This window comes from Macadamia integrifolia, chromosome 2 (assembly GCF_013358625.1).
Source record: "Macadamia integrifolia cultivar HAES 741 chromosome 2, SCU_Mint_v3, whole genome shotgun sequence".
NCBI lineage: Eukaryota > Viridiplantae > Streptophyta > Magnoliopsida > Proteales > Proteaceae > Macadamia > Macadamia integrifolia.
The window spans coordinates 41,561,575-41,626,292 of record NC_056558.1 but is presented as its reverse complement, the minus strand read 5'-3'; the positions used below and the strand labels follow the sequence as shown (position 1 = coordinate 41,626,292).

The 64,718-nt window shown below is 40.5% G+C and overlaps 1 long non-coding RNA gene and 1 pseudogene across 1 annotated transcript; one reads left to right on the top strand and one right to left on the bottom strand.

Annotated features, from left to right (window-relative positions):
- Positions 1–4,667: 4,667 nt before the first annotated feature.
- LOC122058217 lies at positions 4,668–32,210 on the top strand. Its single transcript, XR_006133706.1, has 3 exons — positions 4,668–5,056; positions 25,781–25,883; positions 31,805–32,210. It is a non-coding gene; the product is annotated as an uncharacterized LOC122058217 (long non-coding RNA).
- On the bottom strand, positions 29,443–32,132 carry LOC122058211 (annotated as a pseudogene).
- Positions 32,211–64,718: the final 32,508 nt, after the last annotated feature.

Below are 64,718 nucleotides of genomic sequence, written 5' to 3'. Positions count from 1 at the left end.
CCTAATACCGCATGCTCCTATATGACAATAGTACGATTGCATAGTACCTCCGTGTCCCATTCCACGGGCCACCAATGCACTCGTCTCCAAGCCGACTACGACATCTAGTCTATCAATGCAACATGCACAATGATGTCTACATTCAACATATACATCTCATTCAATTGGCATTTGGAAAGTAAACATAGCACATATGCACATCAATGTGTCGGATGACTAGACTACATAGCATATTCATGATGGCATGACTAGACTAGATATATTTAAATGAATGCCAAACAATGCCTTGAAACAAGGCCAAAACGTCCTCTCCCCACTTACCTGTAGCGTACAAGGATTCCCGTTCGGTACGGGTGAGATCCGGTGCGAATCGGGTAGGATTTGGTGGACCTAACATAATTGAGCGGGGTTAGTACTTCATCATTTTAGGATTAAAATTAATGAAATCCGATGTCAAAATCGTGTTTAGAACGTCAAAAGAAGGTCACACGTCCGATTTGGGTTCGATCGGACATAAGGATCACCTTCGGGGCCACATGGGTGGGTCAGACAGGTGGGCTGTCTACCCACCGGTCTTACCCACCGGTTAGGACCGGCGGGTAGGGGCCCGCCGGTAGTACCCGCTGGTGGTACCCGCCGATTGGGCCAAGGACCCCCTTGCGAGGACCGGCGGGTAGGGGCCCGCCGGTTGTACCCGCCGGTGGTACCCGCCGGTTGGGCCCGAAGGCCCCCTGCCTTCTCAGGTGGGTACCCACAGGCGGGTAGGAGCCCACCGGTTGTACCCACCGGTCTTGGCGGAAAAGACACTGTTTCTTCCCCATTTTCTCCATTTTTTTGGGGAATCAAATGGGGCTTTTCCCCACCCATTCTTCACACCTTCAAGGTCCTATAGGATGGTTCTAACCTAGATCTAGGTTAGATTCAAGTGAGGGAAAACCATCTTACCTTCTTTGCTCAAGAACGACTTCAAACCCTTCAAATCGCTTCAAACCCTTCAAATCGCTTCAAACCCACAATGTTCTTTCCACCTTGTCAATATCTCTTCAAATCCTTCACGATCAACACATAAATCATCTATTAAACCTTAGATTCATCATTTCAAAGGAGATTTACAAGATCTCAAGAAACCATACTCGAATCAAGGGTTTAAAGCTTGGGTATGGTGAATGTTCACAAAACCCAACTTTGCTTACCTCTAACTGTAGATCTAGAGTTGAAGATCACTCTCCCGGCACCGGAATGGGAAGATCGAGCTTCGACACCGCTAAAATCCCTCTTTTCTTCCTCTTCCTTCTCTTCCTTTCTTCTTCCCTTTCTTTTCTCTCTCCTCTTTACTCTTCTCACCAACGTACGGGGGTAATAAATGGAAAGAAGAGAAAATCATAAAGCTTTATATATAATTCCTAATAAGTGAACAGTGCACATGGATGGGTCACTCAGGTGGGTGGGTGCACCCACCTGTCCTACCCACCTGAGGGCCAAAACTTGGGATTTGACCGGGTTCGGGCCTTGGCGCGAACCCCACCCCTGGCATACGATGTAGCATACGTATATACCTTAAAATACGACTACAATACCTGCTTTATCCGTACATAGCCTTATGGTAGGTACATGTACACGGTTTGGGTACTCCCGTCTCTTCTGGCACTGGCTCGGACTTGTCGGGCCAGCCGGTGTTTAAGGTCACCTGTGCCATCATAGCCCATAAGGAACCCGCTCTAATTTCCTCTGGCTCGGTTCCTGCATGGTTAAACCGGTTCAACCGCTTAATCAGACCGGATTTAAAAAGTAGGGTATTACATTTTGTATCTGGAATTACAGGCTATATTCAGAGGAATCACCATTTGTATTGAAAAGAATATCGTGGAGGTGTCCATTCGGTCTTATTCAAAATTGACTATTGATATTTTAAATGGTGTGATAGAAGGACCTTGGCAAACCAGAGTTATTAAAAGTGAAATTCTGAATATGTCCAAATCATTAGCAATGAAGGAGTTCAAACATATTTGGAGGGAGATAAATAAACCAGTTGATTTTATGACATCATATGCAATAGGCCAGGGAGAGACTATTATTTAGGTTCAAGATTTTCCAGATGAGCTGAATAATTTGGTAAGAGATGATTCAGAGTTTAAAGTCTACCATAGATTGTAATTTTTAATTTTGATTCCTCATTATAATGTCGGGTTTGTCCTGCTTAGTTTAAAGGGGTCTATTTTCCTTTTTTTTTTTGTCCAAAGAAAGAGATTAGGTTACCTTACTCTGTATTTTCTTTTCTTTTTAATATATACACATCACTTATATATATATATATATAATAATAAAAAAAAAAAAAAAAGACATCACAAGTTCACAACTCAACACACGTAGATTTCTAATCTAGTGGCCTAGATGGTTGAAAACGTAGAGAGTGCGATGGACATACGAAACATCTGGTACCAAACCCATAAGGAAAATAGAAAGAGAAATCCCACAGTACTTTCTGGGTTCACGCTCCAGACTAAAAAATTGCTGATCGTTTACGCTGTAGTTTAGGTGAATTCCACAAAGCATCGGAGAATCCAAATGGGAAGGAGAGTTGATCCCTCTGGCCATGGTTGCAGGAACGATTCTAAGAAGGGGAGGAAGCATGAACGGCTCTTAAGGCGAGAATGAAAATCATTTTCTTTCTTACTTCTTCAATACAAAGATGAAGCTAGAGCATCAAGATCAAACTGGGTAGAAAAGAAAAAAAAAAAAAAATGCATCTGAACTGACAAGTCTCTGTCGAACATCCAAAACTGGGAAACTTTGATTTTCTACCCACCTTGTTTTCTCCGCAACAACCAAGATAGTTGAATACCAAGCTCATATTTGAATTTCTTCCACTAATCAGTAGAAAAAAGAAACTCCTGCAAGTCTTTAATGTACTCCGAAATTTCTTTGAGATTTCGAGCAGAAGACATAGAATTTTAAAATTTCTTTGACTCGTTCACTCCCGAACCTTCGATGAATTTAGGCGGCGCTTCTCCTTCATTTCCAGGCCAGAGCTCTTCTTCCTCTCGAATCGATGCCCCGGCGAAGCCTCTCGGCGTCTCATCCGTAAATGGAGTCGATTCTAAACAGATTCCTCTCTCAACCACCGATCCTAGTCTCCCTCTTTTCTATCTCTCGATGCTTCAGCAGAGTTTGGACTCGCTTCAGTGATTCCTTTCTAAATCCGTCCATAGTAACACCTTGATCGGTCAAGATCACATGGATGTGGACTCTAACGAGATCGTCTCAGCCATTCACTAGGTCATCGTCAACGGTGCCGCACTTCCTTCCTAAAGTACCGAGCAGGATATCGAGTATCAGCAGGGTATCCATCTCGGGATTTTCTTACTTTTTTTTATTTTCTTTCGCTCTCTCTACCCATCCTGGTGATCTGGACATACTGCATTTGCTCGTTGGATCATTTGGAGACCAATTGATCTTTAGCATCACATTATCTGGTTAATTTTTTAGCTTTCAAATATAATCGCTTTCGTGGTTTACAGTCCTTTTCCTTTGATTTTTCTTTTCAAATTTGTGATCAAGAGACGGGCATTTTGTAAAACGTAAGTAGGAATGGAAGTTGCACAGAAGGTGTTCGATGTTATGCCCTGAAAAGTGGGAAAAACATCGCTGCAGGGAGGATCTCGCGCGGTGAGGTGCGGCAAGGCTTCTCATGACGACATGTGGCCTGGACGATCAAACGGTGGAACGTCGTCGACGGCATCGTCGACCCATTTGGCGTTGCCCCGATCCATATGTGCAAAACTCCGGACCCTCTTACTTCATTCTCATTTCCGTCGAGGTTCTAGGTTAAACTCTTCTTCTTCAGAGAGCAGCGACCCCCTTCCCCGTTTGACGATCGACCCGCGACTCTCTTCCTCAACAACGATCGACCAACGATGATCGGCTTCGTAAGACCTCGACGGAGCAGCGACCGTCGGCTTCGTGAGACATTTGCGTTTCCGACTTCATCGCCCTTACTCCCTATTCTTGTTTTTTTTTTCCAATATGTTTCGGTTGATGTGAACAAGGCAGCGACAACCTACATATCTCCTCTTTTGATTTTCCTTTTTCCTATATATTGTTACTTAATCTAAAGAAAAAAAAAAAAACACCAGATAGCTCTTATGCATATCTCTTCTCTTGTCTCCCTCATATGCATATCTCTTATAAGCACCAAAAGCATAAGATGAGAACCCAACTTTTTTCCCTCTTATACATGTTTCTTCTCTTTTCTTCATTAACCATCTTAATGACACTCAACTCTTCAGATTGAATTCTTCGATTGCTCTTATTGGTTTGTTTTACTTCAAATTGCATATATTCTTTTGTTGGGCCCAGGGGCAGTACCCACCCGGAAAAACATCCTCTACAGGGAGGATCTCGTGCGGTGAGGTGCGGCGAAGCTTCTCGTGACGAAATCATAACGTTGGCTATCAAACATAGCCTAAGAGTGTGTCTGGTAGTCATCCAAAAAAATGTTTCTTTCCAAAAAATGTTTCTATCATTTTTTGTTTCACGGGAATAAGAAAACAAAATCTATGGTTTGATGTCTACAGTTAAAAAACAAATCGGGTAAAAAAAAAAAAATTCCGTTCCAGATAATTTCCCCACTTTCCCCACAAAAGCCTTTTGGCTCCTATCGTTGAGGAGGCCTTGTGAACCTGCTCTCTTGCAAAGATCCCTATTCGAAAAAAGCCTTGGCTCCCTTTGATCCCTTCTCTCGCTCAACTCTGGCATGGAGTAGCTTCGGTTGCCCCTGCTAGAAACGAGACATTCCACACTCTCTGGAACCCTATTTGGTGAAACCCCTCCACCCGCAAACATTCTTGCTTGACAAAGGAGTTCAGTTGCGTTTGATCCCTGCTCTCCCTCAACCCTGGTCTACACTAGCTTTGTTTGACATTGCAGTGAAGAAACGTTACTTTCCCTTGGAACCCTTTTGGTGAAACCCCTCTCAACATCGGAAGAGATCCCTTCGGCTGGAACCTTTATGGTGAAATCCCTGCTCTCTATCTCTCTTGTCTCTCATATCTTCAAGGTACTGAAATCGTCTTAGTTCTTTTGGTGAAACTCCTCTAAACAATCAAATGCTTCAGAATATTCTACCCTTTCTCAACCCTAAAATGTCTGAAATTTCAATTTTTTTGTTCAACTCCACTACAGCAGGTACACTATCTCACATTATAAAAACTATAGTTGTTTTTTGTTTGATTGATTATTGCTTTTCAATTTATCTATAAGTCAATCGATCAAATGTTTGAATGCTCTGTGTTGATGCTTTGTTCCTACTGAAGATAATCTATTCCACCCTCCCAATTGGTTTTGGTAATGTGTTTGTTTGATTATTGCTTTTTGAATGCTCTGGTTGATGCTTTGTTCCTACTGAAGAATCTGTTCCACCCTCCAACTAGTTTTGGTAGTGGTGGTGATGTGATAGGAACTTTCTCTAGATAAGTTGTTGATAACTGAGTTCATGGATAATTGTTAGCGGATGCACAAACCCAGGAGGACAGAAGTGATATGGTTGTAGCTGCAAGTTGTTATGGTTCTCTAGGAAAACTTCGTTGATTCTTAACTAGATTCAAGAAGAAATTACAGAATACTACTTTGAGGGTAGTGACCTCCTTGAGCAAAAGAAGAAAGGAGAAGAATAATCTTTTTCTAATTGCCTCTACTCTCATCCCATTACATCTTATATGTCCTCTCTAACCAAAAGCAGTTACAGGTCTATTTTCTGTTATTCCTCCTTTACACGTAATCCTCTAATGCTAATGGCCTCGTCCTCTGTCTAACGCTCATTGGGATGGGAGTTGCTTCTGGAGTCTTCGTTGCCAGCTCAGCCACCCTTGTGGCGATGTCTCCCTCAACAGCTTGGACCATAACACAAGCACAACCAACCGATTATGAAAACAGGAAAAAGATACATTGATAGGGGAAGGTGGGAACTAAAGACATAGAGAGGAATGAGAGAGGTCCCCTTCGTATCATTTCTCCTATTAGCTATGATATGAATACAGGTTCCCTTAGTACCTTTGCTTGGCAACTTTGTTAAAGGGAGTTTGGTTTTGGTGGTCCATATTCTACGTACATAGAAGTGTTGATGTGCATGTGTCACTAGTAGCCATTACTGCTAAGTCAACACAGAGCTTTATGGAGATCAAACCATCAGTTTTTTGTTTCTTTTACGACAATCAAACAGGTAACATGTTGCCTTTCCAATATTTAGCTTCATTCAGTATAGCCCATGCACTCCTTATATATATATATATATATTGAGAATATCAAAGAGATATTTCCTTTCCTTTCTTATGGTATTTCCTTGACTACATGTGCTCTTATATTTGATGTGATTGATTGTAATGCCCTTCCTTAACATTACTGTGATGGAGGGCCTGTAGAGGAAGGGAAAAAAATCCCTAAGTGAACTCAGAGTGCAGGGGAGAAGAGAAGAATTCACACAAGGGGGAAGAAGGTCACATGACTAATTGGAACCACCAAGGTTTCAACCAAAAATTCAATTCAATTCAACATTACTATACCCATCGGTTACATGCCTTTATATAATAAACTGAAATTAAACTTGCCTAATAAACATCTAAGATTGAAATAGCAACTTCTAATTCGCTCTCAACGGCTAGTTCTTGACTCCGGCTTCTCTGGCGATAAAGTGCTTACTCCCCACCCCTTTCTCAGGCAGTGGCGGTCGGTAAGACTCTTACCAGGTAAGTATAACTGTATCTTAACTACACCCTCCTTCTCGCTATTTTCTCTATTTTCAACCCTCGACTCTCCTCTTTAGCTCACTCTATTTCATAGCCTGATCCCTCTCTACCTTAGCGCTGACCCATATCATCTTCCGAACCTCTCTTACCCTCAATTTCTCCTAACTATTGTGTTGCCTGGTCTTCTCTAACCCTATCTACCTGCCAACCCATCTCTTCCCCAAAATCTCTCCTACATCTTAGATTTCTACATACTTGAACTCCCGATCAACCGACCCTCTCATAGATCTGCCAAATCTTCTCTACTGCCCTTGATTTCTTCGTACCCTACCTTAGAATTGAACTCGCCCTCATCTTATCCTCTTACTGAATCACCCCCACTCCCTGATTTCTTCCCTCAAATTTCCTATCTACACTTCCTCAACCGAAATAAACCTTCTCTTCTTCCTGCCGTGAGCACACCCACTTCTCGAGCCTCCGCTTCTGACCTATCTTCCCAAAATTCTCTTCTGCATTTTGGTTGACCGATATATGATTCTCCCTCACTCTGGTTGACACACCCACCCTCCGTGACTCTCCCTTACCCCCCTCATCTCAACCCACTCCTCAAGGCTTTCTCCTACTACTTTCACCCCGCATGGTATTTCTCTAAGATAATCCCTCTCATCAATTCCACCTTGTAGCTGAATACTCTATGGTTCGGCTACCTTGCCTCACCCATTGAATCGACTTAGGGGCTTGCAAACCCTCATCTTATAGCTCCTTGACCACTCCCCCCACCACCTTAGACTTGACCCAGATACTTGGTAAGAACTACTTTTCTACGCTACACCCCCAGCAGCTAAGATACAACCTAGTACGTTCGGCGCCAAGTTGTAATACCGCCATATGCTGAACTCCTCGAGGTTTCGTGAGTTCCCTGTGTAGTAAGGGACTTACTGTAGTTGTGAGTAGTATTGTCATCTGTTTTATGGTGCTAGCTGATCCCTTACAATTGCTACTTTATTTGTTGCCCATGCTTAATTAGCCCCATATACGTACATTGATCTTGGAACTCCATCCCTGTGTGGTCTGCTATACTTGATGCCCTTATTTATCGTTTGGTTGATAAGTGTAGATTGAACATTCTTCTTTGTCCTTGAATGTATTCATTGATGTAGAATCTTAGTACTTGGCGTTACTTGAGCTAACACTTTTTATTATGCGTGATATGGGTTCTTAAATCATCAACACCCCCTGGATCTCTTGTTTTCATTTTTTCGTTTGTTTAAATTATCTATTTTCCCTATAGTGATGCGTCAGGTAGGCAGCTCACCTTTTGCATGGATCCATTTTGTTTTTGTTTTATAACCTCTCTTTGATTATGATTTCACGTCTCACCAACTTGTTACAAATGTAGTTCACAAGTGTAGGATCCGACTTGCTACCTGGAACATTGGATCCTTAACGGGTAAGAACCTAGAGCTTATAGATGTCATTAGGAGAAGAAGGATTAATATTGTTTGTATTCAAGAGACAAGATGGAAGAGTAAGAAAGCTATGGCCTTAGAGGACTTCAAACTTTGGTACTCGGAAGATTATAGCCATAGAGGTGGAGTGGGCATCGTAGTGGACAAAGACCTAAAGAATGATGTCGTGGATGTGAAGACATTGGGGGATAGGATCATTGCAATAAAGATGATGTTGGAGAATGAGGTTGTCAACATAATTAGCGCTTATGCTCCACAAGTAGGGATGGATGAAGCTAGTAAAGCACAATTTTAGGAAGATATGGATGGACTAGTGCAAAGCTTTCGACATGATGAAAAGATTATCTTAGGAGGGGATCTCAGTGAACACATTGGGAAGGATCGACGAGGTTCTAAAGATGTGCATGGAGGATTTGGTGTTGGGGAGAGGAACGAGGAGGGGATTTCAGTTTTAGATTTTGTGGTAGCCTATGATCTACCTATTTTGAATACTTTTTTTGAAAAACGAGAGGAACACCTTGTTACCTATAGAAGTGGACTTTATTCCAGCCAAATTAACCTCTTTCTTACCAGAAGGGCCGATAAATTGTTGTGTAAAGATTGCAAGGTTATCCCGGGGGAGAGCTTAATATCGCAACATAGATTGGTAGTCTTGGATATACAGTTCTGCTCTCAGATTCGTAAATCAAGGAATCCGGTTTGCCCTAAGATTAGATGATGGAGACTAAAAGAAGACGTACATGATACTTTTACTGATAAAGTGGTCAAACATAGTAAGTGGGATAGTGAAGGAGACTCCAATGCGATGTGGTCCAAGATGACAACCTATATAATGAATGTCGCTAAAGAGGTCCCAGGAGAATCGAGAGGCATCGGGCATGACTTTAGAGAGACTTGGTGGTGGGGTGAGGAGTTCCAAAATGCCATCAAGCATAAGAAGGTCTGTTTTAAGACTCAGCAAAGGAATAAGGAAGATGAAGATAAAAATAAATATTACTCTTCTAGAAAAGAAGCTAGAATATTGGTGGGAAAAACAAAGGCGAAGAAATATGATGAGTTCTACTGTAACCTGAACACTAAAGCTGGGGAAAAAGCTATATATAAGTTAGCTAAGTTGAGAGACATGAAGAGCAAAGATCTAGAGCATGTCAGGTGTATCAAGGATGAAGGTGGTAGAGTGCTTGTTAAGGATGTAGGCATCATGACAAGATGGAGTGATTATTTTTCCAAGCTTTTAAATGGAGATAACCTGAGTGGATCTTACACTATTGAGCACCCTTCTCATCGGGACAACACTAGACATAGATATGTAAGAAGGATTGGAGTTTCAAAGGTTAAGGAGGCCTTAAGAAAGATGAAGTCTGGAAAGACTCCAAGCCCAGACGACGTCCCTATAGAAGTTTGGAAGAGCTTAGGGCTCAGTGGTGTATCTTGGTTAACTAATCTTTTTAACAAGATTATGAGTACAAAGAAGATGCCTGATGAGTGGAGAAGAAGTTTTGTAACCCCCATTTATAAGAATAAAGAAGATATCCAAGATTGCAATAACTATAGAGGTATAAAACTTATGAGCCACACAATGAAGCTTTGGGAGAAAGTTATTGAAGTGCACTTGAGAAGAGAATCAGGAGTCTCGGATAACCAATTTGGTTTTATGCCAGGGAGATCTTCAACTGAAGCTATATACCTCCTTAGAAGAATTATGAAAACCTTTAGAGCTGGTCAGAAGGACCTCCATATGGGCTTCATTGACTTGGAAAAAGCCTACGACAGAGTTCCTAGAGATTTAATATGGCATGTCCTAGATAAGAGAATGGTGTCGAGCAAATATGTGGAAATAATTAAAGATATATATGATGATGTGGTAACAAGTGTGAGCACCAAGAGTGGCCGAGGTTGCAAGTTCCCTATTTCTATTGGGTTACACCAAGTGTCCGCTCTAAGCCCCTATTTGTTCGCTCTTGTTCTAGATGAGTTGAAAAAAGATATACAAGGTGACATCCCTTGGTGTATGCTTTTTACGGATGATATGGTTTTATTAGATTACATAAAATCATGACTCAATGCTAAACTAGAGCGATGGAGAGCTTCCTTGAAAATAAGAGGCCTTAAGATAAGCAGATCGAAGACTGAATATGTGATGCGTAACTTTAGCCACTCTACGAGAGATAATGTCGAGGTGAATATTGAAGGAAGAGAGGTTAAATAAAGTAACTATTTTAGATATTTGGGATCTATCATTAATAAAGAAGGAGGTATAGAGGATGATATTTCATATAGGATCAAAGTGGGATGGACAAAGTGGAGGAGTGCGTCTGGAGTCTTGTGTGATAAACGTGTACCGGTTAAACTTAAGGAAAAATTCTATAGCACAGTTGTGCACTTGGCTATGATGTATGGGTTGGAATATTGGGCCATCAAGAAGCAACATATTGATAAGCTAAGGGTAGTAAAAATGAGAATGCTATGATGGATGTGTGGAAAAACTAGAAGAGATAAGGTAAGGAATGAACAAATTAGAGCGGATCTGGGGGTTGCCCCAATTCCTGACAAGCTTTGATAATGTTATTTGAGATGGTTTGAGCATGCTCAACGAAGGCCACCGGCTGCATCAGTAAGGAGGAGTGACTTGATTCAGATAGAAGGATTCAAAAGAGCTAGAGGTAGGCCAAAAAAGACTGTAGGAGAGGTTGTGAGGAAAGACATGTACAAATTAGGTCTTATCCCAAGTATGGCTCTAAATAGAGTGGATTGGAGGGCTAAGATCCATGTAGTGGACCCATTTTAGCTGTGTACTACTTTGTTAGTAATTACTATTCTGTCTCTTTTAATGCCTTCTTATTTTCTATTTCTTTGGCTTTGCTTGGATTCATGTAGCCGACCCCATTAAGTTGGGACAAGGCTTTGTTATTGTCATTATTGTTGAAATTAGAAACATAATAAAACTCAAAATGGTAACTCCCCCAATTGACTAATAACCACCCAAAATAAAGGATTATATATCATTCCTAAATAAAATAATTCATTACTTCCTAAATAAAATAAATCCTAAGATATCCTACTAATTCCAAAATTCAAATCGGATCCGGTTTGTCTCGATTGAGATTTCCCGAAGTGTCAACTTGGTTCAGCCTCGATTTTGCATCAACTCTCCCGATGTTAAGAAAAACTCATCCATGGATTTTAAAGAATGATAACAATAGAAACTCACGAACAGGGGTGAAGTGCTCGTCATCTGCATCACGAACAAAATCCATGATGTGAAGCTTTGGAGGTGCATTCAAGTCTGAAAAATCATAAGAAAAAAGGAATTCATGATGGTGAATAACTGGTACTGCATTGATATCCTTCATTACTTGATCCATAATTTTCTCACTTTCCAATGTCATCACATGTTCCATAATAGGACGGTCTTCCATTTGTGTTGATGCCTCTAGTTCATCTTATGGTTGTACTATGGGGTATTACTTTATTTGACTTAACCAATCCATGAAGATCAAATTTTTGACGTATGTGGTAAGCTTGGAGGGTGCAAACATTGTTGTCATGATCAAGAACACACTTTTTTGTTCCAACCAACCTCGACCCAATTTAATGATGCACTAAGGAGAGTCAAAACACTTCACAAAAAGCACTATCATAATAAGGAGGAACAAAAAATTCAATAAATACATTATCCTCCAACTTAAAAATAATCTAACTAGTCTCTGACAATATATCCACCATGGATTTGGAGACAAAAATTATCATTTAGTAGCTCATCAATTAACAATTTAGCAGACTTCCCATTGGGCAACCACACTCAAAATTTGAACACAAAGAATCCATGACCAATCTTATGTCAAAATGACTATGGGCCTCACAAAAATAAGACACCAACTCTAATAATCAAGTGGGTGGCAGAACTGTAAATATGGAGGGTTTTTTTTTTCAAGGATGGACGAATTGTAAATAATTGAAGTCCAGTTATAAACCAACCAACATATCACGTATGAGGCAGGGGTATATGTCGAAGCAAGAAAAGAATAGGACAATGGGGAATAAAATAGGAAAGGAGGGGTAATTCTGAAAATTTAGAAAAAGTTAAAGGAAAAATAACAGATCGTGGGGGAATGGAAGGGAAGGAAACAGATTCTTCAACCTCTGGAGTCTTGACTCGACTTGGCAGAGGACCAGAAATTTTCAAAGTGTTGATCTTCCCTGCTGGTACTCTGATGAAGCTGAGATTGATGGAAAACCTCGATTTTCTTTAGCCCTATAGATCCGAGATGATAGTCCAACGAAAAAAAAAATAGTCACCCTCCCAGATATCGATACTGTAATGCCTAGGCAGTAGTACTGAATCAACAATGGCTAGAGGATGAACTCGCGCTGCAGGGTTGATTTTAGGATCCAATAAATTAGGTATAGACACACCACTGCCGGATGCACCTTCACTAGAAATTTCAGAGATGAAGAAGAAAGAATGAAAGAGATTGAACAAATCTCTCCCAACCTTAGTCGTCTTCTTTCTTCTTTCTCACTTCTTTCTTCTTGCTATTTTCCTCCTCTTTTTTTTTTTTTTTTTTTTGCAGGCAGAACCCTAGAAGAAGGGGAAGGATTTGATTGAAAATCACAGGGGTGCAGGTGAGAGGTTTCAGCCAGGTTGGGGTTTCAACAAGTTTTTTTTTCACAGGTTTGGGATGGGGTTACGATGAGGAAAGGAAAGGGAGATGGTTACTTCAACAAGGTTAGGGAAGGGTGAGAACTGCTGGAAGACAGAGGAGGGTTATGGGAAAGGACTCGAATCTCTATTTGAACAGAGAATTTTTTTTTTTTATTGCTGTTCTCAGTCTTTATAGAAACCAGAACTGAGAAGGGGAAGAAAATAGGGAAAGAAAAGAGAACAAAGGAGATGGATTCTTCGGCTCTGATACCACTTGATGGAGGGCCTATAGAGGAAGGGAAAGAATTCCTAAGTGAACTCAGAGTGCAGGGAAGAAGAGAAAAATTCGCACAAGGGGGAAGAAGGTCATGTGACCAATTGGAACCACCAAGGTTTCAACTAAAAATTCAATTCATTTCAACACTACTATACCCATCGGCTACATGCCTTTATATAATAAACTGAAATTAAACTTGCCTAATAAAAATCTAAGACTAAAATAACATCTTCTAATTTGCTTCTTAGATTCTATTAATGAAATTAGAAACATAATAAAACTTAAATTGGTAACTCACCTAATTGACTAATAACCACCCAAAATAAAGGATTACATATCATCCCTAAATAAAATAACTCATTACTTCCTAAATAAAGTAAATCCTAAGATATCATACTAATTCCAATAATCAAATCTGTTCCGATTCGTCTCGATTGAGATTTCCCGAAGTGTCAACTCGGTTCAGCCTCGATTCTACATCATACTGCTTTGTAGGTTTGATTTGGAGTGGCAAAAAATATACAATGGTACTCTTTTAATCAACACTGTCCCACCAAAATCCACCCTTGTGACTTTCTGAATAAAAGAAATATACTTTGAAGAATGGTTATGACTAACTTTCATGACATTCTCTAGATGCAATACTTTGAGAATGAGTTATTGACCTTGGTTGACTCCAGAGATAACCCCTATTAGGATTCCAAATGTGATAACATTGGTGTTGAACTTGGTTTTACTTTTAATTTGTTGAGTTTCTAGGCTTGTTTCAACTCATTTCAAGCACCTTAGTTTGTAAATGAGAAAGAGTTTGATGTGCAAACTAATGCATTGATGCGCAGACTATCAATGAATTCACATATCCTATCTCCTTTAATGTATTACATAATTCTCCTTCATCTTCTATAAGGATTGAAATGAGACGATCTTTCGTTGTTTTCTTCTTCATTTTGTTATTAGTACGCTAGTGGATAAAACTGTTTTGAGGTTAGGTTTGTGGCATCGATTGTTGGGTGACTTCTAGTCAAGTTTTCAAACATATAGTAGTTAATTCGGAAAGGAAAATGATTTGTATTTTTCAGTTAATCAAGAAAGTGAAACATTGTCTTAGGATAGTTGACATACTAGAAGGCAAACAACATGAATAATTGAATATTAGTGGGTGTTCAAACTTAAAAGTGAAACTAACTTCCAATGTCTTGTTGTTAGAAGAAAATCTGTAGTTAAAGGATTGCTTTTTTTTTTTTTTTTCACATGAAATTGTTAAGATTACTCTAATCATATTTATTTGTCACATAGATTGACGACCATGGATGTGGTATGTTTGTATGGCTAAAAGAAAAAAACATCCATCTCTTCCATACAACATACACCACCTTCATCTCAATGTTCGGAAATATCAACATCATCATCGGGTTCTACATTACCATCCACTTCACACGAGTATATCAAAGGATATCTAGAAGGGGGAAATTAAAGGATCAGAGGATTGAATGAATATGTTGGAAGACATCCTCAAGCATAGTTGGCATGGCATCAAGGCTAACGAAGGCATTGAAGGGCTGTTTAAGCTCTTAGGTAAAAAGGCGCCCGCCTTAAGGCAAACAAGGCGACCAAGTATTATTTTTTATTTTTTACTATTTTCTAAAATTATTTAGTAAGCTACATATACCTTGTATCATAAAAAAATCAACATTAAACTACATCAAGTCATTAAAAGTCAACATTTAGCTATATCAAATCATAAAAAATCAACATTAAGTCATAAAAAATCAACATTTAGAGAAATGCTCTTGTTCTATAATAAGTTTGATTTGCTAAATGATTTTATTTTTATATGAGACTTTGTATTAGGTATAACATAAAACCAACTTTCCAACAAGTCTAAGTGATGGAGGGCCGGTAGGGGTAGGGGTAGGGAAGAAATCCCTGAGAGGGTCTCAGAGTTGCAGGGTGAGGGAGAATCGCACTAAGAAAGGGGGGAGAAAGAAGAATCATTCACACACGCCCGCAGGCTTCACAAATACTCACTCAATTAATATCTTCTTTAATCTAACTTGTCTATTGAACCAATTTAAAGGAAAATACAAGACATAAAATAGAAACTCAACTGAAATAAGAAACTACCCTAAATAAGGAAACAAATTGCAAATTGACTCTCTAACTCCTATGTGTACCTAAATTGCTAAAATAAAGTGAATAAAATAAAATCAAAGACAATCTTCCTAATAAACTAAATTTCTAAAATCCTACTAGACTAAGGACTCAATATGGATCCGGTTCATCTCTCGTTGGATACCCAGATGGGTATGGATCGATCCATGGATGCATATCTACATCAATTCCCCCGATGTTAAGAACAACCCATCCACGAGTTGGGAGAATCAACACAAATCGATCAGCATCCATCCTTGCCTATATGAAATCACTATTGAAACCAAGATCGAATGGTATGAAATTCATTACGCGAAGTTCATCGGTGAAGTAGTGACTCAGGAAAATAAAATTAATCAGTTCACTGAAGAGATCAATTGATTTAAAATCTTCCACAAGTGGATCTTCAACTTTCAATAATGCCATCTCATCTTCTACCTCTGGTGATTCATGTTCTGGTTCGTCTACCTATTATTCAATGACTGAGATCAAGTGGTTGAAGGTAGAGTGTTATGGATTTGAAATCCGTGCAAAGTTGTTGCATTTCACCAACTGCATCTGCTAAAGAATATCTAATAAAAGATCCTGATCTATCGGCCAGCCTTGCTTTTCTTCTTTCTTCTTAGTCAAAGGACGCAGGAATTGTAATTACTTGAATTTCACTTTAAACCACAAAGGATATCAATGTAGGAGGTAGGGGTAGACTTGGAATTAAGATAAAGAGAGGGGTAATTGATGGAAAAGAGAAATTAGAGACAAAAGATAAGGATCGATGGGGATTTGGGTGGGGTACCATAAGCTGACAAAATATGTTACATCCGTGCCCTAGTTCGGTCTAATTTGAACTGTTGTGACAGGACTCGGATCAGAGATCAGAAGTACGATCGGGTTTTGACTCGTAGCTGTGCATTGCTAAGGGGGTAGAGATGACCCCATATGTTTATGCATTGCATGCCTATCTACTGGGTGGGATTTATACCTTCAAATTCCAGACGGTAAGTGACCCAATTCCTCACACTTGAATTCCGACACGCATAAAAAATTACCGAATGGCCTTGGGCATGTCCGAGGGCAGCCACCCGTGCAAGACTAGCCATGGGATAGCAAGCTGTCAAGACAGCCCCTGGAAATAAGCCACCGGAAGCAACCTGGGCCTGGATCCAGTGCCTGTTTTTGGTGGGTTGATAGGTTCCTGTTGGGGTTCTGATGCCCGTGGTTCCCACCACTCGCATCGTAAATGATTTTGGATGATCCCAAATCATCCTCCACACCTTCCTCATAACATAAGCACTTTATAGACCTAAATGGTCGGGTCCTCGTGCCCTGAAATTCATTTTACCCCGATTGTTCCAAAAGGGGTCCAACCCAAACAGAACCTAAGGTCCACTTAAGTTATAATTTGGGAAATGAGGATTCATTTCATCATTTCCCTTGTGCTCAACGTAGGAGAGGAGAGAAAAAGGAGAGGAAAGAAGAAGAAGAGGAAGAAAAAGAAGGTTGGAGGCCTACCTTGGTGCCGGCTGCTGCCTTGTTGTTGGAGGTAAGTATAACCTCCCATACCACTCTCTCTCTCTTCATTTCGACCTAGAAAAATCTAGGTATGGGTGGAATCTTAGTGTACAAACCATGTTAAGATTGTAGAATGCGTGTTCTACCCTCCCGATGTTGTTCAAGCCCGATGAGCTCCGGTAACATGTATTGGCAAAAGACCAACTAGGGTTTAGATCGTTTGATCGACGTATCTCCCAAATGGCTTAGTGGAATTGGGATTTTATTGGCTTAGAATGATTCTAGGAACATCCCCTACAGACTCCACAAAGCAAATCCCAACGATCCGGCTAGAGTAGGAAAGCCCCAAAATGGGTGGACTGTTCTGAACCACCACTAGAAATAGCCCACCGGATCCACTGGGTCTGCTTCTGGTGGTATATTTCCAGTGGACATATGAGCCTTATGTGCTCTCTGTCTTCCCCACCAGAAACAGGACTGATATTTTTAGTGGAAATACCCTATTTCTAGTGGGTGTTTTCGGTGATAGTATTGTCACTTGGGGACAGTGTCTGTACCCTTTAGGGGGTGACCTGTGTTGGTCCCTCCCAATGTTCCAGACGTGTACTAATGTACAATTCCCTTTGTGTCTAGGACAGTGATGTGCACGTGCCCCGAAGCCAGAATTGATTTGATTGATTGGTGGTCGTACTTAAACCCAAACACACCCAATCGTAAACCAGGTGAGGGATGGACTGTGTTTATTTTTAAAATTTTTATTATTATTAAATTGCTCACATGCTTAGAATTATATGTTTAATTGTAATTACTCAAATGCGATGATGATATGTTACATTTTTTATTTACGATTATGATATGAATTGTATGGAGATGTATGATGGGATCCAGTGTGGCCGAGGTGGTACCCTACACTATGCCAGGTGATGCACCCTACACTACCAGGTGATGCACCCTACTCAATGTTTGGCTGTAAGCACCCCTAGAGGAAGTGTAGTGGGTTTGAACTATATTTATGAGCCTTGTCCAGTGACCATAGGTGATCATGAGTTGAATGCTCACTTAATCGAGTTGGATATGACCGACTTCAATGTGATTTTAGGAATGGATTGGTTGTTCGCATACAGAGCCAGTGTGCTATGTGTAGAGAAGATTATCATTTTCAGACCTTGTGATGATGATGAGTTTGTATTCCAAGGGGATAAGCTCAGGAAACCCAAGAAGGTTATCATATCCGTGCTCCAGATGAAGAAGCTATTAGATGAGGGATGTCAAGGTTACTTAGCATCTGTGATAGATACTGAGATAGAGATTAGGCCATTGACCGAGTTTGATGTAGTGAGGGAATTTCCTGATGTATTCTCAGATGACTTGATAGGTTTGCCCCTGAACTGAGAGATAGAGTTTGCTATAAACCTACTCCCCGGCTTGGCACCAGTGTCAAAGGCCCCTTACTACATGGCCCCCACAGAGTTGAAGGAATTGCAGGTGCAACTTCAAGACCCTCTAAAGAAGGGATTCATTAGACCTAGTGTATCTCCATGGGGAGCACCGATATTGTTTGTCAAGAAGAAAGACAGAAGTATGAGATTGTGTATTAATTACCGGGAGCTTAATAAGATAACCATCAAGAACCGGTATCCTTTGCCAAGGATAGATGATTTATTTGATCAGTTGCAGGGTGCCAAGATGTTCTCCAAGATCAACCTTAGATCGGGCTACCACCAGCTCAGGATCAAGGATAGTGATGTCAGTAAGACAGCCTTCAGATCAAGGTATAGACATTATGAATTCTTGGTAATGTCATTTGGATTGACCAATACACCAGCTGTATTTATGGATTTGATGAATCGGGTATTCTAGGATGTCCTAGATAAGTTTGTGATAGTATTCATTGATGACATTTTAGTCTACTCCAAGAGTGTAGAGGAACATGCCATTCACCTGAGGTTAGTACTGCAACGGCTGAGGGAGAAGCAACTCTATGCCAAATTCAACAAGTGCAAGTTTTGACTATCACAGGTGGCATTCCTAGGCCACATTGTTTCAGACAAGCATAGAGGTTGATCCAGGAAAGGTGAAGGCAGTTATAGAATGAGAGACTCCCAAGAGTGTAGTAGACATACATAGTTTTCTGGGATTGGCCGGATACTACAGGAGGTTTATTGAGAACTTCTCTCGCATTGCTACTCCGATGACCCGACTCACACGAAAGGGTGTAAAATTTGAGTGGTCTGATGCTTGTGAGAAGAGCTTCAAGGAGCTAAGGCAAAGGTTGGTGTCAACTCCAGTTTCTGATCAGTACAGGTGATATGGTTGTTTATAGTGATGCCTCCAAGATGGGATTGGGTTGTATATTGATGCAGCACGGGAAAGTCATTGCTTATGCATCCCGTCAGTTGAAGGATTATGAGAAGAACTACCCCACCCATGATTTGGAGTTTATAGCTATGATTTTTGCACTGAAAATCTAGAGACACTACCTGTATGGTGAGAAGAGTGAGATCTTTAGTGACCATAAGAGCCTCATGTACTTCTTCACCCAAAAAGAGCTCAACATGAGATAGAGGCGTTGGTTAGAGCTGATAAAGGATTATGATTATACTATTCACTATCACCCAGGAAAGGCCAATGTGGTAGCTAATGCACTCAACCAAAAATCCCAGTCACTGACTCTTGCATCACTGACCACCAATGAGTATCTCCTAGAGGAGGTTAGGAAACTAGACTTGGAACTATTAGTAGAGTGTGTCACCTTGTCACTATCGACATTGGTGGTACAACCTAGATTGGTGGATAGGATCACTATGGCTCAGGTTACTAATGTAGAGTTGCAGAAGCTGATAGCAGAGTGCCATGAAGGAACTCAAAAGGACCATGATTTCTCTGTAACTGAAAGCGGAATTCTCCAGTTTAAAGGGAGGTTGTGTGTGCCCAGTGATGGTGATTTGAGAGACACAGTTTTGAGAGGCACATAGCTCTCCATACTCCATTCACCCCGGTAGCACTAAAATGTACAAGAACCTCAAAGGCTCCTACTAGTGGAAAGGAATAAAGAATGATGTGGCCATGCATGTGTCTAGATGCCTCACATGCCAGCAAGTCAAGGCTGAGAGATAGAGGCCCCATAGGTTATTAGAGTCCCTACCTATTCCGGAGTGGAAATGGGAGAATATTACCATGGACTTCGTCACAGGTCTACCCCGTACACAGAAGGGTATGGATGCCATTTGGGTAGTTGTGGACCGCTTGACCAATGCAGCTCACTTTATCCCAATCAAGATCACATTTTTTATGGACAAGTTGGCCAAGTTGTATGTCGATAACATCATCAGATTGCATGGTGTGTCGGTTAGTATCATCTTTGATCGAGATCCTAGGTTCACTTCTATGTTCGAGACATGTGTGTAGAAGGCTATGGGCACACGGTTGGATTTCAGCACTGCCTTTCACCCTCAGACCGATGGTCTGTCGGAAAGGACTATTTAGACATTAAACGACCTACTCTGAGCATGTGCCTTGGATATGAGTTATAGTTGGGACCGTGTCCTAATCCGGTTTAATTTGAACTATTATGACAGACCTCGGATCAAAGATCGAAAGTACGACTGGGTTTTGACACATAGCTATGCATTACCAAGGGGGTAGGGATGACCCCAAATGTTTGTGCTTTGCATGCCTATCTAACTAGAGGGGATTCATACCTTCCGATTCCAGACGGTAAGTGACCCGACTCCCCACACTTGAATTCTGGTACGCATAAAAAATTACTGAATGGCCTTGAGCATATCCGAGGGCAACCACCCATGCAAGACCAACCATGGGACAACAAGCTATCAAGACAACCACCGGAAACAAGCCATCAAAAGCAGCCTGGGTTTGGATCTGTTGCCTATTTCTGGTGGGTTGACAGGTAGTTATCGGGGTTCTAATGCTTGTGGTTCCCGTCACTCACATCGTAAATGGTTTCGAATGATCCCAAATCATCCTCCACACTACTGGTATTGACATGAGCACTTTACGGACCTAAATGGTTGGATCCTCGTGCCCCAAAATTCATTTTAACCCAATTGTTCCAAAAGGGGTCCAATCCAAACAGACCTTAAGGTCCACTTAAGTTATAAGTTGGGAAATGAGGATTTATTTCCTCATTTCCCTTGTGCTCAACATAGGAGAGGAGAGAAAGAGGAGAGGAAAGAAGAAGAAGAGGAAGAAGAAGAAGGTTGGAGGCCTACCTTGGTGCCAGTTGCCGCCTTGTTGCATAAATCATTGTCGGAGGTAAGTATAACCTCCCATACCACTCTCTCTGTTTATTTTGAACTAGACAAAGCTAGGTATGGGTGGACTCTTAGTGTACAAACTATGTTAAGGTTGTAGAATGCATGTTCTACCCTCCCGGTGTTGCTACTGAGCTAGAACCAAGCCCGATAAGCTCCGACAACATGAATTGCCAAAAGACCAACTAGGGTTTTGATCTTTCAATCAACGTATCTCCCAAATGGCTCAGTGGAATCAGAATTTTATTGGCTTAGGAACATCCCCTATAAATTCCATGGAACAAATCCCAGTGATCAGACCCAAGCTGGAAAGCTCCAAAATGGGTGGACTGTTCTGAACTACCATTGGAAATAGCCCACCAGATCCACAGGTTTGCTTCTGGTGGTAAATTTCCAGTGGACATACGAGCCTTATATGCTCTTTGCCTTCTCCACCAGAAATAGGACTGATATTTTCGGTGAAAATGCCCTGTTTTCGATGGGTGTTTCCGGTGACAGTACTGTCACTTGGGGACAGTGTCTGTGCCCTTTGGGGGTGATCTATGTGGGTTCCTCTTGATGTTCCCGATGCTTATTGATGTACGATTCCCTTTGTGTCAAGGACAGTGATGCGCACGTGCCCCAAAGCCTAAATTGATTTGACCGATCGGTGGCCGTACTTGAACTCGAACACACCAGATCATAAACCAGGTGAGGGATAGACTATGTTTATTTTTGGAATGTTTATTATTATTAAATTGCTCACATGCTTAGAATTATATGTTTAATTGTAATTACTCAAATGCGGTGATGATATGTTACATTTGTCATTTATGATTATGATATGAATTGTATGGGGATGTATGACGAGATCCGATGTGGCCAAGGTGGTATCGATATCGTGATCGCCGTGTGTTTGGTTGTGTGTGAGACAGAATCTGGGGTGGCCGAGGTGGTACCGGTGTAATGATTACAGTATATATGTTGCATTCATGCATTAATTATGTGCATTAGATTTAGTTGTAGTCACGGGTTACACTTTGTGCCCAAGGTCTCACTGGTATCGTGTACCCAGTGATGCATTTTGAAATGGATGTGCTTCATGGCCAATGATTGGTACCGGTGTCGCGTAGTCCATACTCAACTGTGATATGTATGCTAAATTAGGTAAACGGTCTTGGGTTTTACTTTGTGGCCAAGGTCTTGCTAGTATCATGTACCTGGGACTGTATTCAGAGATGGATTAAACTTTGTGGCCGAGGTCTTGTCGGTATCGTGTAATTCATACTAACAGTATCACTATGAAGGCATGTAGCATATATGTGGTTAGGTATCACTCCCTATGATACGAACCCTTGCCAACAGGGGTTGAGGTGTTGGATAACCCATTATGGTATGTTTGATGTGCCTTTTTGGAATGCCATACCCGCGGTACGATGTGATTGTAGTCGGAGGTAGGAACCTATCTTACATGACCATTGATGTACTGGTGCCGTGATTGCAAGGAGGTTATCAGGGGTTTTCTGGGTGACCCATGGATGCATACGTGGACTGACAGGCTTCTATTCACAGCTAGGGTTTGTATCCTTGAGTAGTCGATGGCGGTTCCGAGACGAAGGATACATCCTAATGCGTCGTAGTAGCATTTACTAGACTTAGTTTGTATTATTAGATGGATAATAAATAAATGAACTGCATCATGTGTCACACCCCGTTCACACAGAACCGGATCGGTGACTGGGTAAACTCCGGTTAACCCAAACCTGCTAGGATCATCTGATACAGTATCCAACCATAGCATACACACAACTAAGATAATGTTCAATAGTTCAGCGGAAGACTTAATTTACCTGTAAATATCCCCAATATACTTGATACCTAAATTGTAGTACATAGATAAATACATGTGGGCCGACAGGTATGATATTTACACAAAAAGAATAACAATTCACGTATCAAGTACACAAAAGGGATCATCAAAAGAATAAAAAAATAACCCTGCATGGAGTCACTGCTGTGGTCCCACAGCACAGCCCTCGCACGTGCAATCTGTGCCATGCTCATAGTCCTCGGGGACCCACCAATCCTCTTCGGGGAATTCAACTGTAGGCCCCGACCCTTGATCTTCAGGCTGGTGACCTGCAAAATCATCTAAAAGAGGTGTACACGTGGGATGAGCTCACTAGCTCAGTAAGTGAAAAGAAGGACCACACAACAGTCCACACAACAAACACAACCATATGCACTATATGCTATGTAATTCATTTTAAATCACATCCACCTAAACAACATTATTAAGTATTTGGTTTAGTGCTACTATAACCACAGTACGCGTATACTCCGGGTACGAGCCGCGAACTCCATCCCCCAATACGCCCATAGGGCTGTCGGGGAAGGCCCACCGTGAGTACTCGAAAAATTAAAGCATGCCGACCACCGGCTCTCAACATAAAAGTAAATGAAAGAAAATAAAGGTGCTGACTCTAGCAATTTTAAAGCAGTACGATTGGCCCTCTTCAATATACCACTGAGGTTGCCGACTGTCCTAATGACTAGCTGGGCGTATGTCTAACCGCCATAGTGACCTGACAACTACGACCACTGCTTCCCCCCAAATGGTAACCCAACACCTCAACCCCTGTTGGGAAGGGTCGTAGCATGGGAAGATGATAATCCTAAAATGCATGCTCATATATGACATAGTACGATTGCATAGTACCACCGCGTCCCATTCTACGGGCCACCAATGCACTCGTTTTCAAGCCGACTATGGCATCTAGTCTATTAATGCATTATGCACAATGATGTCATCATTCATCACATAATCACATGATCATTTGACATTGAGAAAATAAACACAACACACATGTCATAATAATATGAGGATGACTAAACTATATATAATTTGCATGATGACATGGCTAGTCTAGATACAATTTAATAAATGCCAAACAAACCTTAAAATAAGGCCAAACATCCTCTCCCCACTTACCTGTTGTGTACAAAGATTCACGCCCGGTACGGGTGAGATCCGGTGCGAGAAGCGTAAATTTTGGTGAACTTATCACAAGTGAATGGGATTAGCATTTCACCACTTTGGGGTCAACACTAACAAGATTTGATGACAAAATCACATTTAGAATCCTAAAAGAAGGTCGCACGTCTGTTTTAGGTCCATTTGGATAAAAAAATCACGTTGGGAGCCTCTCGGGTGGGTCGGACAACCCACCGGTCTTCACAGGTGGGCGGGTCGACCCACCGGTCATGATCGGTAGGCAGGTCGGCCCATCGGTAGGGGCCCACCGGTGGAGGCCAAGGGTCAGCTAGGACCGGTGAGCAGGTTGGCCCATCGATCGGCCCACCGGTAGGGGCCCGCCGGTTGGCCCCGAGGGCCTGCCCTCTCAGGCGGGCCGTTTGGTCCACCGGTCTTGGCGAAAAAATACCCTTTTTTCTAAAACCTTCCCCAACCTTTGAGGAGTCAAATGGGGCTTTTCCAAATCCATTTTCCACACATTCAAGGTCTCATAAGATGATTCTAACCTAGATCTAGGTTAGATTTAAGGAATGGAAGCCATCTTACCTTCTTGCTCAAGAACTATTTCAAAAACCCCAAAATCACTTCAAATCACCAATGCTTCTCCAGCCTTGTAAACACTTCTTCAAATTCTTCAAAATCAACACATAGACCATCTATTAAACCTTAGATTCATCATCTCAAGGGGGATTTACAAGACCTCAAGAAACTCTACCCAAATCAAGGGTTTTACTTGGGTATGGTGAAAGTTTAAGGAATATAGCCTTCGCTCACCTCTAAACGAAGATCTCGTATTAGAGATCACTCTTCCGACGTCGGAATGGGAAGATCAAACCTTGGCGCCGCTTAAATCCATTTCTTCCTCCTCTTCCTTCCCCTTTCTTCTTCTTCGTTCTCTTTTCTCCCTTCTCTTCTCTCTCCTCTCTCCTCTTAAATCTTCTCACCAACTTCCCGTGTAATAAATGAGGTATTGAAAAACACAAATAAAGCTATTTATACTTTCTTAAAATCATTAGTAGCACATGGGTGGGTCACTTAGGTGGGCGGATGCGCCCACCTATGACCGCCCACCTGAGGGCCAAAAATTGGCCAACAAGTGAGATTTTGGTGGAATTCGACTCTCAGCATGAATCTCACCCTCGGCGCAAGGTATATTATACGTATGCGCTTTAGGATGCGGTTACATACTAGCTTTATCCGTACATGGCCTTATGATATGTGCATGTACACGACTTGGGTACACCCGTCTCCTCTGGCACTGACTTAGACTTGTCTGGCCAACCGATGTTCAAAGTCACCCTTGCCATCATGGTCCATAAGGAACCCGCCTTAACCCTCTCCGGTTTGGGTCCTACATGGTTAAACCGGGTCAACCGTGTAATTAGACCGGGTTTAAAAAGTAGGGTATCACATCATGAGTATCATGGAATATGTGTTTAATTTTTACAATCATGCATCATAAATTATTACTGCTATTGTCTTGCTTGGATGTGCTTGACCTCACCCCTCGCTGAGCAAGTTGGAAAGCTCACCCCACGTATACACCCCTTTTTAGATGATGATGCAGGTACCGTGGTGCCATAACTTACCTCTGAGTTTGATTTCAAAAGCTTAGACATGAGCCAATAAAATTGTTTGATTCATAACAAAATAAGAAAATAAATAAAGGAAAAAAGCTACCCACTTATGTGTCTTTGTCTAGGCAAAGCGGGTACGAAAAGACTATATTGCCCCTCAATGCTCTGAAGATGCATCTACGTGGCCTCCCCTTGGTGTACAAGCTGATGTAGTGGCTGCATAAGCAGGTAACATTCTCCTACCCATAAATATATAAATAATTTATTTGATCAGCTGGAAAAGAAGAATAAGAAGAAAGAGCTTTGTACCTGAGAAAGGAACCCTGAAAGCTCCTAAAGTAAGCAGTCTGTATTCTTTCCCTATGTGGAGACCATCCTCATATAGGATCCATAATCCATAAGGTGTGGGTCCTGCGTGCTAGAGGAGGGTCCCACACCCCATGAATGGATGGTGGATCCCTGTTTAGGGATGGTTCCATCCCTACATGGGGATACGATCTAAATTCAGCAGAAGTATGAATTCTTTCCCCACTTGGGGACGACGGCACATGGGACCCATATCCATTGGTGTGCATCAAACACCCCATGGATGGTGGATCCTCGTGTCGGGTGGGATTTTGATTCAATAGGAGTCCATATCCACTATCCACAGGATCTGGGTTCTATGTGGTAGAGATGGGTCCTATTCCCTATGAACGATGGATCCTCATAAGGGGATGAGTTTAGATTCAATAGGAGTTTGGAATCTCTCTCCAAGAGGGGATAGGATCCACTATGGTGGTGATCCCCACATGGGGATGGAATCCAGATCCAATGGGTCTCATCCCCATGAGGGGATGAGATCCAGATTTAGTAGGACTCTGGATTCTCTCCCCACATGGGGACAATCCCCACTTTACATGGTATCCATCAATTGTCCACTGGATCCTGGCTCAGCGGAGAAGACCTTATGATCCCACATGGGTGAAGCACATGTTTCACATTACATTGTTTGTTGGAGTTTCAAAAATCTTTATTATGATTTGATCTGGTTTTTTACTGATTTTTTGGTGGCCGTTTGAATAAGATTTAGGACCTATCAAGTAAAACTTTTATTTTGGTAAGAACCTATCTATTGGCTACAAATTGGTAATAGATACAAGGCAAAATGGTTATGTGCGTGGGCGTGCTAGAGTCGTACAGACTCGAGAGAACAATCATGAAATATTTACTGATTCCTAACGAGGGAGAAAGTGAGGTATTTCCATGCCTCGATTGCTCCAAGGACTTAAAATTGAAAGGAAACTCATATAATGAAATAGAAGAGGCCTTCCATTCATTAAAATTGGTCCAAGAAGAACAAAATCCATTACATCAATCATGGAAAAACAAAGGACTACCATGAATGTAAACCGAGAAAACCATGACGAAACATAGGCCGTCATGGTCATTGAGACAGTCATGACAAAGCATGGGCCGTCATGGCCTTGGCTAAGAAACGGAATTAATCTGTTAAGAAAAATACAAAGAAAAGACTAATCTTCTAAGGAAACGTAAAAATAAAGACTAAAACTAGTCTACTTGAAAAGAAAAAGATAAATGATGCATTGTGTTGTTGTTTGATTTTTTGGAGACATCTTTCTTCTTCTATTGAAATCCCTTTTATAGTCTGATTTGCACAACTTGAATAGTTATAACTGCTTGAACTAGTTTAAATTGTACAAGTGTTACCCCCTCAAACTAATAAAAACTTAACCTTGGTTTACTTCGTGCATCAATCATCCAAACCGTATTCAGTTAGCGTGACTGGTCGGTAATACGGTCAGCCTGATTGGTCGGTCTAACAATATTTGATCAGTCTGCTCAATCAACCTAATAGTCATTCTAACCAATCAACCCCTTAATACAGGTTTGTCATTTTTTGGTCAACTTGATTACCGGTCAGCTTCTTAACACAATAGATCAATAGATTGACTTCAGATCGATCGCTCCCTTAATACATGCTTTTCTTGTAGGCCAGATTTGCTAAAATGGGATACCAACACTATCAAACAAGCCTGCCAAGTGTGCCATAAACTCAACAACTTGTTGAGGAGGGCTTAGCCTTCTATTCATAGTTTCTATAAATAGAAACCCCGCGAACCGTCCTAACAACTCATATATATCAACAATACCTGTCATTGTTATCAAGTGTCAAACATTCTCTCTCTCTCTCTCTCTCTCTCTCTCTCTCTCTCTCTAAGTTGCATAGTATTGCATGACGTTGATAGCATCATGGGAGTTTGAGATGAGAGAATGTGGAGTCTTGGGATGAGCAGAATATATCCAATGGAGATGGATGGAGTGTACTCTTTATATTTGTAGCGAGGATTCTTTTCATACAAGCAATCTAAGAGAGCTGTCATGACAGGCATTGTATGTTGGGTTTTGTGGGCTACACTAATGTCAGTGATCCATTGGGCCCATGGTGGTTCAGCCCACTTAGAGAGATAGACCCAGCCCACCTATTGTGGGAGTAGTTAGGGCTGAGTGGGATACTATAAGTAATCGTTATGGTCCCTGTAATCACACAACGTGAGAACACAACTTCCTCACAGAGTTGTGGGAGACTACAGAAGAGGTCTAGGTTGTTCATGACTTTGTTCGTAGGACCGATCTTCAAGTGCGAGGAACCTGAAAACTTATGGAGGCTTCCCAAACCACAATAGGAGTATTGTTTCAGTCCCTAAAAGTAAAAGGCTCTCTAATTCCTATTCTTTGTTTGTGATAACTCTCTTTAAATAGTGTGTTCTAAGGTCTGAGAAGGGAAGATCCTTCGGTCATATTTTCCCAATAAATGATATTAGAGCCACCATTCTCGGACTTAGAACCGTTATAGACCTCAATCCTGAAAAACCTAAGATAGGTTTGATGCTCCCTATCCCTAACTTTTGCATTATCTACTACTGAGTTATCCACCAATAAACCAGATTAAGAATGAAGAATAGAGCATCTTCATTATTTAACTCGTAGCAAATAAATTTGGAATCACAGACTTTGTGAACCCAAAAGAATGTGGAGAGAAACCCATTAGCGAGGAGAAGCTTACCTTACAAGTGATTGCGGAAATGCGGAAATGACTGAAGGAGGTGCTGACTGTTGCAATTATCAACTCGTTTCAAAAAACTCCCCCGCAAATTGAACCAAATAAACACAAATAAAACCCTAATTCTTGACAAACAAGAAGATCAAATAAAACCCTAATTCTTGAAGGAATCTTGAAAGCCTATTCAACCGGGAAAGAACAATAATTAATCAAGAAATAAATTCTCAGAGAAAATACGTAACCAGATTTATACCTCGAAGGACCGAAAACAACCATCAATGATTGAACATTATATGCAAACATTGACCACTACAATCATAAAAATAAGGATAATTTACAACTTCACCCCTTAGAGAATGCCACTATTATAGAGACACCCCCTTCTTAATACCAAATTGCGTTCACATCCCCTATCGTCAGTTTGATGGTGGCCGTTTTTTTTTTTTTTTTTTGAGGGGTGGGGGTGGGCGAGGGGAGCCTGCCTGATGGCACAGTTGGAATGAGGATTTTGTAAGACAAAAAGGATTCAAATCTGTAAAAGGGTAACAACAATCTATAATTAAACTAACAATGAACCATCAAATATCAAAACTCACCTACTTTTATTCAGAATAAATATTCATAATACCTATATAATATGCAGAACATATACCCATAAACAAACTGTGCTGACTGCTTAAACCAAATTAATGAACAAGCTGTCTAGTTGAACTGTCGACAACCCTACCTTGGACGCTTTGCCTGAAAGGGAAATGACACCCTTTGGGGATTTTGCATCTGCAAGTCTGTTGTTGATTCTTGGGGAGGATTTGGGTTAGTTGTAGTTGCCTCTTCATCTTCCTCTGTTTCTTCAACTGTTTGAGAAATTTGCTTCTTGGGCTGATCAATATGTCCTGTTCAGGTGGGAGCGGGATCCCTGGCCCTGCAATAGACTTTGGCAATGGGGTTTTGTTCCTGTTCCTAGCCAACTCGAGTAGAACCTGTTTGATGCATCACAAATCATTAGATCATTAGCTTTTTCCCATATTAGAACCTGACAAATATTAAGAACTTTTTCCCCACATATTTGACTCCCCAAGGCTTTGTTTCCAGAAGAAATTAAGGGAAAGGGAAGTGAAAATTTTCAAACTTAAAAATGAAACTTTTGTATAACCTGTCTCAATGAGAAGGTTGAAAACTTGGAAAGGTCAGCTGAGCAAAGTAGTACAGAAAATCCCTCTCAATAAAAAATGTCCCGAGCTTTAGGCCAGGAGTTGAACCTTCTTACAACTGAACTGAAGTTAGCTACAAATACAGAATAGAAGAATAGGAAGGCCATGGATGATCTGGCATTAGCCCTTAGCCCTTAGGGAAAGTCTCAACAGAGGTCAATGAGGCAAAGGGGGAAAACTCATCTCAAGCCAATCTGAAAGAAAGAATGCAATGAGAGAGATAGAACACTTCCAGCAGATCATGAAAAGCACAGAGGAGAATTGTGTAGAAAGCAAAGAAATAAAATAATCAGATCAAAGTGAAGCTGAGAGACTGAGATTAGAAGCTGAGGAATCAAACTTGGCCTGGAACAGAAAAGAAATTGGGTTTATTAATTGTATAAAGGAACCGAGGAGGAGTTTCATGACATATAACAAGAGAACAAAAAATTATTAGAATCAACGAGGGAGGCAGAGCACATTACCAAGGTGTCAAAGGAAGAAAACAACAAACAGTGAGATATACTCAAAATAAACACTGAATGAGGCTAATGTTGCAAAGGAAGCTGCAGAGAATGCCAGGACTGAGAATTACCAACTCAAAAATAGTCTAGCAGAGAAAGCTATTTCTTTGCAGGATCTAATGCAAGAAAACGAACATCCGAGAATCAATGAAGCCAGAGCTATTGATAAAATCAAGAACTTGTAGAGGTTTCTTTCAACATCAACAACAACAGGAACAAGACTGGTCTGTTTTTTTTTTTTTTTTTTTTTGTTGGATGAATAACAAGACTGGTCTGTTAATCAAAGACAAATAACCAAAACTATCTCTGGGTTTAGAAAACTTTGCACACTGCACTGCAATGGGCCAAGAACTAGAATGCACCAGCCAACGTTTAACATTTGCCTTCCATTCCTAGGGAAGGACCTAGCATCACCTTTTGTGACCTCACTGATCACTTTATGGCCATTCTGATCATCAGAATCAGCATTGTTACTGCAACCACCTACATCATCTTCGGGTGGAGCATAAGCAGATTTTGCCAGAAGATACTTACTGGAGCAGTGTAAGCTGTGACTTTGGAAACTGTGCTTCAAGACGTTCTTTGGGCTTCTGAGCTCCTTGCTTTCCCAATGCCCACTCAAACTCAGTATAATCACAGATAGTTTTCACATGGTCATCCAAATTTTTTCTTGATTATTTCCTCTTGTTGCTGGGTGAGGGCATTTAAATTTTCCTCTTTCTTGTCCACCTGTTGGGTCCTCCTTGGATAAGTCTATACTACCCTGTTCTTTTAGGTGTACTTTCTGTGTTCTGTTGCTCCTCCTTATCATGGATTGTACCATTCGAGCCTTTTGTTTTTTTTTTTTCTTTAAACGCTTTTCTGAAGCTCTGGAGAAAGCTGCAATCAGTAGGTCGAAAAACCTCCCTTCTTGAAAGGAGGTACGCTAAATTCTTCTCTTCTGCGGGGAATAGGAGATTGGATCTAGCCCATAAAAAGAATGCTTGGTTTAAATAGGTTCAAAAAAGATTTTAGAATGTCTAGAGTTACGCAGAGGAGCCAAATTCAAAGGGAGTGGTGTGATGGTAAAAACGATTTATTAGTATGGAAATCCTGTTTCCCCATTCAATTCCATTTGAATTTTGAGAATTTATCTACTGATCTAATGCTGGATAAGAATATAACCTAATGCACTATACTAAACCCACGTAACAAGTCTTCAAGGATCTGAAATGGCAGAAAAATTCAACTCTACACAGTTTGAGAATAATAATGTCCATGTCAGGATCAGAAACCAAGCTTTGGAATAGTTTCACAGAAATAAATTGCTGTGTTGGATATTTTTTAGTAATTCAATCTTAAGAATTCATGAGCACTGAAGTGACTGTGCAGGACACAACTTTTTATTGGGAACAACAAAAATACGTTTCCAGGAATCAATGCGAAAGATTACCTCTCGAGGTGGGGGTTGGGAGAAGCTGAAGTTGACTTTTGTCTGGATGGCAAGCTTGACATCATCACAGTCAATTGCAGGCTTGCCAGCATGTTCGGAGTACACCAATGCATCTGTCAAAACATCACCAACATAACGATACCACAGTTCAAGGAACTGGTGCACCACACGGGGCTCATATTCCCGGACACCCATTGATTTCAGCAATGATTTGACTATCTTTGCATCCCTTGGCAATTCCTCGTCTCCCTCCTCCCTCTCTGCCATCAGTAGCTAGCTTTTTGCCTGTGTAAAAGCCCATAATACAGTCCTCTGAGTATCATTTCAACACATGATTAGAAGAGAGATCACTCCATAGACAAAACATAATCTTAAAGAACAATTTTATTACTACCCCGAAAAATGCAACAGGAAAATGAATGGAGACAGCAGAAGTTACTTAAAATGATCTATGAGAAATCACAGTCAATGAGCGACAAGTTCATAAATATTAACATAACATGTAACTACAACCCCAGTTCCTTGAAGGGAATTATTAGCCGATTGGAAGCATCAACCATTTTCATTTTATTTTACTATATCAAGGAGAAATCACAGTCAATGAGCGACAAGTTCGTAAATATTAACGTAACATGTAACTACAACCCCAGTTCCTTGAAGGGAATTATTAGCTGATTGGAAGCATCAACTATTTTCGTTTTATTTTACTACATCAAGGAATATTGTATAAAGTGTTACAGCACCAGGTTTTACTATGACCATAAAGTCATCTAATGCAAGGCCATTTTTTGATAAGTAATTTGAGATCATATCAGTATCTCAATAAACAAACTCATTCTAATTCATTATCTTCATTTCAAATAATGCACCAGTGAATTCAAATGTTTTTACATTCATGTGATTTAAAGATTAGATGTTAGATAAAATCATTCCCACATAAAAGGAACCCAAGAAAGTTCTTTTATGTTAGTATGCATGTCCTTACACTTCACCAACTGCTTGTAAAATCATTCCCACATAAAAGGAACCCAAGAAAGTTCTTTTATGTTAGTATGCATGTCTTCAGACTTCACTAACTGCTTGTAAAGAAATAGGCCTAGACTTATTTTAAAAAAAAAATAAAAAAAAGGTGGGGGAGGGGTTGATGGAGGGTCTTAGGGAAGAGAGGAGAAATCAGAATAGAAGGGGGAAAGAAGGGATCACACAATCAGATATTCCACAAATCCAACCAGAGAGGGAGAAATCGCATAAGAAAGGGGGAAGGGGAATCACACATAGCTCTAAGGTTGTCAAACATTAACTCAATTCATCATTCTTCAAATCTATCTCATTAGAGTACGTTAGCTCTTCTATATAAAGAAGGTAGGCTTGCAATCATAACCTAACTAGGAGTTAGACTCCAAGTAGGACTAGACATTACATAATAGCAGTTGGACTCCAAATATGACTAGACTAGAACTCCAACATTGAGTAAGTAACTAACTAGTCATTCAAATAGAGAAACCTAAATTGACTAAAAACTGAAATAACAAAGGAGACAGACTCAAAACAGGACTCTAACTAAGCTAATGAATTAAATCTCGTTTTTCTATATTTTACCCATATTTTAGGCCCATTAGAGTGGCCCATTACAAAGAAAACCCATGGGAAGAAAGACCCAACACATACATAACCCAACCCAAGGCTTATTTCCAATAAAATAAGCCCATTAAGTGACTTATCTACATCAATTCCCTCGATATTGAGAAAAACTCATCCACGAGTTTTGTAGAATGGGAGACTAAACACCAATCGATCAATATCCATCTTTGCTTATATGAAGTCACCATCAAAACCATGATCGAATGTTATGAAATCCACGACATGAAGTTCATAGATGAAGTAATGACTCAGAAAAATGAAATCGATTAGCCCACTGAAGAGATCAACCAATTTAATTTTTTCCACAAGTTGATCTTCAACTTCCAACAGTGTCATCTCATCTTCTACCACTAGTGATTTATCTTCTGGTTCGTCTACCCGTTGTTCAATGGCTGAGATAATATAGTCGAAGGTAGAGGGTGCTTGGGTTTTGATGTCCATGCAATGCCGTTGAATCTCATCGAGCTTCACTTGCATCAATTGCATTTGTTGACGGATATCCAATAAAATATCTAGATCCATTGGTCAACTTTACTTCTCTTCTTCTTCTTCTTCTTCTTCTTCTTTTTTAACGAAAAAGGGAAAGGAGGCGATGGGGGCTTTTCTTGTTAGGAATCGAACGGAGGAGAAAAAGGGAGGGATTTGGGCTACTGTGGGAGGTGAAAGGGAGTTGTGTTTTAGTAGTGCAAGGGATCCTTCAGCTTTGATACCAAATTGATGGAGGGGCTTAGGGAAGAGAGGAAAAATCAAAATAGCAGGGGGAAGGAAGGGATCACACAATCAGATATTGCACAAATCCAACCAAGGAGGGAGAAATCGCATAAAGAAAGGGGGAAGGGGAATCACATACAGCCCTAATGCTCTCGAACATTAACTTAATTCAACATTCTTCAAATGTCTAATTAGTGTACATTAGCTCCTCCATATAAAGAGAGCAGACTAGTAGTCATAACCTAACTAGGAGTTAGACATCAAATAGGACTAGACATCATAGAATAGGAGTTGGACTCCAAATAGGACTAGACTAGAACTCCAACATGCAGTAGGTAACTAACTAGTCATTCACTAATAGGGAAACCTAAACTGACTAAAAAATAAAATAGTAAAGGAGATAGACTCAAAACAGGACTATAACTAAGCGGATGAATTTAATTTCATTTTCCTACTTTGTACCCATATTTAAGTCCATTAAAGTGGTCCATTACAAAGAAAACCTATGGGAACAAAGATCCAATACATACATAACCCAACCCAAGGCTTATTTACAATAAAATAAGCCTATTAAGTGACTTATCTACATCAGGAGGGAACAATCTTACTTGGACCTTAAATCCTTTTAGTGTGTATAGAGATTATCGAACTGACAACAAAGTGGACTATTACTTTCCAGTTCTGTCGAAGAGCAATTGAAAAGGAATTTCATGAGGCAACTCATAAATACTAAGGCAGAAATTTCATATTCTTGGGTGTCATTTAGATGAAGATTAAGTAAGGTGCAATTGAATGGAATGCTTGAAAACATGGTCCACCCCCACCATTGTATTAAGTCTAGAATACCTCCAAGTAAAGTTACACATGCAATTCCCCATGATTACAGTGAGATCCCAAACTTATTCAAATATGTGATTTTCTGGAACATCAGCTCATCCCACTCAATATTCTTCCTGCATTGGTAAAGTTCAGCATCCAAAAATCTCATGGACAGACAAGGACAAACACAAGCAAACATACTTTAGCTTTCTTCACAGTGAACCATAGGTGTCACGGAGCCAAGGTAAACCACGGCGTTGGAGGGCTATCTAAGCACCCAGGCGAGAAGGCGCCTACCTTAAGACGAATAAGGCACCAAAAAAGATGCTAATATTTTTTTTAATATATCTATTACATCTAGTATAACTATATAACAATGATATACTTAATTTTAAATTGCGTGTAAAAATCAACACTTTAAGTTATACCAAAATACAAGAAGCAATACTTTAAGCAAAATCAAGAGACAAGAATCAACATTTAACATGAAAGTCATATTGATATAACTAATGCACTCTACAGTTTTCTAAGTTTTGACTTTTAACAGTTGCAATTTTCTAAGTCTAACTTGCAATTGTAAATGCATCTTCTGTCTATAGCCAGAGAAAGTAACTAATGCACTAACATGAGAAGCAGCAGTAACAGGGGAAAATAAACTATACAACCGCAGCTAGCAACACAAAAAAAAAAAAAGGATTCATCACTAATTAACTGATTCTCTCAATCTCTCTCCAGCATCATGGTAAAAAAAAAAATTAAAGCAGCTGCATTATTGCATTAACAATCTAGCAGTCTACAACAACAGAGCCAGATGCAATCAATTTATCATGCAATACATGAAAGAAAGTATATGTGGAAGCAATTTGGATCGTCCTACTGGTAGGATCGACCATTCAATAAATAATTAATAACCAGGTTTTGATCGTTACCTGAAAAACTCCACAAGTGCAAAACCTCCATGCAATCTTAGCCCTTTCGCAGTGAGTCCTTCCCACACGTACAACTTTGCGTTCCCTTGGATTCAAGCTCTTCCACAATAGTGAGGTTTTCATAAAACCCTAATCATCATACTCGATCACTCCAAAAGGAAGAGAGAGATGGGAGAGGCGTTTTCTAGAGAAGGGTGAGAACCGTGGGAACTAGTATCACATTGTTTTGGTTTAGTCAGTCTAATATACTCTTAGTCAATTAGAATCCCCTATTAGTTAGTGTTTTAGTAAATCCAACTAAGTAATGGGTTTCCTATTTAGAGCTAACAACTAAACCAAAACCAATCTTATCATATAAGATAAGATCAAAATAATTAAGAAAATATATAATATAAAATTCTTTTCCTACCAATAGGAAAATAAATAATATAAAATTCTTTTTCCAAGCAATCTCCTTCATCCTAAATGAGATCTCATCTCTTATGAGGATTCAAAATCTTAGATCACAAAAAGAATTCATGACCATTAAAATGTTATACATGTAGGTTGAACTTATAGGAAAGGGGTAGGATCCCATTGGGATTCCACCTAGCATGCTATGCATATTAACAATATTGTATTCATAATACAGGGTTAATCAACAGATGTGATGCCTGACAGATATAACAATCATTACCCAATTTAAGTAGATTATTACGCATCAGTCCCTCCACAATACAATATCACATTATAGACTATAGGGCATGTATATATTGTCATATCCCTAGTCTATAGAAAAATTTTCAGAGATCCTGTAATTCTGATTGGACCAAAGAAACATTTTTCAAAATTATTTAAGAAAATAAATATGAATAAATAATATTAATTTTAAAAAACTTTGTAAACTATTTACAAAAATACCACCGGTACCGGATTTATGTCTAATCAAGTACAATCATTCTCTCTCATTGATATTCTCCCAATAAGGGTAGTGGATTCCTTGTTAGGAATTTTTTTTCGAATACGACCAAACAATATGAATCTAATACACCGATATACCATTGGTGCACTAAAATTCATAATGTGTGATCGCATCGATAAGAACCCCTCAGGTCAAAGGATCGATTGTACATTACTCACGAGAATTTCGTTTCAAATCAACAGATAGTAACATACACTTGAAATTTTCTCATATGACCCGGTTAATTGTACACACTGTATGTAAACTCGCACCCTGGAATCTCCATTCCTAGATACCCACAATACGATGACCATTTACACAAGATGTCTAGTCCCATCCCTAGTCGTGAACAGTTTTAGGTTAAAACCTAAGGACTTACCAAGGCCCGTAATTAAATCATGCAAATTAATTATATAATTTTTATATAATTATAGATTGATGATGGAACATTTCGAACAAACTCCCACTTGTACATCAAAAGCCATCAAGTTGTCTTACATGTTCTCAATATATTTACATCCTACATCAATCCCTTAGTAAAGAGATTTGAAAAAATTATTCCTCTGAGCTAATCTCAGCAGCTGTTTGGATTAATCTTTTTACGGGATGCAACTTAAATTCCCTATTCAAGTGAAAAACATTCTCATTATCACATATCTGGACAATAAGTAGTTTACAAGCTTATAAATAATCTCTTGTTTAGTCAAGAACTTTTATCAACCAAACAACTTGGCTAATTGCCAAACATTCCACTACTATAGTGAAATCCAAGATAAATTATTCTTTGAAACAATTCTAAAATATAACACTATCACTTAAATGCAAAACCTTAAATATTATGGATTATCTATCACACTTATCAAATTTCCAAATAATCAAATACTACTTAAATTGACATGTAGTAACATTACGAACTTGGGTCCACTTCTCAGTAATTCTCAATTCCTAAAGCTTGACAACAATCCAACTATTATATCTAAAAACAATATTTGTATTCTCACTGACCATTTGGTCCATTTAAAAATTGATCTATACAAACAATTTGTTATTTGATTAAATGTGAATGTTTCAAATAATAGAAACTTTCAAGAGATCGATTAGATCTTAATGACATGCACTCTTCTCCTATTAATAGTTGAATCTGTGACTATCACAGTGTGCATCTGTCAACAATGAAACCCTGAGGGTATATCATTCGACAACAATCATACTTTGAATTTTTCATTTCTTTCAACATTTTCTTTCATCTTTATACAGATCCACTTGCATCCAATTGGCTTTCGCCTTATAGTGGATCTATAAAAATCCAAACTTGGTAAGAATGAAAAGATATTATTTCAAAGCTCAATTTTCTATTATCTTTTGTGTCTACATCCTATACAGTCTCAACAAAAGTCGGTTTGATTATGAAGAATCACATATATTTGTAGAACTTTTCTACTTAGTCATACTCCTTTAAATGGAATGTATAGTTAATAAGACGTAAAATTATCCTCCTATGATATTGAGACATTTAAGGATATTGCACAAAACATGTGAGTTATAAATATTGATTTACTTAGTACACATAGAACTATTCTATGCCCCCAGAAATATATCACAATGTAATATAATTCTCTTAAAGAAAAGTCAGCTAAATAGGATTATTAAATCTTATGCTATTTATTGTTGTATTTCATCTCATCTGTCTACCGCCTTTGCATTTAAGATAAACGGTTCCTATATCTTAAGAAAAATGTTGAAAGTGTTAACTCTTGATTAGATCAAGTGAGAGTATTTATCATATATTCTTTGGATTATCTTAAATAGTATAAGATCTCTGATTGAGATACTTGGAGACATCATATTGTATGATGTAATAAAAAAGATTGAATTGGACATTGTAAGACAATGTTTGATAGTTGTTTTATTAGCATTGTACTTTTAAAATAGCAGTATTCATTTTGAATAAGTATCCATTTAAATTTATACCTAAGGAGCCTTTTGAATAATAGAATATGCAAAAGCTTATTTACTACCATTATAGTGAGTGTCCTATAATGTCCACCAGAAGAGTTTTCTTAGATTTTTATATCGACTCTGATACCATTTACTACCAGGATCACTCCGACTATCAGAGTTTAGGCAAGGGAAGCTAGAAGCTCATACAATTTGTTCTTTTCTTTTGAAAGCCTTAGAATTTCTAAGGTTTCTAACATGTGCAGGTTGGAGAAGTGGTCTGGATCTTCAGCAAATAAAGTAATATAAAAATCTAAATATGCATAAGACAGATCAATCAAACTATCTATAAAAGCAATCTTCTCTTTTAATTTCTTAACAGCAAGCATAATACATAAGAAGGATACAAACAAAACGTAGTGGTATACTTACATCAAGACGTTGAGCTTACAGGAGATGGAAGAAAACAACACTTGAACACTTGAATACAATGTTAAACACTCTTAAAACACTCACAGAAATGTTTACAGAACACTCAGAAAAACACACTCAGAAAACTCTTAGTAGTAAATTCTTCGGTTCTATTTTTCGATGTCTTCCAAAGAAGAGAGGCTTCTCCTTTTATAGAGGGCGGACACCAAACTTCAACAAATTGTGGTTGAGAGATGCTGATGGGGCCTTGATAGAGATGGCGTCGGATAGGCAATCAATCAACTGAAAGTGAAAGGTAAACAGCCTCAAGATAAGGTGTTACTTTCAAAAGTGGATACACCTAATAAGGTGTGGAGTCGTTGTCGGAAACTTGATAAGCTTCAGCCGAAAGATAATTTGTCGGTAGTCCATGTGTACGACTAAAATTAAGCCTTAAAAAGAATCTCTGCCATTCCACGTGGGTAGGACCCACTGTTTTCCAGAAGAGTCTTAGTGAGGTGAATTATTAAAGTGTCCACCAGTGACACTCACTATAATGCACTTATAGTGCTGCGTGACGCATGCCAAGACGTCAGTCTGACTCAGGTGGCACTAGGTGTGGAAGCTTGACCCAGTGCCATGTTTATCAGACATGCCCTTCTGGTACTTGCCAGGTGTCAAGCTTCCACACCTAGTGCCACCTGAGTCAGACTGACGTCTTGGCATGCGTCACGCACTGGGAGAGAAAGAGATTGGGGTACAAATTTGTAGCGTAAGGTTCACTCTTCTAACCTTCCCTCCCCTCCCCTCAGACAACGTCCAGCCTTAGTTCGAACAAGCTCAAGGGTTCAAGCACCAAGGCTTGGTATACCCCAAGTCCCCAATTGCAAGTTTGCAATAGGGCCAGATTTTTTAAGATCTAGGCCCAGTCCTACTAGACTCAGGGCGGGGAGGGCTTGGTCCTATTTTTGTCATTATGTTATTTTTTACATAAAAACAAGAAAAAAAAAGTTTTAAGCTAAATTTTATATATTTAGATTGTGTTTGATAGTCAATCTGTTCTAGAAACGTCGTTTCATGTCAAAAATAGAATTTTCCGTTTAATGGTATTTGGTAAACCTATTTCAAAAATGGTTTTAGATTGGAAAACAACAGCTGAGGCGTTTGGTAAAACATGTTCTGGAACAATTTTTTTTATAGATAATCAATAATTATAGATTTTCCACTAATTACTAGACTAGCAATAAATTGATCATTTTCTTAGTCAAAATAAACCCATGTATACCAAAATTGTCGTCTAACAACTCAACAAATAATAAAGAAGGAAGTTTCAAATTCTCAAAAAAAAAAAAAAGTTTTGCTTTGTTCAAGTGAAGTATCTCATTATTATGTAGCCCTATTCAAGTCTAATTTGTTGATTACATTGAGGAAATACTTGTCAAAGTGTCGTCAAGGCGACAACTTGGCATCTAAGTGGTTTGCCTGGGGTCAAGGCGACGACTTGGCATCCAAGCAGTTTGCTTGGGGCCTAGGTGACAGTTGCCATATTGCATGTCATTTTGTGTTTTGGCACTTATTTATGCCAAATATCATCTAAGTAAATGTTTTTTATATTCATTGTTTTATTTACTTTGGATATCATTCATAAATAAGAAAATACCCCCTATTTGAATCCAATAAAAATAGTTTAAAAATCAAATTTAATTAAAAAAGGATAAAAAGTCAACCCCCAGTCTAAGAAAGAATAGGATTTTGGTTATAGGGGCGATTCTTAACTTTTAAATATTGGTGTTTTTTCTCAATTATGAAAATTTTATAAATCCTATAGTGTTAAAACATTGTTAAAAATCAAAAGTCTGATAAAATAGTCTTTTGTTTCGATATCCATAAAATTATTTTTATTCAGGTGATTTTAACAGTATTCACGCACCGTAAAATAAGTTTGACTATACCATAACCTTGTCATTATAACTCAGATTTAAGTAATCTTAGTGATATAGATATGCACTCATGGAGTGATCCATATCCATCTGGGTATCAGTGAGAGATGAACCAGATCCATATTGAGTCCTTAGTCTAGTAGGATTTTAGAAATTTACTTTATTTAGGAAGATTGTCTTTGATTTTATTTTATTCATTTTATTTTAGCAATTTAGGTACATATAGGATTTAGAGAGTCAATTTGTAATTTGTTTCTTATTTCAGTTGAGTTTCTATTTTATGTCTTTTATTCTTCTTTAAATTGGTTGTGACCAATAGACAAGTTAGATTAAGGAAGATATGGATTGAGTGAGTATTTGTGAAGCCTACAGGTGTATATGAGTGATTCTCCTTTCCCCACTTTCTTAGTATGATTCTCCCTCTCCCTGCAACTCTGAGACCCTCTCAGGGATTTCTTCCCAACCGCTACCCCTACCGGCCCTCCATCAATTGGTATCAGAGCCGAAGGATCCTCCATCGTTCTCTCCCCATTCCCTTCTTCCTTCCATCCTTTTCTTCCTTTCCGCATTCTCTATTGTGGACCTACCATGACTAAGAACAGAAAAACAAAAAAAGATAAAAAAAAAGGTCCCAAAAGCCTACTGAAACTCTAAGCCTAATCTATCCCTTTTCTCCTCCCTTTGTTCCAACCAGCAAACTCCCACCGCCTCCTTTTCTCTTTCTGACACTAGCAAGTGAAAAAAAAAAGTCGACGAAGATCAGAATCAAAGATAATAAGCAGAATCCAAAAAAAAAAAAAAAAGAAGAGAAGGCGAGAAGAAGAAAGAACAGAAGACAGAAGAAAGAAAGAAGAAGCCGAAGAAGAAGAAGAAAATAAAAACAAAGAAAAAAAGAGCCGATTATGTGCAGAGAATCGATCCTCTCTCTTCCAAGTTTCTGTGATCGAACCCCTCTTCAGGGTTCCAGCAAACAAAAAAAAAAAAAAAAGAGAGAGAAGACTTAAAGAAGAAAGAAGACGAGAAGAGAGAGAAGAGGAAGGCAATAGGGAGACGCGACAGAGACATACCTAGTTCCATTGCTATCAAAACTCCACCGTGGATCATTGAGACGTCTTCCTCCATCGTCGCTGATGTCTTCTGCTTCATCACAGGTCTAAAAGAGACCTATTTTGTCACACCCCAATTCTAGTAGACCCAACTTACCATTAGAAATACCGGAGTGTGAGTAAGATATGTACCAGTCTTACAAACCTACCAGAATCTCTGATAGCAGTACCTTAAAATTTTTACAATCTCACATCAGAAACCAACATAAGCAGCGGAATCAGAGTATAGTAGCGGAATCATAAATAAAATGGAAAAATATCTAATGATAATATAATAGCAATAACCGAGTTACTCGGTTACATTCATCCATGACATATAATATAATCTCAAAAATTAGATAATCCACAGTTATACCCAAAAGTATCAAAGTATGATGTACAATCTCACGGTGTGGCATAAGCACAGTGGTCGCAAGCATAGTCCTGATTGTGTTCCTTCGCTTCTGGCATCCATCAGTCGCTCACACCATACTCCGACCCAGAAGATACTGGGTCACCCGCCACACTTCAATGGAATGGAAATGCTCACCCACACATGTGTTTTAAATAAAGAAATCTTAAAAGTCAAAAAATATTGTTGGGACACAACAAACTCAATAGAAAACCAAAGGCGACCATCCCAACCGATCATCACCTAAAGACCCTGCATAATTTGGTGGCATCATCTCTCTCTCTCTCTCTCTCTCTCTCTCTCTCTCTCTCTCTCCCTCCTCTTTCTCTCTCTAAACATTTACTGGCATGGGCCTAAGTCTCAATTGGGGTGTGTCAACTAGTCGATCCTGATTCGTTTCGATCAGATTTAATCAATCCATGTCACTTTAAGACCCAAGGACACAATGCACCATATAATTAGCCCATCAGCATAGCTCAGACATTGACCTACTTAGTCCATTAGGCTCTATGTGATAATACTTTTGTTTTACACTCTGGGTGTAGCTCTAATGGTCCAAAGGTGTTGTGTGTTAACAAACATTTTCAGTTTGAACCTCCTTGTGATTAAACTATTACATGAGTTAGGTGTCGCTGCATGTAACCGGGGTTTACCCTTGGGCCTGAATTATAAAATCGGGAAGGTTTGAGGGGTTCTTCATTAGGGGAAAAAAGGAAAAAGAAAAAAAATACACTTTTGTATTGGTTTCCTTGGACTTTGTTTACCCCATTGGTCTCTTTCCCATACCGTGTTGTGCAGAAAAATTATCCCTATGCCGATCCTCAATAGATTTGGCCACTTGCACAACTTCAACGGAAGTCTGCAATTTAAATCCAACAATAGTCGAACCAATGCTAGGCCTAAGCCCCTTCTCAAACTTCTTGGCCTTAGCCATGTCATTCTTGATGTGTTCGGGAGCAAAGTAGTATAGCTCCTCGTACCTCTGCTGGTACTTCAACACAAATCTAGATCACTGCACCAATGCCGCAAATTAAGTCTCTCTCCTATCTCTAAAGCTCTCGAGGAAGTAGTTCTCGAAGAATGTATCCTTGAAATCTTCCCAGGTGGGATTGGAGTTGGTAGCATTCAGAATAGGCTCATTGGACCTCCACCAAGCGTCCACCTCATTTTGGAGCTGATAGCTTGCACACAATAATTTCTGCTCATCTGTGCAACCCATCACTGTGAAAACTTTTTCCATGCCCCTAATCCATTTGATGGTAGAAGCTAATGCTGGCCCACATTAGAGATATACGAAGGCCAGAGCCTTTAGAATTTCTCCATCATTTTCGTAAGGTTCGTCCACACATTCACCTATTCCTGTGACCCATCGCTGTGGGTGGGGTAGCTAGGCCAACATGTATAAGAGCTGGCACCGGTGGACTGGGAGGTGCAGGAGGTGCATTCCTGGCTTCTATAGCAACCTAGATTTAGGGTATCAACCTCGGCCATAAACTTTGCCTGCCTTTGTTCGATTTCCTACATCATGTTGCCCATTATTATGGCAACATCTTGTGTAATAAGAACTAGTGAGGCTAAAGGTACATTGGGTGGCCTGCCTCTTCCTTGAAGCGGGAGGCAACGGATTCGAGTTCAATCAGGTGTTTCGACATGACATAATTCATGTTAAGGAATTCCCATTAGCCAACACTTATATGCAATAAGCATGCAATACAATTGGACATCTATAGGGGGTCCACATAGGAACACAGACATAATAGCACATGTATGATATAAAATAGGGTAATTTACAGAATATACCTCAAATGCTGACATTAGTAGCTCCTTTTTTTTTTCTAGCTACATTTTACCCTTAAAAAGGCTGAAGTACCTATATTACTCTCAGTTAGTTATAGACCCTAAATCGACTAAACCCTAACTCACTCTTAGTTCTAATGGGTCACAATGAGCATAGAAGAAAATCTTACCCCAGTACAGACCAGAGGTGACTAAGCGAACATTAAACAATGACGTGCGACTATGGTGGTAAGTTGCAAAGGGAGGACGGGATGACGGGAAGCTCTCTGGTCTTTGTCTCACATTTCTACTGCCCATTTACCCCATGACCTTTGTCTCACTCCTCTATATCTTCTCCTCCTCTCTTCTTCCCCTTCTCCTTAAGAAGCTCTCTGGTCTTCTCAAGTATTGGTAATGGATGGAGTTGCCACTGTAGTAGTTGTTGTTATAGAGCTCTGACCTTCTTCTTTCACTAGAAAGAAAAAAATATATAAATAAATTAAAAATAAAGAGAGAGAGAGAGAGAGAGAGAGAGAGAGAGAGAGAGAGAGAGAGAGAGAGAGAGAGAGAGAGAGAGAGAGAGTTTTAGAATTCTTGCTATCTCAAGCAGGGCGATGTTGCGGTGGAGATGGTCAAGATTCAGAAAGGAATTTAATATTCATATCTAGTATTCAGATTCTAGAATTAGTGAAGCTTATCAAACTATATCTGTAATTTCATACCAAAAAGGGAGAAAAAGATTGAATTTTTATGGTGATAACAAAGGAAAGTTTGGGCTTTTATTGAAAACTAACCTACAACGATAGAGGGCGATTCTACTTGTGAAGTTCTGAAATCACCAAAACCTCTGTAGATCCTTATAAGTGAATCAGAAAGCTGACCACTGGTCTCCTCTTCACGTCCTCTCTTCTGTCCACCACTACCCCATGAGGATGAGGAAGAAGTAGTAATATATAAAGAAGAAGGTGAAAGTGAAGCTGCAGAAGCAGAACCTATACTTGTTGATGGAGTATAAGAACTAAAATCTGATTGATACAACAATTCTCCAATTCTTTCACTTGAAACAACATGAGTTAGAGCCGATACCCTCATCGACATCTCTTTTTCTTGATTGTAACCCTAACATATCAACGTCGCTGATATTGTTACAATACCCTATTGTAGCGGTGACGACAATGGTGGTGGTGGTGGCTGAGAAAAAAAAAAAAACCTCCAGTGATGGAGTTGTTCTTGGCGACCTAAGATGGCGGTGACAGATGGAACGCTTCTCATCGACGATGGATGGAGCAGTACTTGACGGGGACAGATGGAAAAACTCACAGGTATCGAGAGAAGGAGAGAAGGAGAGAAGGAAAGAAGAGAGAAGGGGAGAATGGTCAATGAAAATGGGAAAGTACGGTGAGAAAGAGGGGTAATTTTGGGTTAATGACCCATAAGGGCTAAAGTGTCATTTCATAACATCACTTAATAGAGACTGACGGCAAGGGTTTTGAATGAAATTTGGTATTAAACTAGTGGTGTTCCTATAATTCTCGCATTCTCTAGGGGTGGCACTATAAATTAACCTATGAAATAAATGAAAAAATTTAAATTCCCACAGAAATGTCCGTCGAAAACAGGTCATCGGATTCAGACATGTTGTTTTCAGTGGTTACTTCCATTGTCAAAATAGAGGCTGAAATGGATAAAAAATTCCACCGGAAACAAGTCACCGGTCGAGCCCAGTGTTTCCAGTGGCTGTTTCCGGTGACTCCCAAAACATGATAAATAGGGTCTATACTTCATTCTTTTTCCACAAAACCCTATTTCTGTTATGGAGTAAGGAAGGAAACAACCAGCCATTAGCTGTCATTTTCAAGCATTTTCCCATCCGATCTTCACCACATATGCTACCATAGTGAGTTTTTCTTCGATTCAAACCTAAAAATTTTGGATTTTAATGGATTTTCATTCTACCTAGGTTTTGATCTCCAAAACCCTAGGTCCTTATTCTCTTGCAACAATGTTGGCATGCCGAACTTCTACCCATCGTACTACAGCAAACCAACCACATGCCTTCCCACTGAAAAAGATGTATGACCACCAATGCCTTTGAGGACAAGAATGTTGACACTGGCAAGTATATTATCATGAGGGATTTCTGCTAGTTTCGAATTTGTCAGAGGTTCGATGCAATAGGCTGGTGTTGTATCCTGAAGCCGGATAGGCTTTACTACCCCAGGATCGTGAGGTACTTCTACTGCAACCTTAGGTGTGAGAATCGTTGTACTGAGAACATGCGCATCACCTCGAGAGTGAAGGGGACTGACATCTCCTTTGATAAGGCATAACTGGCCGAAGTTCTAAGGGTATCCAATGCTGGAGAACTGACCTATTGTCCTCCCAAGACTACTTCTATTGAGTTCTAGAACCTTGACGTCCAAGATGAGATAGACTGGATGATGACTAAGAGGTCATTCGGATGGCATCGCTCCACCAACTATAGTGCTACTTCCAAGGTCATCTGCAGGATAGTTCAGCTGAAGATCCTACCTATTGGGGGTCATTGTTATGAGGTCTCTATTCTGCAAGCATACGTTACCTACTATGCTTACATGGGAATCCAACTCAACATTCCCTAAATTATTATGTGTAACATGGTGGTTAAGGCTAAGGATTGTAGGGCTGGGAATCTTTGCTATGGTAATGTGAGGGCAGCAACCGGAGAATGATGAGATGTCTCTCTTCCCCTGGGGGGAAAGAGGACTTGCAGGGGAAAAAGGACTTGCATCCATTCCGTTCTCTATCCTCTCTTTTTCTTTCATAAGGGAGGGGTGTGTCATGTGTGCTTTGCTTGCGGGCCCTGCACCGTCGTATCGTCGTTCGGAGATACGTGAAGGCCTATTTCGCAAGAGTGTAAAGTTCGTCATTCTAGACGGGGGTTTGATGATGGTCCAATACGGGGATCAGGATCATACAAAAGGGTTTGGAGTTGCCACCTAGGATTATGGGCCTAGGACTCGAGGTGGGCCCAATTCTAGAGAAAATGGCACGAAAGTTGGTATAGTCTAGAGATTTAGGGTAAGTGTCAGGTTGTAGAATTGGGAAGGTGTTAGGCACCCAATCCACCTGGTTCGACAATCTTTCTACTAGATGCTTAAGAACGAACATTTTCCACAATTATTCCTATTTCACATACATGGCTAAGTTATCACACATATATACGTTAACTGAATTTAAACGACTTTGTACACTAAAACAAGGTCTATATAAAGTCTACATGATGACAATTCGGTTAAGAAACTGTACTTGAACTTAACCCCTGTTTCGGGTCAAGAGGGGTGGGCCCCTGATTAGTACCAGTTCGGACAATCTTTCAGATTCTCTTGGCTTAAGGGAAGATGGTCTTGACCTCCAACTTTCTTTCTTTAGAGATTTTGATTGTGATGATATTCGGGCAGAGTTTCGGCTAGGAACGGTTACTTTTGGATTTGGATTCGGACAGGGCTTCGGCTAGGGAAGGCTATTTTTGGGCTTTGGATGAGGTGGCACTCCGACAGAGCTTCCGCTAGGGATAGGCTATGGGAGGGCTACACTTTGGCAGAGCTTTTACTGGGGATAGGCTAGGGGAGGGCTAGGCTGAGGTGGCAATTCAACAGAGCTTCCATTGGGAATGGCTAGGGGATGGCTAGGTTAAGGTGGCACTTCAGCAGAGCTTTCGTTGGGAATGGCTATTTCTGAAAAGATTCTAAGGGCACTCAAACAGAGCTTTCACTATGAACTACTATTTTTGGAAATAAATGGATTGAAGATCCCTAAAGCCTTGAAGAACACTTTAAAGATCCGAGCAGAACTCCAGATCTTGACAAATATATCTTCCTAGACCCGAAGAACCTCATGGGGGGAGGGATTTCTACTTTTAGTAAAGATCAAGAACACTCAAAGGGGGAAGACTAAAAACATACTATTTTTGGAAAAAATGGATTGAACTACAAACTTGGATTGAAGATCTTCAAAGTCCTGAAGAACACTTTGAAGATCCAAACAAAATTTTGGATCTTGACGAAGATTGCTCCGAAGACCCGAAGAAACTCAAAGGGGGAGAGGAGGAGGAGAGAGGGCAAAGCTTCACTTCCTAAGGGTGGTTGTGGGGTTGTGATCTTGGTGTGTTAAATCAAAGGAGGTTGGGTATTTATAGGATTTTCGAGCCAATAGGGAGGAGAGAATTTTAATCAATGGGTAAAAAGGGGTTTTTGGACAAATGGGAGGAGAGAGAATTTTTTGCCAATGGGGGAAAAGTGGGTTTTTGGACAAATGGGAGGAGAGAATTTTTAGCCAATTGGGGCAAAAAGTGGGTTTTTGGACTAATAGGAGGTTACGGTATAGGGTATGCTAGCGTAGTAGTGCATACGTGAAAATGGGTGAAGAGAAAATTTCTTCACCCTTCGGGTCAATGGAATGCAAATCCTGGCCATTGACGGTGGCACACAAGGTTGGGTTGAAATGCATAGGGCATGACCAGTACGGATGCAAGGGAGGGCAGGCATGGTGCAAGGATGGGCAAGCAATGTGCACAGGCTAGGTAGGTACAGCGCATAAACTAAGCATGCATGGGGCAAGGATGGGCAGGCATAGTGCATAGGCTAGCCAGCACATGTGGAAGTGCGCAACATAGGGCACGCATAGTAGCAGCAGGCAAAGGCATTGGCCATAGCCAGTGAGGTCGTGAACAGTAATCGATGGGGCTGTGAGCAGCAGCAGGCAGGGGCTCTGGCAACAACCAAAGGGGATGCTGGCAGTAGCCAACAGTGGTGCACGCAGAGGCAAGCGAGGGCACTGGCAGTAGCCAGTGGGGCCACGAGCAGGGCACAACATGCGTGCAGGCTGGCCTACTGGCCAACGTGAGCAACATGCGTGCGGGCTGGCCTACCGACCAATGCACACAACATGTGTGTGGGTTGGTCTAAGCGTAGCGTGTACGCGAACATGGAATTTTCTGGTGACAATTGCAGGAGATTTGATGGGCCGATTTTGACATGCCATATATCATAGGAATCATATTTCCAAGCACTATCCATCTATATGGTCATCTTGACTAGATTCCCTCATATAGAAAAATGTCAAATTTGGACCCTCTTCTTTCCTATATGGGGATTTCTAGGGTTTTCAAATAGGTGGGGAATGTTTTCGGGTTTTCTTAGTCAATCATTGTCTTTGTTGATTAGAAGTCAGAAGTCGCATCCAAGATTCGTATTTCATCATAGTCGGAGGAGGGTGATATAGACACCCAATTTTGTCATCCTCCCCTGGCTATGATGAAATATGGATCTTAGACACAACTTTCAGCTTCCAACCAACAGAGATGCTGATGGAAAACACTCCTGAGCATAAAACCCTAGAAACCCTTGCGCGGGAGAGAAGGGGTCTAATTTTGGCTTTTTATATGTGACAAAATCCAGTTAAGATGACTATACAGATGGATAGTGCTTGGAAATACGATTCTGACAATATATGGTACGCCAAAATCTGACCGTCGGATTACCCGCAATCTTCCTTGAAATATCATATTTTTTTCGAGGCATGTCGTGCACACCGACCAGCCAGCTAGCCCAGCCAGCCAGCCAGCCAGCACCCACTGCATAGCTTGCACCCCCGCTGCACAGCCTGCGTGCCCCCGGTGCATGCTGCACGCCCCCGTCTCACAGAATGCACACCCCTGCCTCACAGCATGCGGGCCCTGCTGCACATGCCGTGCGTGCCCCTGCTGCATGGCCGAGCACACCTTGCTTGCACCGTGTGCATATTTCCTGCACACCCATGCCATCCTGACCGACACATTATGCATATTGCCTGCACACCCATGCATGCATGCGCCTGCTACCCATGCACGCACCACCTCAGCCATTACCTGCGCGACATCCGTCGAGCACCTGTGACGTCACCCGCACTACCTGCCTAAACTAACCATACCTCAGGTACTTCGGCCTTGTCCCATACACCACCGTCAGTGGTTAGGATTGGTGTTTCTCTGTCCTCTCGCTTTTTCAAAAATTATCTTTTTCAGTAAAAATTTCTCTCTCCTCCCACTTTTCTAAAAATCACATTTTTTAGCTAAAATTTCTCTCTCCCCCTGCTTTTCTGAAAACCACATTTTTTCGGCTAAAATTTCTCCCTCCTCCCGCTCTTTTGAAAACTGCCTTTTTCGGCTAAAATTTCTCTCCTCCCATTTTTTCGAAAATCCCCTTTTACCCACTAGACAAAAGTCCTCCCTACCCATTTTTTCCTTCAACTCCTCCCTTTACCCATTGGAGAAAAATCATATCCCCTCAATTTAGGCAAGAGCTCCCCTTTCATCCATTGGATAAAGGGATTCCCCCTCTCCTATTTGGCTGGGAAAAAACTATAAATACCCCCCTCCCTCAGAAAAAATAGACCAACACACCAGAATCCTCCTTTACTCTTTCATAGTGAAATTTTCCTCCCTTCCCCCTCTTGATTTTCTTCTGATCTTTGGAGCGATCTTTGTCAAGATCCGAAAACTCATTCGGATTTTGAAGTGTTCTTTGAGATCTTAAAGACTTTCAATCCAAATTCTTAGTTAGATCCAGTTTTTAGCCAAAAATAGTATGTTCTTAAGCCACCTCCCTTGAGTGTTCTTGAGCGTTTCTGAGATAGAACACCCCTTTTTGAGGTTCTTTGGGTCTATGAAGAGATCTTTGTTAAGATCTGAAACTATGTTCGGATCTTCAAAGTGTTCTTTGGGACTTTGGAGTTCAATCCATTTTTAGGTCAGTCCATTTCTTTTCAGAAATAGCCATTCCTAGCTGAACCCCTCTCCGAGTGACCCTAGAATCTTTCTAGAATTAGCCATTCCCAATGGAAGCTCTGCCAAAGTGCCACCTTAGCCTAACTCTCCAGTAGCCTATCCTCAGCAGAAGCTCTACGGGAGTGCCACCTCATCCCAAATCAGGAATAGGCTTCCCTAGCCGAAGCTCTGACCAAATCCAAATCTGAAAGCGACTGTTCCTAGTTGGAACTCTGTCTGAATACCATCACAATCAGCATCTCTCAAGAAATAAATTTGTAGGTCAAGACCATCTTCCTCTAAGCTAGGAGAACACGAAAGACAATCCGAACTGGTACTAGTCAGGGGCCCACCCCTATTGACCCGAAATAGGGGTTAAGTTCAGGTATAATTTCTCAACCAACTTGTCATAATGTAGACTTATACATGCCTTGTTTTAGTATATGTAGTAGTTTGAACCTAATTAATGTATATATGTGTGATAACTTAGCTATACATGTGGAATAGTAACAATTGTGAAAAATATTCGTTCTCAATCATCTAGCAAGAAGATCAGTTAAACCAGGCAGATTGGATGCTTAACACCTTCCCAACTCTGTAACTTGACACTTACCCTAAACCCCCAGTCCAAACCCCATTTTCCTGATCTTGATCCCTGAATTGGACCATCATCAAATCCCTGTCTTAAATGACGAATTTTACACTCTTACGAAATAGGTCTCCACGTATCTCCAAGTGGAGATATGGTGGTGTGGGGCAGCAAGCAAAGCACACATGACACAAACCCACTCCCCTCACATGAAAGTGAAGAAAGAGAGAGGAGAGAGGACGGGGATGCACAGTCCATTTCTCCGGCCACGACCCTCACAGTGGCGACTCCATTGGGGACCATGTCAAGCTTCCGATACTAGATGTTACCTTTAAATGCAAGAACATTTTCCACCACATTTGTTTGAAAACATGTTTGGCTAATCCTATGTTTATAATTGTATTCGCTAACCGCATTATGCATCATGTTCGAAGTGAAATCATTTGGCATGGGACTCCCTATCATGCTCGCACCCTTGGGGAGGTCAATGCATGTCATGGAGAGTACTCTGAGAGAAAATGATACCCACTTCCTATATAAGAATGAAAGGTATTGTCAAACGGCAAGGATGTTATATTTGTGCCAGCACCCTCAGGGAGATCCGTCCACTTTATAACATTCTGAGATCGAATGCGTCATCAAATGACGAAGATGTCCGTATTTATGCTAGCACCCTTGGGGAGGTCCAAGCACTTTATGGCCTTTTAAGATCGAATGATGGTTACCCTATATTATACTTTTGCACACAATCACTCATGGTTCCACCAACCCATGGTCAATTGCTTAACCTCATGTGTAGTCACGAGTAATGGGCAAGGAAGTCACCCCCTTGATCTCGTACCTACAGGTATATCAAAAGGATCACATACCTTGTGTATATAAATCCTATCAAGGAAGCTTTGTCGATCCTATTGCATCCACCGCATGCTTGCATCATGTAGAAAATAGATGAAGAAGCTAGGACTGTCATAAGCTAACTGTACGACTTATTTGCATTCTTGAAAAGGAATGTTCCTATATTATACTCTCGGTGTAAAGAACTGCTTTCCTAAGTGGGTTTCAGATAAAAAGTGTCCCTCCTCCTTAAGAAAATGTCTAGATATGTGACTCAGGGGCAATCCCGTAGGAATCACGTTAAGTCCCGAGAAGTCCTAAAAAAATAGGAGGAAGGACACCTAGTGGGAAAAGAGCAAGGAAAGCATGACTTTATTACATGGAATGTCCTATGGGAATATTCTCAACAAGCCATTTGTATGAACTTCCTACTTAAGACATTGGGTGGTCCAAGGGCATCAAACCCTATCCACCCCTTACCATTTAGCAGACTGACCTTGGATGAATTAATTTTTGTTAATTTAGTGTATGTATGAACAAAGGGTTGGGAATTCAAGAATCTTAAAATAAACCCCTTTTGGTTTAGGCACAATTCCACACCTCAAGTATTCTTTGCGGTCCCTTTGGACGCGTCAGGGTAATCGATTAACTCGCCTAAGTCCAAAATCACCTTCATCATCTCTTCGAGATTATCTACTACCAGGTGATTACAACCCCGTAAGCATGGACCACCCAACATGGAAACACCCAAATAGGCCTGGGTCCGTCCCATGGAGACCATACGATAGAATGGCTGAAGTCAAGAGAGGGATATCTCAGATATTGTATACACTTTAGAACCCTCCCAGAGCTGATCCCAAGAATGATCCGACACTGACTATGGGAGATGTGGAACAGAATGGAGCTACAGGTGATCATTGGAATTCTTCCCGAGTTGACTCAGGAGAACCAGAGCATGTCTGACCAACTGGTCAGAGAGGATCTTCACCTACCCGTCTGAATGGTCAACGAGGGGCCTATTCCAGGGTCCCTCCTCCCAGGGTAGTGATTGAAGATGAAGAAGAGGAATTATAGCACACGTTTGCTTTGAGCCTCTGGAGATAAAGAAAGAAAGGAAACTCAGAGAGCAGTTAAAGAAGTTGGAGAACATGATTCGAGCAGGAAAAGGCTTAGAAGAACAAACAGTGGATTCTGAGGAAATGAGTTTCTTCTATGGGGCAAGAATTCTAGAAAAATTCAAGTGGCAGATTGATAGGTTTGATGGGTCAGGAGACCCCAAGGTTCATCTCAAAGCCTTCCTCAACATCGCCAAGTCTGGCAACTTGTAGATAACTAGATGGGGCAGGCCTTCATGTTAACCCTATCAGGACCAGCACTAAGGTGGCTCACACAGTTAGAGTCATCACAAACTCAGAACTGGGCAATGGTAGTGAAAGGCTTCGCCAAGCAGTACTCCTATAATACTAAGTTGGATGTGAAACGTCAGGAGCTTGAGACGTTGAGGTAGCAGCCTAAAGAAGGATTCACCACCTTCTTGATGAGATTCAAAGACAAGTCCGCCAAGATGGCAGATAGGCCTTCAGAAGTAGAGTAAGTAGAGATGTTGATAGAAAACCTATCAATACCCTATTATGATGTTCTTTACTATCAACATTTGTAAACTTTTGATTCCTTAATAGCCACCAAAATGCATATGGAGAAAAGAATTTTGAGAGAGGTCCAGTATCAAGCATCCTCCCAAGATGCAAGCAAGAACACCAGAGTCGGACGGGGAAAGGGTCCAAAAACTAATGTGGTGAGTGCAGTTCAGCTGTCAGTCTCACTAGCCACTTCTTCACAGCCCTTCATAATACAAGCAAATGCACCCACCCAAAAGGCCCCTTGCCCAAGAAGATAATTTTCTGATTTGGGAATGCCCATAACGACCTCATATGAGAAGTTAAAGAAGCAAGGATTGCTAGGGACAGTGGCTCCAAGAGTGATCAGCAACCCTCCTCCAGCTAGGTATAGGGGTCATGAATATTGTGTCTACCACACTTAGAAGGGGCACAATACTGAAAGATGTTTGGGTTTATAGCATGCAATTCAGGACTTGGTAGACAATGGAACCATTGAGGTCAAGGTCAAACAGTCTCCCAATATCAATACCAATCCACTCCCTAATTATGTGAACAATCTGGATGAAGAAACTACAGAGAGTGACCCCACTCAACTCATTGTACCTAGAGCTTGGAAGAATCATATGAATGCCCGTGCTTACAGGAGAGTCATAAGTCAAAGGGCTGGAGCCATAAGGAACCCCAAAATAAGAGAATCATCAGAAGAAGAATCAGAATATCATACGCCAACCGTTCATCCTTCCTCATCCACAGAAGGGTCCACCGCATCACATTACCAACCCCCACCATATTTTTCACCCTCACCATATTATCAGCCTCCACCATATCATCAACCTTTCCCCCACCATTAAAGTGGAGGAACCTCTTCATCCTATCACCCCTAGTCTTCATATCCCACCTCTCATATTACATCATCTTCATACCATCCCACTTCATATCCCTCATCACCCTCATACCAATCCCATTCTCAAGGTTCGGTGTATAACCCAAAAGAAGGATGGACAGACGAGTATGATTGGCAGGATATGCTTGCACTACCAGATTCCCCAAAGATGACTTCATCAACAAGGTCAGTAAATGCATTAGGGGAAGACGAAGAGAGTGATCCCACTTCTCTAATTCAGCCTCCTGTAACTTCAGAAGATAATCCAGAAGTAATTGAAGAGATTACATCTAATCTTCTTAGAACAGTAACCACATTGGCTATAGGGGAGCAGATCAAGGAATACACTTCCTTAATCCACATAGGAAGTGACACTGAGGATGATAAGTCAGGACTAGTCCAATTTTGAGCTAGTAATGATAGGACCAACCCTATGGAAATCTTCCAGTTCGTACGCTCTGAATACTACGAGTGTTTGGATACCGGAGAATTTGATGGTCCTGAGGAATCTGGTGAAGAATCAAGAGGGAGTGAAATCAGTAAAGAAGAGGATGATGACGATGACGATGAGGATGAAAATGAAGATGAAAAGGATGGAGATGACTGTGATTCTCGAGAGGATGATGGGTATCCAGACTAGGATGACTACTAAGGGCCTTGGTACAATGATTATGATGATGAGTCAGAATATTACTCACCAGAACATCTGACATGTTTCTCAGTCTATGCTATTGGTGGTGATGATCTAATAGCTGACCCAATAGGTGGCATTTACCCTTCCCTCTGCATGGGAGGAAATGATTCTACATCAGATTCAGAAAGTGATGAAGGTTCTAGAGAGCCGATGCAAGTTTATTTGGATGAACCAGATTCCCTAGTTGAGCCAGAACAAAAGCTGTGTGAAGTATACTCCACTGTATTAAAGATGCAGGAAAGGATAGAAGAAATTGACAAAATGTTGGGGGGAAGTAACCATCAGTGATCTTTACTACCGGGAGCAATTAGATGATCTGGAGGAAATAGGAACAGATGACACAATCACAGAGGTTGTAGACACTACATTCCAATAACTTTCCAATGAAGTCAAGAAGCTACGAGCCAGGGCTGTGGATATTTGTGGAGGTCCTCGACTTCCCACCCCAAGCAGGGAAGGAGAATCCGAAGAAGAAAATGACTCTATGGTGGGGCTAATCACCCTAACCAATAGTGATGATGAAGATAGTTATCCCACAGAGATTATTATGAAAAAACCAATCAACGTGATGGAAACTAGAAGTGGGAAAGACTACAAGGGCAAGGCTCTAGCAGTAGAACAACCAAGGGCTAATGAGGCCGAAACTAGCAACGTGAAGAAAGAGCCAGAGAACCCAGTCTTGGCTCAACTGAAGAAGTCCCAAGAAAATATCCCCATTTGGGGATTTTTTATGGCATCCCCTTCACACCGTGAAGCAGTCTTAAGATCTCTCGCTAATATGCAAGTGCCGATTGAGATAAATCCCACACACCTTACACATATAGTAGGGGCAACATATACGGTGCAGTTCCTGATGTTCTCGAATTCTGAACTTCCTAAGGAAACCTAACACAATTGGGCTCTCCACATTACAGTTGAATGCCTTGATAAAGTGGTTCCCTAGATTCTTTTTGACAACGGATCAAATTTGAATGTGCTACTATTGAGATCAACAAAGAGTATCAGCATCAACTTGGAAGAAATGAGGCCAACCACCCAAAGCATATGGGCATACGATAATACCAAGAGGAAGATCCTTGGCATCATTACCCTTACTGTAAAGATTGGCCTGGTGAAGTTTGATGTTGATTTCCAAGTCATTAATATATCGGTAGCTTTTAACATACTCTTGGGGAGGCCTTGGTTGTATCCTGCGAAGGCGGTGTCCTCTAGTCTCCATAAAAAAATGAAATTCATTCATGAGGAGAAGGTGGTCTTAGTGGCCGGAGATCCTGAAGTGGTTAACCCTTTGGTCAACATTGAAATGGAGAAGAATAAGTCTAGGAGGTGCAATTGAGTGGTTTTGAATTAGACAACACTTGCGCAGCCATTGCCAAAGAAGTTCCAAAGGAGAAAATCCCAGCTAACTATGAAGCCATCTGGAGTCTACCAGTGAATTAGATGATGAAGAATATGCAGTACTTTCCTGGCATTGGGCTAGAAAAATATCAGCAAAGAGTTCCAAAGCAGCCTAGTTTGGCAGTGAAAAAAGGGAAGAATGGTCTCGGGTACACTCCTCCAGTTGTCAAAGGGCAAAAAGTGTTGAGGATGACTAGGAAGATCTCTATCACTTACTACCCTACTCTCAATGGGTACTTCGTGAAAGGAGAGGATTTATCCTTTTGTGGAAATGTGGAGCCATGGTTTGATGAAATCGCAGTAAAAATGCAACCAGGACTTGAAGTGTTCTTCCAAGACGAGTTCGATTGGGTGACTCATGAAGTAGAACAACAGAAAATGTTAGCCAATGAAGGTGACCAAGACAGCTGCATTACTAGGATAGTGGAAGTTGCAATTATTGAAGATGGGTTCACCTCTGGTAACCCCACAACACTAATCTAATCTAAAGAATTGCCAAGTCCTCGAGTCCTCCGAAAAAGGGAGTGGGAAAAGAAGATAAGACTCATCTGGAGTCTACCACTTTCCCTTGATGTGCAAGGCTTCATTTGCTCCCTCCTACAAGAGCCAAGGGCCCGAGAGTTGCATGAGCTCAAGCCCCATCCTTTTGGAGGAAGAAGCATGTATGAAAAATAGAGGAGAGCACAGAGGATGATGGTTTATATGTACTGTGCCCGAACCAATTGCAATGGGAGGGCTCGTGCAGATGGTCAAAGATGTGACCGAGGCAATGGGATGGAATCCCTCAATAGGCTCAAAAGATAGAATTCATAGAAAAGGGATTGAGCAGACTCCACCGATCTTTACCCCTCAAAAAGTTCAGCTTCCGAGCATTGTTTAAAGTATCGATCCGTATCGTACCGTATCGATCGATACGTATCCGTATCGATCGATACGTATCCGTATCAACTTTTATCGATACGATACTGACCGATACGATACATACAATTTTTAAAATCCTTTTGTATCGATACGTATCTTACGATACACACCAATACGCACTGATACGTACCGATACTATGGAAAATTCAAAATTGAAGTGAAATGTACGTTTCGGTATGTATCGGTATGTATCGATCAATACACACCGATACGTACCAATACGATCATAAAATGGCCAAAATGGGTAATTTTTAAGAAAAACACAATTTTTTGAGGTGTTTTTGTTCCAAAGTTGCTGCCAACCATTTTTCTCTCTAACTAAAGTGGAAATCAAGGTTGGGAACAAGGATTTTATATTTATGGGACAACTACAAACCTTGGATTCTTAGTGCGATACTCTCAATTTACTATTTATGCATAATACATGTTATATATAACTTTTTTTAACTATTTTTTTATGCAAAAGTATATAAAAAAGTGTTTTCTATCCATTTATATGTGTATCTTTAGCGTATCTCCGATACGATACGATACCCTCTGATATATATCTTAATTTTGACCGATCGATACGGCGACCGATACTGATACTTTAATCCTTGCTTCCGAGAGCACGAGATTGATCACATGGAGAAGTGGGCACCTTTCCAGAGGAACTATTGCGCCATTGAAGAAATAGAAACAACTTTCTCAGAAGGAGAATAAGGTCCTTTGCCACATCTCCTCATCCATCAAGCCACTGAACCACTTCTGAACTGGACAAGCATTGGGGAAAACTTCAAGTTTGCTCATGCTTTTGAGTCAACCAGCCTAATTACCCCTGGTGAAAGCATCAAGCCAGTTATCGAGTCTATAGTCAAGTCTGTTGTTTATGATTCTGTGTCAACCTCCCCTCTTGAGAAGAGTCCAGAGTCCTTGTATGTTGAGTCTGTTACTCCTTCTTTCATGAATGGAATTTCTGATTCCAAGTATGACTTGCCTCCTTTTTTTGATGATGTTCTTAATAAATATCAAGAATTAATAAAACAATGCAAACCAAAGAAAGCCCAACCCATCCATGAGGATACTCATGTTATTAATCTAGGAACCGACCAATGCCTTCGAGAGGTAAAAATTGGCACAACCCTTGATGATGAAGAAGTAGAGTGGATGATTAATCTTCTAAAGAAATTTATCAAGGTCTTTGCTTGGTCTTATGAGGATATGCTTGGTATCGACCCCAACATCGTGCAGCATCGATTGCTAACTTATGCTAGGGGTAAAGCCTGTAAAACAGAAGCTCTAAAGACTCCAGCTAGAATGGAGTGAAAATATCAGAGAAGAAGTTGTGAAGCAAGGGAATGCAGGGTTCCTACAGTTGGTGAAGTATCCCCATTGGTTGGCCAATATTATACCAGTACCAAAGAAAGATGGGAAGGTATAAATGTGCGTGGATTTCCTATATCTTAACAAAGTGAGCCCTAAAGATGATTTTCCATTACCTCACATTGATGTATTGGTGGATAATACGATAGGGCATACTTTGTTATCATTCATGGATGGATTCTCAGGATACAACCAAATAAGCATGCACTCAGAGGACCGCGAGAAAATAGCCTTCACCACTCCGTGGGGAACCTATTGTTACAAGGTGATGCCTTTTGGACTGAAGAATGCCAGGGCAACTTATCAAAGAGTAGCCACGGCCATATTGCATGACATAATGAACAAAGATGTGAAAGTCAATGTGGACGACATGATAGTAAAGTCAAAAGATTGGTAAGGGCATATTCCCGCACTAAGGCGATTCTTCAAAAGAATCAAGAAGTATTAGCTGAAGTTGAACCCTCAAAAGTGTGTGTTTGGGGCAATGGCGAGAAAGTTGTTAGGCTTCTTAGTGAGTGAAAGAGGCATTGAATTTAACCCTATCAAAATCAAGACAATCAGGAAATGCCCACGCCTTGGACTAAGAAGCAAATACGAGGATTTTTAGGTCACATCCAATGTATTAGTAGATTCATAGCACAACTGACTACAATCTATGAACCAATTTTCAAGATGCTGAAAAAGGATCAGCCACAGAATGGAATGACCAATGGCAACAAGCCTTTGACAAGATCAAGGAGTACCTTATGAACCCACCAGTATTGACACCGCCAGTGGAAGGAGAACCACTTCTGTTGTATCTGTCTGTGGGAGAATATTCCATGGGCTCTTTGCTATCACAGAAGGAAACAGAAAAAGGGGCAGAGCATACCATATATTACCTCAGCAAGAAGTTTCTGGAATATGAGACCTGGTACACATCTTTGAAAAGAACCTATGCTGCATTGATTTGGGCAATGAAAAGGTTATGACACTACATGGTTTCCTATCCGGTGCATATGATCTCAAAGATGGATGCCATCAAATATCTCTTTGAGAAACCATCCTTAATAGGAAGGATGGCCCGTTAGTTACTTTTGCTATCAAAGTTTCACGTCACCTATGTTACTCAGAAATCTATCAAGGGCTAGGTCATAGCTGATCATTTGGATGCTCACCCCACAGAAGATAGAAGATCCGTGGATGATGCCTTTCCCGATGAAGGAATTGTAGAGGTAGAGGAAGAAGATATAATTAATGAATGGTAGTTATTCTTTGACGGAGCAGCCAATCAGAAGGGATATGGCACGGGAATATTGCTAGTCACTCCTGATGACCTTTATTTGCCTTCATCATTTAGCCTCGACTTTCCCTGAACCAATAATATTACCGAATATGAAGCTTGTGCTTTGGGGCTCAAAACTGCTTTAACCAATGGGGTGAAAAGGATTAAGGTTTACGGAGATTCATCCATTATCATTGCCAGACATAGGGAAAGTGGAAAACTAGAGATGAGAAGCTAAAGCCATATCAAGAACATCTGGAAGAGGTGATTAAACACTTTGAAAGATTTCATTCGAATACTTCCAGAGGGATAGCAACAGGTTTGTTAATGCCCTTGCAACCTTGGCTTCATGGTAGAGTGCAACCCTATGGCTAGAGTCCAACCATTCTTGGTAGAACAAAGAAGTAGGCCCCATTTATCAGAATTCTGTGTACTCTCTCACTGTGGATGGATGGTCTTGGTTCGCTCACATAGTGGGTTTCATTAGGGAAATGAAGTACCCAATTGAAGCAACTGACAGAGAGAAGAAGTTTCTGAGAAGATATGCCACCCAGTTTATTCTCCAAGAGGATTTGTTATACAAGAGATCCTATAACGGAATACAGTTATTATGTGTAGATGAGGAACAAGCTACAACTATCATGAAAGAAATTCATCAAGATCTTTGTGGACCCTACATGAATGCCAAGATGTTATCTAAGAAGATCCTCAGGCTAGGATATTACTAGAACACAATAAAAGCAGATTGCATAGACTTTGTCAGAAAATGCCACAAGTGTTAGATATTTGCTAAAATTATCTCGCCAACAGAGTTGCATTCACTCAATTCACCTTGGCCATTCTCCACTTGGGGCATTGATATCATTGGAAAGGTCAACCCTAAAGCATCCAATGGCCACGAGTTCATCTTGGTGGCCATTGATTATTTCACCAAGTGGGTAGAAGCTCAGTCTTATACGATCCTCATGACTGCTAAGGTAGCCAAATTCATCCAAGAAATTATTATTGCGTGATATGGAATATCTCAAGATCAGGGATCCCACTTATGGGGCAAGACTGATAAAATCTGCACAAAGTTTGGTATCAAAAGGCATTGCTCTACCACTTCTAGGCCACAGACCAATGGGGCAGTAGAAGCAAGCAAGGATTAAAGTATCGGTATAGGTCGCTGTATCGGTCGGTCAAAATTAAGATACATATCGGAGGGTATCATATCGTATCAGAGATACGCTAAGATACACTAAAGATACGCACATAAATGGATAGGGAACACATTTTTATACACTTTTGCATAAAAAAACAGTTAAAAAAAGCTATATATAACATGTAGAATACATAAATACTTAAGTAGAGGGTATCGTATTGATAGACAAATATATTGAGTTGAAAATGTTCAAAATGATGAGGTTTGAGTTTCTTACAGTTTTTTATTTCCTACTCAAAGGGTAACCAGCCTTAAGTTTGTACAAGTGAGTATGTAGCCTAGTACAATACAGATTGAAACCACATCCCTTGCCTATGTAGACTAGTACTCTCCATTATTACCAAAAAATGTAACTAGGCAAGGGATGTAACTAGGGTTGTTGGATCCGGCTCCTCTCCTTAGCGCCCATTGCCTAGGTCTTGCCCATAGCTATCTAAACGAGCACCATGTGGCAAGGCAATGATCCAATGATTCTTAACGCCTTGTTCTTGGAAGCCTTTGTTAGCACCTCGATTTTTGTGCCTTTCTCAAACCGCTGGATCATCTCACCATGCGGTGCTCACCCAGTTAACTATGGGCTATCTGGGCAATGGGTGCTAAGAAGAGCCAAATCCAGGTTTGCTTCCTTAAATATCCAACATAGGCAAGGGATGTAACTAGGGTTGATTTATTTTTTGGTAATAACGGAGCGTTAGTTTTGATGTACACAATCCTTAAATATCGTATGTTGGAATTTTTTTTCCCTTTTTAATGGCACAAAATAAGTATAAGCAATCTGAAGGTGTAGCTCAGTTGGCACTTGATCATATGCCTCTAGGGTCACTACCACAAGGTTCAATAGTTTTCATGGTTACATATCATTTTTGAATCATTCACTTCCACAATGTTTCTAAGGTTAAAGTTGAAAAAAGTGAGTAAAGATTCAAGAACTTACTATTCAAATGTTTCAACTTTCAAGTTCAAGCCTTCAAGGTTCTTCTTGGACTATGTTTTTCTCCTTCTTTGAACCATTCACTTCCACAATGTTTCTTTCAATCTACCATTTGAGTCTCCAAAAAGGTGTGTGAATCAAAGGGGAAGAAAGAAGAAAAATATAGAAAACTATTGGTGAGAATTTGAAGTGTTTGTTTCAAACAAAAAAAGGCACATTCACACTTAAGTATCTGTATCGTATAGATACGGTACGATACGGCTCGATACTGCACGATACATTTGATACGTATCGATACAGTACCGATACTCTCGGGAATTTTCAGATTTTCAAAAGTTCGTATCGCAGAGTATCGTACGTATCAGTACCGATATGGTACGACACGATACGATATGTATGATACGTCGATACACAAAAGATGGCCCAAAATTCCCCGTAGCATATCGGTATGTATCGTGCCGATGCCTACCGATACGGCACGATACGCACCGATACTTAAAACCATGGAAGTAGGTAACAAGAATATCAAAGTCATCCTACAAAAAATCATGAAAACACATAAGGATTGGGCTGATAAGTTACCCCTTGCCTTGTGGGCATACCAGACTTCTGTACGATCCTTGACGGGGGCAACCCCTTTCTCTTTGGTATATGGGGTTGAGGCAGTTCTACCCATGGAAATCTTGGTACAATCCCTAAGGGTACTCCTTGATAGTCATCTACCTGAAGGAGAATGGGTGAAGTCCAAATATGATGAGCTCAACTTTCTCGATGAAAGGTGTATGAAAGCTATGGATAATCTGAAGAAATATCAACTGAGAATGGCCCGGACCTTCAACAAGAATGTGAAGCCCTGTCACATAGAGGTGGGTGAACTTGGCCCAATTGAAGCGGCCCATTCACTGTCAAAGAAATTCTACTAGGCAAGGCTGTGAAGCTCATAGCCCACAACGGCAAAGAAATACTCTGATTGGTCATTATGGATCAACTTAAGAAATATTATGTCTGAAAGGGTGAATAGCTTGAACTACGTCAGACCTGATTCCTTACAAGGGATACGTAGGCAACTTGACATGTGCAAGCGTTGTCTCAACCATCTCAAGGCAATAAATTGATTCCTAAATTAATAATCAAGGTATCTTAAAAGATCATCATAGTTTGTGTCCCCCAAGAATTACCATCTAGCATGAAAGGCCATTAGGTATCTGTCATCAACCCATTGGTCCATCATTTCTTATCTAGGATTCTATCCCCCAAGAATTGCCATTTGGCATGTAAGGCCATTAGGTATCTATCATTTACCTATGGTCCATCCTTTCTTATCCAGGATTCTATCCCCTAAAAGAAAATCGCCACCCGGCACCAGTTTATCAAGGCCAGTTTGTTCTTCACCATTGATCAATCAAAGTCAAAAGAAAAAAAGAAGAGCTTGATGCAACAACGGTAAAAGGCTTGTTTGAATCATTATCTAATGAGTAATGCTTCGATAAATCATCATATTTCGTTGTTTGTATTGGTTTTAGGAAAATTTATAGGCTTGTTGGATAAGACATTGAGGAAATGGACCTTAGACATAAATATGAGGGCATCAGGATTGTTGGAATCCATGAATGTGTCATTTCTTGACCAAGTTGGATGTGTGAAGCTACATTACCAATTACTCCGACAGGTGCCTCAACACTAGGATGCCAACCTGTATGTATTTTGGTTTGGAATAGCGGAGATTTGCCTAACTCTTGAAGAATTTTGGATTTGTATGCTATCTCCA